We start from the raw sequence: 63492 nt of genomic DNA on the forward strand, positions 1-63492 counted from the left end.
TGACCTGATCTAGGTGAACCTGCTTCTACAAGGGGGTTAGACTAGATGATCTCTAAAGGTCCCTTCCAACCCCTACCCTTCTTAAAAAAATGAAGGTGTCTGGCGTAAAATCAGGCAAATGTTAAAGGAAAAAAAGTGTGATAGTCTGTAAAGGGATTGTATTTGTAATGTGTGTATGAGCAAGAGACTAAATTAAGGCAGTTTGGATGGCTTTTAGCCTGCATTTCAAGCATATGCCTTTTTAACATCAGGCTCCTACACAGAAAACTGTTGATGTTCCTGAAGGCACTTCGCCCACTCTTCTCTGCCAGGGGAAGCTAGGACTGTAGGTGGTTATTTTAAAGTGGGCCTAAGTATATTTTTGAAACACAATTAAATAAAAAACCCCAAACAACAGGAAAAGTATTTTCTATAGCACTATATGGTTAATACTAGTTTGGCCATCATGGATGCTTAAATGTGATACATGTCTTTGTCACTGTGATTGTATTAAGCACATAGATCAAGAACTCTATGAGTTTACCACAGTCGTTGCAATGCCAAGGATGCCATTTGAGGAATTTGTAAACTTCTGCCTAGTATCTGAAATAACTCAGATGCCATGTTGAAAAACTTGTACCTGCATCCTCATTTTCAGCAGGCAATGTGAGTAGTGTCTTGCCTGTAATTCTCATTTCTCTGGAAACAGTGGCCTGTTCCAACACATGGTATGTTTAATCACTGACCAGGCCTTCATGCAGGCAATATTTTTTTTGGTGATAGTTTACTCATCCAAAATACCATTTGTCACACGGAGAAATATGCTGACTTGAATTATGGCAGAAAGCATCACTTCCCAGCACACTGTGTTTAAACCTAATGTTCAGTTCAGCATAGCTGATTGCACTGATGAAAGACTACCTGGGGAAAAAAAATACACAGAGTAAGTTTACATGTTTATGGACTTAATTTTGTCTGAATGTACAGAATAGTTTATTATTTAAGTTACAATATAGCTGTCATTTACTGAAAACTTAAGAATTTGATTAAGTTTGTTTAGCAGTGTTAGGTTAATGGTTGGACTTGATGATCTTAAAGGACTTTTAATATTAAAACGATTCTGTGATTCTAAGCTGTGCAAGTGCTGAGCTTACCAAAATGTCACTTAGTGAAACCTCATGAATTCGTATAAATTGCAGAAATGTTGAGTTTGTCAAGATACAAGCAGATATCTATGTCTTTTTTTCGGGTACAGGGAGAAATCCTTTCCAAGCAGCTGGGTTAGATGTACTGTAGCTCATTTTCAGGTAGATCCACATTTTGACCAGTATCTGTGACAGCAGGGCAAGTTGACATATCTTCATTAGATATATTTTAGGTTGCTGTAGAGAGATTTGATAGTGAAATATTCTTCAGTATAGGCTAGAATGTCCCAATACCATATACAAACTGACCCCTCTTGACTCCTATGGCTACTTTTCTCTATAATCATGCCATTTCTCTGTTTTCATGCCACGGTCACACTTCTATGCCATTGCATAGGTGCAACAAGTGTGGTGTGGAGCGAGGAGTTCCTGGATCTGACAGGCTGCTACTTTACCTCTACTTTACATGATGCTTTCTGAAGATTGATGTTCTGACAGAAGGTACCATTTTTATACATAGGTGTACCCTGTGTCCGAAGTAAGCAATACGAAAATTCTGTACAAATTATCATTCATCCAGTTACAGGCACATGTATCAAGAGTCAGAGGTATATGTTAATGGCTAGTAATGAAACCTGTGACAGAAAGAATTGTAGATATGATCCTATAGGAAATAGAGGCTTCCTGGAAGCAAATGTAAAATTCCTCTGTTAATCCATTTTGGTTGTGAGTAGTTAAGTTTGAAGCTTTATGTCTTCTACTGTGTCTGCAAAGGTTAATCCACACAGTCTGCAATCCTCTTGAAAGTCAGTAAGGGCAGATGTCCACACGATGTAAATTCTGGTAATTGTATCATCACACAGATAGAAATACGGAGTTCATCTGAGGCCCACAACTCATTCTTTTCCTGTTAGAGCCAGGATTTTAGAGAATGCAAGAGTCTGGTGCCCAAAAAGAGGCAAAAATATACCTGCCAAATTTATGAGCTATATTTAAAGCCTGCAAATCGGGCAGGCAGATGGCACAGAACTAGCCTAGGTTTCTGAACTGGGGGATTGATTGGATCAGGCAGGCAGCTGATGGGGAATTTTTAATCTCTGAGGAGCTAGACTGGCAGACAGGAAGGAGAGTGCAGGATGAATGATGAAAAGCAAACCTGTACCTGCATTTCTGCTTTTGAAAGATGTAATCTCACAAATATGTGCCTTGCCTGAGGAATCAGCATCCTAGTAAGAGGCTGGGTCAACCCACTTGGGAAGCAGAGCAGCAATTACACCTCCCGCTGCCTGGAGCCTAAGGGCTGTTTTGCATATGCTGCAAAATTTCCTCCTAATTCTTGCAGACTAATATGCTGGTGAATACTAGCAGAGTTCCTGATGAAGAAGCATGTTCAAAATGATCATGCTATCTATCCCCTGTGAGACTGCACCAATGTAAGCCATTGGTTTCTCCTCTCTGTGAGATGAGGTTAGAGGATGAAAGATGAAGAAATCTGAAGGAAGTTTTAGATTCATAAAGCTCCCTAATCCCCATAGGAAGCTTACATTTATGTAAATTTCATATAATCTCCTTGTCCAGGATGCTATCTGCTATCCCAGTATTAGTCCTCAACAGATCAACGATGAGAATTGAAGGCATCTAAAGAGGAATGTAACTTTGGAGTTCCCCATGTACATTAAGATTGGGTATGGATAATGGTGTAGGCATTGTTAGGGAATGACCAAGTTCTTTTATTTTCCTAAAGGTACTTAGCCACAACCATTTAAGGTGAAATTGCAATATGATTTCTAACCATCCAAGCATTAAATTTGCCAGATGCTGTCCTGTTAGCTGTAGTGAGCAAGTTGCTGACATTAAATTACACAAATCTTTGAAGGTGCTCTGTGATTTAAGGCGTCTAACTCTACACAGCATGAGTGAAGGCCAGGTGAGAGTGGAACATGAAAACCTACAAGCTTCGTTATGCATTTACTTCAGCTTTACTTCTCATAGTTCTGGTTTCTGCTGCCAACCTCTATGTGCCACACTACACTGCCAAATTGTCAAGAGATTATAAACTCTTTCTGTTGATATTTGAAAAATTTGGGTTGCTAATGGGACAGACAGGGAAAGCCCTTCTGATGGGGCATAGGATGGTCTTTTATAGTCATTCAACTAGCAGAGCAGAGAGCCTGTACTTCTGCCTGGTTTGTATTTGTCTTTTATGTCGTGCTATTGCATGTCTACAACATATACCATAGCTGCTCCTGCTTCTCTGCAGACACTCACTATATAATGCACCCTCAGTTCTCATAGGGAAATTAGCATTTGTCTCTGATAGAATTTGTATTGTAGTGTTTCACTGTGCCACATGTTGAATACATGTAACACTGTCACTTTTTCTTAGAGCAGTAAAATTGCTATCTGGGAAGCCAGCTTTTAAAAAATAGTGCAGTAGTTGTGGGGAACTGCATGTAATAAATCTCTAACTCAGATACCTAGTCTGTACTACAAAATGCCTCTTGGTAACTTCAGAAATGCCAAGCCAATTTTCAAGCTCATCTGACTCTTCCTGCAACTTCTAGTCTCTACAGACATGCTGCTCTTACACAGAAACGCTGTTTCAGCCTTGCCTTGTCTCCAGGCAGATTTCTATTTGCTTACTGAATGTAAGTGAGTGCATTGACATACAGTTTACATGGATCATATCTCAATAGCTCTGGCAAAAAAAACAAAACAAACCAAAAACACCCTTCTGTCAATTAATTTTAAAGTGGAACTGAACTGCGAGTGGCCATTTCTTGCCATCCTAAGTTCAGACAGCCTGTGGTATTATCTCTTGTATCAATTTCTGTAGCTAATTTGTGTATGGATGTAGCTTTCATGTGACCTGAGTATGGATCTTGAGTAAAAATGTTTGCTTAACCTGACTTTCAAATTCTCCTTGAGTTCAAGTGCAAGGGAATTGCAAGGGACCAGGACCTTGCCTTTTAACTCCCCCTTTTCTATTATCTACTTGCTTTTCTCCATGATTGTGGGCCATGTGGCCTGGGCTAAAAAGCCAAACAGGGCATAAATATGTGAAATTGAACTAGGAAAAATCAGAGTGGAAAAAAAACCCAAAAAGGACATTCTAATTCAAAACCAACTCAATAGAGACTAGCTAATGTCTGAGCTGGCTTTCAATTTGATTTATTTTATGCAACATAGTAATACAGTTAACTATGTTAAAAAATCATCCTAAACTTCTTCTTGGTAACTTCTGCAGGTTTTCTTTGTAGATTTACTTTTTACAAGCTCACCAGAATCAGATTCATGCTGGTCATCAGGAGCACAAAAGAAAGGCTCAAACAAAGGAAAAGTGCCAAGAATAAAGAATGAGACAACACAAAATGGAAAAGAGTAAATTTAGAGAAAATAACATACTTTTAATCATAATGTAATCTTTGATCTAAGGATATCATGAAGACAAGCCAAATAAAATAGCAAGTAAAAAACTGATTGTCTCCAGAAAGAGTTAAATATTTGGTTTTGAAGAAGAAAAATAGACATAAAACCACGTAAAGGACGAAAGGGGAGTTTGAAATGTAGTTTCAACATCAGATGAGGCCAGTGAAAGAGCAGAGAAGAAAGATCCAAAGAGCTGAGGTTAGGGGTATGATATTTAGAAAAGGAAATGTAAAAGTGAACTGTGGCAAGTATGTTATACAGGCAGATAAGGGTGAGGGATGAAAGAAAAAAGAGAATGGTTTAGACAAAGATACTAAATGTCAAATTAAGAATCTCAAAAGTACAGCTCAGAAGGGACCACTGATGATAGGAAGAAATAGAGACAGCTGAAAGGAGAGAAAGATTATGTGTTGTATTATCAGTTCTCTCAAATGTTCTGGGCAACTGCTGTAAAAAGTACTGCTCATCCTCCTTCATAAAAAGAAATACAGACATACTACATGCTTTTAGCTAAATGAAGCAAGGATTTTGGAAGGTCACTAAATACAGCAATGGAGAAATTAGGGCCTGAGATCACGAGCTTATGTACCAAGAGGGTGATACTAGCTGATACATGAGATGATTCAAAAATATCACCTCCTAAAGATAATATTAGAAATAGGGAAAGTAAGGATAAAGGCAGATTGCCAGAAGGTTGTGCCAACAATCCTAACATTAACACTAGAATTAGCATGATATCAAGGAATATAAAATGATAGAAGGCAATGGGTGAAAAAGAGGTGGAAGAGGAAAGAAATAACATTTTGAATAGTGAAATACCAGATTGCATCATTTATACAGCTTGGAAGCGTGATGCACCAACACTGCAAGAAGAAAAGCAGGGATTCTAGTTGTCTTCTCATATACAGGATACAGTTGAAACCCCATAGCACGGCTCAAGAGAAGTGGATGACCCCAGATGAGAAATCCAGCAACTAGTTATCACATTTCAAAGTAATCCTTGAATAGTGAGTGTTTTGCAAGAACTTCTCCAGAGAGTAGAGCTCTTCAGCTTTGGTACTGAGTAGGGGCCAGGAGAGCTGAGACCTCTTACCACCCTGCTGGAATGTCTCTATCGGCAATCCTTGATCTTGCAGAGTTTTCTAGGAGCTGATCAATACATTATGAATGGTGTTTCATTTGACATTTGAGGTGAGGTTGCATCATCTCATTGGACCACAATTTTCTCACTATCCCGGTGATTATAACCAAGTGCTCACACAGACACACAAAGCAACACAAACACAGAAAGGGAGGATGCAAACCAGCTCTGGAGCTCCCCTCCCTGATGATATGGATGACTTGGGTGCAGGCTGATACTTCACATGGCTTGTAGCTACGGTGAGAGGATTGACCTGTTCCCCTTGATGATACACACGAGGCTGGAAAGCTGCAACAGACGTAGGGTGGCATGAAAGCTTTTGAAGAACCTGTCTTTTACGTGAAATGTTGTAAAACACAGTAAGGCATTTAAAAAAATGTTATAAATACAGTAACTGCTCACCCAGAGGATGTGGTAATTCAGCATGGCATTTGTTCACTTTACTGATCACAGTAATTTGTAGTTCACACATTCCACTCAAGGAGCAGAGGTGACAAAGCTATTAAAAAGCTAGCAAGACACTATTGGTTTTCCCACTCTGCCTTAACCCATGAGTTGTATGGTTTTAACTAGATCGATGCAGTTAAACAGCTACAGTTCTAACAGACAAAATACTTCTCAAGTGGAGTAGGCCAATATTCCCTCTATCATTTCAATGAACATAATTACCAAAAAAATGTAGAGTATTTCACTAATCTTATTGAATTAATGTTATACCTTAATTACATTCATGAAAACACTGCAGTTAAAATTTAAAATCACTGAAGATTGTGTGTGTTCGAGACTATCATTCTCAAGAATATAATAACAAGAAACAATGGATTTCTTTATTCCCCCAATTACTTAGCTATCAAGACATCAACAATCTTGGGTATATAAGCATGTATGGATCACTCTCCTATAAAGCCCTGGCTGCCTCCTCTTTTCTGTTTTTGTGTAAGGCTGCAAAAATTTGTTAATTTATTTTTACCATTAGAAGTGAGTAACCTTCCTTTGAATAACTGTTTTAAATAGACTTGAAAGGTATCTGAAACAACACACAACGGTAACAGACATGCAAAATCAGAAACAGTGTAATATTTATTAAAAAATTAGAATGCAGACGTACTTTGAAAAGCATACAAGATTTTACACATTACTTGTCTCAAGAATGACTCTGAAGACGCTTTTTATTATATCAAAGGTACTTTCCAAGTATTGTTTTATATTTTGGCCTTGTTTAGGAGTCTGTTATACTTTTAAAACTTTGCATTTTCACTTCACATTTCTGGAATTCACTCTGGGTTGCTGAAAGTGACTTCACTGACTTGAAGTAAAAAATATACAGGAAAAAGCACATTGTTGTCTTAAGTAATATCTGAAGTATTAAAGCAAATGAATGTCAGCCTTAGAAATCAAAAGGTTCTTCTTTTCAAACATGGTGTAGTCTAAAGCAACATTCTTCCTCTCCTTCCAAACGATACTATCACAGAGATCAAAAGCCAGTGTCAAAAAATCTCCAGCTCAAATTGTGTACACAGGCTAAGATGACTAACATTTACACAGTGTGCCACTTCCTTCTTCGCTGCCAGTATTTCAGATCTGAGGAATCTGCATTTCCCCAGGAACAAACACCTGGAAGACCAACAAGCTTCTGACTATAAATGTAACCAGAATCCAAGTGGAAAGAGATATTTGGGCTCCTAAATAATTTGGAAAGTTCTAGCATTGGAATATAAAGTGTCTGAGTTAGAAAAAACAGTTTAAGTGACGGCATTTTAGCTTGGTTTCCCAGAATGAATGAGTGAGCCAGCAAAAAGTCATATATTCTCTGAAGACAGGGGACTTTGATGGGTTCTATGTTTTTTTAAAGCAAGTTCCACAATTCACCTTCAAAATCCAGGCCAAATTAGTAAATCCTTCCTGTTGTTTTCATGAGGGAGTATGACAGCACTCAGCAATTTACTTTGTTACAAGCTAAGGATATTTCCTATCTCTTGATGCTCTAAACCTCACCTTGCAAAGATCACATTTCTTGTAGATAGAACGCTTGTTTAACCAAGATTTGTTGCTTACTTATGCAAGACTTTATCATCAGATCCAATACTTTCACACTCAAAATTCTCTTAGAGTGAAACAGAGTCTCCTTACCTGGATTCCTGACTGAGGTAAGGAGTCAAATGAAGTAAAATTGTACAAGTAAAAAAAAGTATACACATTTACTATATGGATATTAGATATTTTTTCCTTTCCTTTAGCAGAAGCAGTTGTTGCAAAGAAAATCATAGATTTTTCAATGAAAAGATTGCTATAGGCAAATTATCCATTGGGATCTGTGGGATTTATATGAACTTCCGATAAGTTTAGCCAAAGTAACAAGTACTTCTCATAAGCTTGTTCTAAAGCATTTAAGCAAGCAAAATGGGTTGATTTATTTGGCACAACTTCTGAATTTAAAAGACTTTGTGTCTGTTTTTTAAAATAATAAATAGTTCAAAGAGGGGTACCCCTTTCGTAGATTTGCTAAATCTCCGAGTGGGACCTTACTTATTGGAATTTTGACAGAAAATTCTTATTTACTCAGAATATCCTTTGGATGGAATTCACATAAGATACATCAACATAAGAAACCAGATGTTTGTGAAGGTTTTTTTGTAGGGATTCTAGTAAAACATTCATACAGTTTAGCCATGGGCATTCTCTCCACCTCCCTCCCCCCAAATATTTTCACTGTCTTACAATGTGATACATTTTCTGAAATGGTTTTCTAAATGGATAAACTATCCTTCACCAGAATGAATAGGAAACAAAGCTTTAGCCAAACTATTTATTGAAAACTGAAGATTCAAATAAGCAAGACATTGGTTTAAATACAGGCACCATGTAGATTCTTATTACACAAGTTTCCTAAGGAGCTTCTGTATTTTCCTCTTCCTCTAAATTAGAAAAAAATGTCTTTAACGTTTGAAAAAAGATAAAAATTCATATGGAAAATTATTAAAACAGGTTTGGGAGAAAGACACAAGCAGTATGCCTTGTAAAGTGAGGGTTTTGGCTATGGTATGATTACATTGCTTGAAACATACACTTGAGGATGCGTAAATGTACTGTGATTTACTCAACTTCACACTGCATTCACGCAAACAGCACCCTTGTTGATGGTAATAAACCAGATTGGTTCATGTAATCCTACAGCAAAGCTGATTTTTTTTCCTGTATTTACTGTAGAAATACATAGAGGTGCACAGAATGACTCACATCAAATCCAAATCCCAGGAAGGCTGAAAGGGAGAATGACCTTCCTTTGTGACCCCTTCAAACATCAAGTAAAGGTTTGTTTGTTTGAATCTCGGATAAATGATTATGCTGTTTGTGTGTACCCATACATGAAGAGCTCTAAGAAATCAAAATACATCCAAAGCTGTTAACTTAATCATTTGTTGTAAAAATAAAGTATGGCCAGAATTCTTGAATGAGGACAAAAACCATTTAAAAACTCTTTAGTTCTCAGAACTTAAGCATGTCTTTTCTGTGTTATTCAACTATTTATTTAATTATGAAAAGCACCAAGCTGATAAATATCTACTATTCCATTGTCAACTATACCAAAGATACCAGTGAAATTATGGATATGAACAAGTGCTAATCTCTTCCTGAAGAAGGAATTCCAAGGGAGCACCAGTTTCTCCTGAGTGCACTGAACAGCTTAAAGAACTGCTTTTGCCTGCCAGTACTTACTACAACTACCACTTTAAAGGTTTGTCCTATTCACTCCAAAGTTTGTGTTCTTTCCTGCTGATTTTGTGGAAGATTTCAGTTCACAGCCCTTTTTGATAATTTCCAATTTCTTTTATTATGTACTTCTATGCACTTGAGCAAGATACCCTAGAGAGTACTGCAGCAACACTTGTTATGAAACTGCTGATTTTTTTTTTTTACTTATAAAACTCCTTTTTTTTCAGATGCATGCTTTCATATTTAGGTAAAATATTTATTTACTTGCTATATGTTGAATAAAATTCTCCAGGTCAGCTAGGGAATCATGAAGAGAATCATCTGTGGCTTGACTTCTGAGAAACTTCCGAAGCGTATCTACAGCATTCAAAGCCTCATTTTTTGATGGTAAAGGCTGTTCAGCTCCCTGAAATCGACCACTTTTGTCTTCATCTTCATTGTCAACAGATGTCCCAGCTTTATCTGGTGTGCATTCTTTGGTACACATCCTTTCATTATTTACAGGCATTTCGTGAGTTACCAACCCATCATCTAGAGCTGCATATTCCTCCAAAGATAAACCTTCTGGAAACTCCACTCCAGCTGCCTCTGCATGTGCAATCAAATCAAAATCACATTCCACCTCTGGGTCGTTACTATTTTCATTGGTTTCCAATTTGAATCCTGCTTCATTACAACTTTTTACAATAGTCTCTGGTGTTACTTCCCTCCAACACAGATACAACATCTCAAGTGCATCAAGAAGAGACAATGTGAACTCTTTATTACCTTCTATGCAGTCAACAAATCTCTTGATAAGGCAGTGCCTGTATTTAACTTTCAGACTTCTGATAAGTCCTTGTTTCATGGCAATACATGAAGAATAGTCTGGAGGACAGAACACTAACTTGACAGACTTTAGGTTCTTTACTTCTGTGTGAGCTGGAAGAATGTCAACAATAATCAGCACTTGTCGCTGCTGTGCTTGAAATCTGTCATCTAGTTTGTGCATCCACTGTTCAAACACTTCTGAAGTCATCCACGCCATTTCAGTCGCCTCATAATCCACAGGCAGTGACTTCACATCTTTGAAAAAGTGGGGACTTTTGTTTTTTCCTATAACAAGCAAAGGAAGTTTCTCTGAGCCATCCATATTTGTACCCAGCACTATGGTTATTCTCTCTTTGCTTAGTTTACCTACAGAACAAGTTTCCCCTTTGAATGCAAACGTGTTGTGTGGTAACATCTGATACAACAATCCAGTCCCTTGTAAATAAAACACATTTTTTGGCTGATAATCATTGAAAAAATAATGAAGACCATTTTGGTACTGAAGAGTTGCAGCATCCACTGTAGAAGTGGCAGGTGCTTCTACAGGCTGAGCTCTGAAAACTAAACCGTACCTTGACTTGAAACGATCGAGCCAGCCATTACTGCATTTAAAATCACTATGTCCAAGCTTCTGGGCAAAATCATTAGCCTTGAGGCGCAACATAGGGCCGTTCACCGGCACATTCAAGCACTGCGCAATTCTGTACCACTTCATCAGTGCCTCCTCCAGGTCGGTATAAAAAGCAGTCCTTAGTCTTTTTCTTTTAGGATCAAACCGTAAAGATTCAAAGGCTTCCAAAACTTTTTCTTTATTCTTCATAATTGAAGACAAAGAGTTCTTCTTTATGCCATATTTAGCTGCAATATCTGCTTTCTTCTTGCCGCTCTCCACAGCACTTATGATATCAATTTTCTCTTCAATAGAAATGCTTTTTTTCTTCCTCACAACAGGTTCGGTCGGAGGACTCCCTGAAGCCTCTGCCATGATTTCGAGTGGAGTCTTCCGGGCGCTCACACCCACACTCGGGTCTGCCTCTTTCGGCTGTGAGCGCTTTCCAGAAGCCTGGTTTTCAAGACTGCACTCTGATCTCACGGGCACGGCACTTGGCAGAGGCAGCCGCAGCTGACACACGCACAGCAAAGCTGCATTCCGCGCACCCTTTGGCCGGCGCTGAGCAGAGGGGCTAGAAACGAACCTCAGGCCTGAGAGAACCCGCCCGCCTTCTAGGCTGAGGGCTAGAAACGGCCGCCACCGTAACAGCGACCAGTGTACGCCCCGCACCCGCGCCCCGCAGCCTGCCCTCACTGGAGCCGCCGCCTCATCCCGCACCGCCGGCGGAGGCAGCGAGAAGGGCCCCGGCGCCGCCCTCCCCGGCTCTCGGCATCCCCGTGGCCCGCCGAGACCCGCATCCAGCGGCCGCCGCCGAGCGGTATGAAAACACAAGCGCCGGCAGGAGACGCGCACAGGGCCGAGCCGAGCCGGGCAGGGCCGGGGGGGCGGCCGCGGCCCTGGTTGCTACGCCTACGCCCCGGCGGGCAGAGACCATAGAGATGCGCGCCGCAGCCTAGAGAGGCCCCTGCCCGTCGCGCCTTCCCGGCGAGGCCGCCGACGTCGCCTTTCCGGCCAGGCACTTCCGGCTCCTGCTGCTACCGGAGAGGAAGAAAATAAAGTCAGAGAGGGGGTGCACCCGTTTGTTTCGGCTGGTTCCTTTCCCCCCCTCCCCTCCCCGCCGCCTTCCCTTCTCAGCACGACGCCCCCCAAAGCCGCAGCAGCGCCGCCGGCAGGTGAGAGGCGGACCGGGGCCGAGGCAGGGGCAGGCCGTTGGGCCCGGGGTTCGAGTCGGGCAGCAGAGGGGTGGAGAAGGCCGCGCTTTACCTCACTTCGCCTCCCATTTCGTCCCATCCTACGTGTCACGCTACGGCAGCGGTCTCCGCTGTTTCCCCGGCAGCCCTGCGTGGCCTTGGCAGCGGCGTGGGGCGAGGCCGCAGTCCTTAGCGGGGCCCACCTCGGTGCTCCCCCTTCCAGCTCCATCCTGCCCGCCGCCCGAGGTGCCGTCAGGGGAGTGCGGTGCGGGTTGGGGCCTGCCTATTTCCTCGCCTCTGGGTTTACGGCGGGATTTCTGGTCCGGGTAGTGGTGTGCACCCAGAAAAAGCAGGCAGAGCCTGAGCTTGGTAGAGGTAGGTATCATGAGAGAGAAAGGAAACCTGTTGGCAGAGGAAGAAAACTCTAAAATTTCATGCCCCTGGGACTTATTCCCCGCCCTGACAATTACTGTTTTAAGTGTACCAATTTGTCTTTTGCAGTTGGATTACTGTTCTTATAAAATGAGAACACTGTGGTGGTGTGTGACTAGCAGGTGTTGCATCCGGTGTTATTTCCAAACTAGAAGCAATTAATCCAGTGTTGCTTATAGTACATGTCCAGTCTATCATTTAACAGAAACCCCCTCACGGCCTTTCCTCATGCATCCCCTGAACTGGATGTAGTTTCAGTGTCTAATGTGTGCTCTTTATGCTTGGTGGAACTGGTAACAAGGAGTCAGTACTTGGAGTCAGCAACGTTGTTACCAAGTGGTGATTTTCTAGAAAAGATAACAGAAGGGTTATTTTGTAGGGCTGGAGAAAGATGTCATTTGATTAGCACAATTCCAAAACTAATCAACTGCCTAAAGCATATGTATGCTATGTATTAATGTATATACATGTACAGTTAAACTGTAAGGCGTAAGTAATAGAGAGGAACACTAAACTGGAAGAACTAGAAGCTGAGGCAACATCTTGATCAGTCGCTTCCTTCTGTGTTAGTAGAAGTTGAAACTATAATGAGAGCCCATGCTTTAACTGTTCTGGGGATGAGCAAAGCATTGAAGGCATGTGGAGGTTAGCGGCAGCCCAGTTCTTCAGTCCTTACTTGCATCGTGCCTTGGAACTTTGAACTTACTTAGATTTTGCAAGTTGGGCAGCCAGGGAATTTTAAGAGCATAAAAATGAAACTATGGTGTGATTACAACAGAAAGTATTTATGATATAGTTCTTATTTTTAAAAAATAATCTTGACTATTGAACTGGAATTGGCCATAGTGTTCTTAGTTAAAAATAGAAATCAAGAAAATAAATGTTAAATGATTATTTTCCTCTGGCATTTTAATTTTTTATGGCATTGCAAAAACTTCTTGCTTCTTTCTTCAGTGAATTAATAAGATGGGGTTTACTACATGCTTTTGTTGTTATTTGGACAGAAAATATCTTGCTTTTACCCTATTGGTAATGCGTTTCAGTGAAGGAGCTGGTGCATTCTGCTTAGAAAAATAGCTGTAATGGTTGAGAATCCTATGGTTCTTGTTTCTGAGACCAGAAGTTATTTGCTCAAGGAGTCTAACTATATTAAGACTAAACCTCTTATTCAAAATTAATTTGTTGTTGATGATATTTAATTAATACTTCTTTGAATGAGCAAATATTAATTTGCCTTTTTTATGAAAAGTCCATAAGTGTGCTTTTATGATTACTCATTATAATTGGCTCAATGTTTCTGAAGTCCTCATCCTAAGAGGAAGCTTAATATTCTGTTTAAACATTTTTGCTTTGCTTTGCTTTTTACTTTGCCAGTTGAAAAAGTGATATGTATGTCCCCAGGGCTTAGAAACTGTACGTTTTAATTGATGGTGAGCAGAACTTCAAATGACTGGGGTTGTAATCTGATATGCGTTTAAGGTTGCTTTGCCATGGGGGGAGGATTCTGTTTTGTCTCTGTTCTACTCTAGTGCACTCCTTGTGTGGATTTGTAGAATTGGACTAGTGGGTAAAAAAGGAAATCCGGAGAGACAGGAGTGATGAGGGCAAGGTTTCAGGTTCAGATTCTTGTCAGAATATGCATCAAGTGTGTTTTTTCCAAGCAGAAAAACTCTGAGCTGTTGTAATTGCAGCTGATGGTAACAAATATCCTGGTACACTGAACCTGTCATGTTCTAAAGTTGTAGCTACTTCAGTGAAAAAACAATAAATAGTGCAGAATCCACAGCATTCTGAAGACTAGCAAATTCCTAGAAAGAAGGGCCCTTTTCTCAGACACCTGCAAGAAAAAATCAGGAGCTACTGAGACAGACAAGTCTATATGCAATCTTAAATAGAAGTAATATATCTATGTAGAAGCTATGTTTGCCATAATTTCACATGAATGTCTTAACTTCTGAATCTTTGTAAATATGTTGAAAATTTTTGTCCTTATATCTAGCATTTAATGTTTGCAATAGAAGCAGTCATCAGGAATCCTGTAGTTAAACTAGAATGTGCAGTTAAGCTTTTTACAAAAGCTACCTTTCAATCTACGATTTTCTCCTTACACTTTAAAGTGTGGTCCTCCAGAGCTATGATGATACTGCTTACAGGAAAGTAATACTATGCCAAAAAAATGGAGGGAAGGAAGTTGTAACACAATGGTGAATTAATTTTTATATTAAGTAATTAATTATGCGGTAAGTTTGCATGAGTTTGTGAGATGATTCTTGCCTCTAGAGTAGATTATTAAGAGTTCCTAAGGCTATCAATAAAATATTTTTGCTGCTTATAGCATTTGATAGTTTTAAACAGCATTACTATGGTTTGTAAGTTTGCGTGTGTGGTACAAACATTAATTCCAGGATCACTAATGTGATAAAACTGAGGTACAAATGGTCTAAACCAAGACTGCATTACAAGATGATAAATTTATCTTCTTGTTCAAGCAACAGAGCAAAGAAACCACTTATTCTTCTAGTTCATAATGGAAGCTTTTTATCTACTCAGAAACAAGTTGTTAAGCAGAGAGGTTGTTTTCAACAACAAGCAAAGTTTGGACAGGACTGTGGGACAACAGCACCTCTGCTCTCTGGACTTTCATATTCAAAAGAGTTACAGAAAATTAAGAAGGATATATAAAGAAGTTATACTTTTTTTCTTAATTACTTCAAAAAGATTCTTATGTTGGTTGGAGAAAAATATAGCTTCATTCAGTGGTGGCCCTGAATTAATTACTTTTCCGGAGAAAATATGTGATTGGTTTTCCAAAGTGAAGTAGTAGGTTATCAAATGTAATATGATGTAGATTGTTCTGTTTCTCAGGCCTTTGTGTCCTTATTTTAATTCCTTTGACATGCGAGCTGCTTATCTTATTAGGGTGGGTTTTTTTCTTTAATTGAAGTGTTTTATGGCTTAGGAAATATAAATATTTTATAAATCTAAATAGTGATCTCTCTATAGAATCATAGAATTGTTATGGTTGGAAGAGAGCTTTAACATTGAGTCCAGCCACTAACCTCATACAGCCAAGTGCATCACTAAACTAAATCCTGTTCCCTCAGCACCTCATCTACATGTCCTTTCAGTATCTCTAGGGATGGTGACTCCACCACCTCCCTGGGCAGCCCATTCCAATGCATAATAATCCTCTTAGTGAAAAAGTTCTTCCTAATGTCCAATCTAAACCTCCTCTGGTGGAACTTGAACCCATTTCCTTGGGTTCTTATTTTTCTTAATCTGATATGTGGCTGAACATGTGTAAGATGGTGCAAGACTTAATGAAGTTATGTGTGATTTTACTCACTATTGACATACTATTTGTTTGTTAATGACTGATTGTCCCATCCTCTCAAACGACTGACTGAGTTGCAGTGTCACTTGTAGTTGCCAACTGTTTAAAATCAAATTTAGACACTTTTAAAAGCTATATTTGGTATGTAATTCTATTTTTTTGTGCTTGCTGTAGTTGTTTATTTCTTGTATATGTGCTCAGTGTTATTGACTGGCTTTGGCTGTGTAAGTTATTTTTTTTTTTTCTTGAGAATGTAATTAAAGGGATTCTGTTTCTTGTTAGGTGTAACAGACTAAAGAGCTTACAGGTTCCAGTGGCTTAGCATCAATATAATCTTGCAATGTTTTGGATAACTGTCGTGTCTTAACAAAACTGTGGTCTTTGCAATGGTAGGATACAGTTAGTGTATTATTGCACGTGACTTTATCATCTGAAGAGCCTTGTTTGACCTCCTGGGTTTTATGTTGCAAGCTTACCTATCTGTACAGGGAACATTGCTTTAGCAATGGAAGTTTATTTTAGACCGTATTCCTAGTCTTGGTTAGATTTTTGATAGATTTTTGAGAGCTAAAGATATGGTCAGCCTCAAAAGAGGGATGTTTTTCTTCACTTTAGCAGAACTTGTGGAAGAAACATTTTCTGAAAGCTTACTTGGGTTGCTAAGGTGCAACATCCAGCTCCTTTCACGTTAATTAATGCATGCCAAACCTATTTTATTTTCAGATATGTCAGAACACAGCAGTGAATCCACAACACTTGATGAATCTCATCCAGCTGCAGAAGAAGTCCAGTCTGACTCTGAGGTGATTGGGTGGTAGTTATAATACTGTAAAATCAACCAATCCCAGCAACAGTTTCAGACTGCCAAAAATTTGCATATAAATAGCACATTGAACGTAGTATGGTGATAGGAGTTGATGCACATTATCTTGAATGTGTGGGATTGGTTTTTAGATGCTGCTTAGAATAATCCAATTAGTTCATAAGAAAGGATTACTTGAACCAGTAGTCTTTTGATGTGCTCCAGCAGGAGCCTGCAGTTGAAGTATTCTGAGATGCTGTGCTGCTGAAATAAGCTGATGCTGCAGCTGAGAGCAGTCTTTCTTTCTCAGTAGTTTCTTACTGCATTATTACTTTCTTTGTTTTGTAAGTGCCAGCATTGGAGCTGGGTGATAAACCATTTTTGAGCAATGTTTTGAGGGGGAAAATTGCCCATCTCCTTTTTGGGAATAGGTCACCTTCTTTTAACCTGCAGTGTTTCCGCAATCTTGTTTGCTGTGCAAATATATTGTTCTGGCCTAGGGAAGAGGTGGGGGAGTGAGGAAAACTGATGGGAGGAAGAGGTATGGATAAAGAGCAGAAAAAAAGGACAGAGATTTGTTCTTGCCAGCAGTGCTAGCTTAGACTGTTGACTAAAATAGAGGTGATGATTTCTCATGTCTGAGCCAAATTATTAGTTTATCCCACTTCCCTTTTTCAGCTGCTTATTTCATGTCTTTGGTGCTTGTCTGCCCTCATTGCAAACTGATTCAGCTCACCTAAACTGTGGAAAAGGTCTGTTGCCAGGCTAGTGAGTTTATTGTGCAGTCAGGTGAGTGTCTGGGAAATGGGGCACTATAGCTCATAGTAGAGACTGGGAAAGCAGAGTGGCCTCCCTTCAGCAATGGAAAAGAGTGTTTTACTTAAGATGTAGCATGAAACCAAAGTTAGTAAGTTAGTTTTTGCTTTCTCTGAACTTGATACATAGGCCTGAGTCAAGTTGGAATGCCTAAAAAATATGTGAATTGTTTCCAGGTTATCTTAGATGGCAAAAGTCCAGATAGGCTGATGAGGTTTTTTTGTTTTTCCATATGCATATTTACTAGAGACATGTGTGCATATGCATGAGCATGTACATCTCTGAACAAATGCATAAACATAAATCAATGCACAACATTAGCCAAATGTTTTGAGATTCATGATGAAAAGCACCCAAGCTAAGTATTTATTTTGCCTTTAACTAAATTTGTGTATGCTGATTTTTTTGCTATTCCTATCAAATGATGTGTATCCCCTGATGGTACAAAACTTCTTGACATTGTGTTTTCTCTTAATTTGCAAAAAGAAGAGCAAAAATAGCTATGTTAGCCTATGATTATATTTCAGAACTGTGCAGGTAGCTGTGACAGATCAAGCATTTGGAAAAATACTTCACTGTATCAACTATAAGTATAGTTCTTAGCAGTCTTGGGATTTAAACAGATGTGAGATTGAAGAAGCTTAAGCTCTTGGACAGATATAGTTGACTAATATGGCAGGTAACTAGAAAGTTTGATTTAATAATGTTGTATATATGTGAGAAGCGGGAAGTCAAACTCGATGATCCTTGAGTCTCCTCAAACTTGAGATCTTGTGTGTTCTATAAAATGAACCAAATTGCTACTTGTGGTGCTTTAGCCAAGTATCCACCAAGTCATAATATCACTCCCCCTCCTAAACTGGACAGGAGAGAGAGAACAAACAGCTTGTGAGTTGAGATAAGGACGGAGCGATCACTCAGCAATTAGCGTCACGGGCAAAACAGACTCAGGGAGAAAAAGGTTTGATTTATTAAAGGAACAATAAGAGCAGGGAGATGAGAAATAAAACAATCTTAAAAACACCTCCCCCCACCCCTCCCTCTTCCTGGGACCTTCCTTCCTTCCCCTACAGTGGCACAGGGTACGGGGAATGGAGGTTGTGGTCAGTTCATAACAGATGGACTTTGCTGCTGGTTCTGCTCAGGGGGAGGCCTCATCACACTTCCCACTGCTACACTGTGGGGTTTCTTCCATGGGAGACAGTCCTTCACGAACGTCTCCAGAGAGGGTCCTTCCTATGGGCTACGGTTCCTCAAGAAGTATGGGGCCTCCCACAGGGGCAGCTCCTCACATCCTGCCCCAACGTGGGTCACCCACTGGGAGAACAGTCCTTCAGGTACTGACTGCTCCAGCCTTTCATAGGATCACAAGTCCTGACAGCAAACCTGCACTGGCGTGGACTTCTCTCTCCCAATGGATTCCCAGGTTCTGCCAGGAACTTGCTCCAGGGTGAGCTTTCCATGGAGTCACAGCCTCCTTCAGGCATCCACCCACCAGCATGGGGTCCTCCACGGGCTGTAAGTGGATCTCTTCTCCCCAGTGGCCTCCATGGACTGCAGGGGGACAGCTGCCTCACCATGGTCCTCGCCATGTGTCACAGGGGAGTCTTTCTTTCAGGGCCTAAGCACCCTCCTCCCCCTCCTTCTCCACTGTCTTTGGTGTCTGCAGAGATGTTCTCACATTCTCACTTCCTGTTGCTGCTGCAGTTCAGCCACTGCTCAGCAACTCTTTCCCCTTCTAAAATCCGTTATTCACAGAGGTGTTACCTCCATCACTAATTGGCCAGGCCTGGGTTGGGTGTGGGGTCCAGCTTAGAATTTACTGGCCCCAACCCTGTCAGCTACAGGGAAAGCTTCTGGCAGATCTTTGTTTAAAGAAGCCATCCCTGTAGCCCCCCTGCTATCAAAAAACCTGGCCTAGGCAAAACTGCTCCAGGTATGTGAGCTATTCCTTCCCAGTGCTGAAAAACAGCACCTCATCAGTCCCTCTCATTTAGAATCTGTAAGTTGGTGTATGATAGAGTCTCTTTTTTTGAATTTACGTAATAGTAACTTTTTCTTAAATGATTTGAAATCTGTTCTCTGCATGTTGAAATTTTTTTAAAGCTGTGCCTAAATGACTAAGGGAAGTGTTTTATGAAGTACTGGTTTTGAAAGTATTTTTTTCCACATCTTTTAAAGTTAGTTGTAGAGAAGCTTTTGGCCCTCAAAAGGGTCAAATGTATCACCTCAGATGGTATTTTATAGGTATGCATTCATGGACTGTGGTTCACAAATATGGTTTTTCAGAGTGGATTGTCCTTGGCCTTTTTCTTCCTCTTGTCTCTATGGATAAAAGACAGCATTTACTCAGAACTCAATGGACTTGTACCAAATAAAATTAATGACATTTGATTCAAAAGACCAACAGAGGTGAAGTTGCAGCAATTTTCAGTTTTTGGAAGTAGTTGTGGTACTTGTCTTTGAAAGCAATCTGGAGGTTTTACCAGAGGGTCATGTTTATTGGAGCCCACAGACAGTGACTAGTTAGGAAAAAAGCTTGAGAGGTTTCAAAGCTTACTAAGGGGGAAATCTTAGCAATAGGGTATGACACAGAACCTATTCAGAATGATGCAGGTGATCCTGAGTAAGTACTAGTAAAGTATTTGTATTATATGGATAACCTGTAAAAGCTTCACATGTGGTTGGAGAACCTGCCCGTGCTTCAGCCTGATCTCGATTTGGGCATCATTCTGACCCTTTGACTGAAAAGAGCTAGTTCAGTTTTGTTTAGGAGCTTTAAGGGAAAGAAGCACTTTTTCTCAAGTACCCATTGATGATTTACCATGTCTTGCCAGCCTTGCAGAGGATCACAGGCTGGTTTGAAGACAATTTTTATGTAAGCAGTTAAACACTGCTTTGGTTGTGTTTTTCTGTTTTGTTTTTTCTTTTCTTACTGTTTACACTTTAGCTGACTAATGAAGCTGTCTTGCAGAGTTAGGAGTAGCTTTTTGAGAGGGTCCAAATTGTTAATTTCTCTTAGTTTTGGCGAGCATTAGGATGTCATTCCCTCTTCAGGTGCTTGCAAACCACATGCATTTCTTGTGGAAATGTCTCATCTAGATTTAACCTTAAGTTATTCTTGAAAGCAGTGGTTTCACAGCTGCTGCTACAGTTCATAACACAGATGTGTTTTGAAACCAACTTTGGTTCTTGAGTTGCATTTGTGCTTTTAAGTTGTTGTTTTTGCTTTTCACTTTAGATTTACTGCTGTTGACTGAAAGATGCATACCAGCACCTTAGTCAGAAGGTGGCACTATATTATGATAAAATAATAAGCAAGTTAAACTGCTTTAGTTTGGAATAATTACTTTTCTTTTTGTAACACAGGCTTAAAGTCATTACCCTTCTCAAATATTTCTTACTTATTATCTAAGTACATTTTTTTTTTCAGCCCAGCTCACCTGTTTTTAACAGTTTGAGATAATGTAAACTATACTAAGGATCAAGTGCACTCAGGAAATATTTGTCCCCACATGCTTTATTTGTGTTTGGTACCACCCTACTCTTCATATCAGTGGGTTAAATTTTAGTGTTTATTTTCTCTTAGATATTCAAGCTTTAAATTAGTCCTGTCTGAGCTGTGCTAGCAGATTAATATGATTTGAGTATGTGATTAAATGAATGTGTACAGACCTAGTTCATCAGAATATTTACCAATAGGAGCTGGAAATAAAATTAACTGTAATGAAACCTATTTATGCATTAAACATTTTAGTATAGTTCACTAATTGGAGATTTAAAACAAATGCTTACCTATTTCTTTGTGTATTATAGGAAGGTGCAATGGCTCAAGAGTCTCCCAAAAATTCAGCAGCAGAAATTCCTGTGACTAGCAATGGACAGCTGGAAGACTCTCAGGAGCACAGCTTTAACAGAGTAAGAATTTTCTTTGCTGTCTAAAAAGGTACCCTTGTCAGAAGTGCTAAAGTTACAATGTGCACAGCAGACTTCATTTGACATAGTTTTCTAGGGCTTTAATGGAAAACCTCCTTTGAAGCTCAAAGATTATTATTAAAGCTAATGTGATTGCAATAACCTTTTTTCTGTACAAAAGTCATGTTAGTAGTGACAAGCATATCATGAAATAGTGTAAAGGATTGGGTGCTCTTTAATGCATCATCCAAGTGTATGTGCTTCTACATTCTTGTCTCTGATCCTTGAGGATACTGATTTTTAAATCCAATAAATTTATTCATGAAGCAGGACAGCAAACATTTTTAAATCGTGAAACTCAATGCATCTTGTGAATTCAGGCTACCAAATACTAAATATTTTGTGAAGAAATAACATTGTTTGAGGCAAGCTAATTCTAAGGGATACGAAGTTGCGAGACAACATGCCTTTTTAGAAAGTCACTTTCTGATTTGAAATCGTAAACAGGAGAAATAACTTTTCTTATGTTGATGCTGTGAAAAAATCCTACTGTATTGCTGTGTGCTATATAAATGAGACGGAACAAATAAGATGGATTCTGATATATGTTGAAAAATGTTATGCTTCCATAATCATCTGGATGCAGTTTTGAGTTCTTTCCCTTAACCTCGAGGTATTTGACTATCAGTTCTTCTTGTGCCCAGGAGAGGGTGCTATAGTACAGTTTATGGAATTTGGGGTCCTTTTTCTTTCTGTTTTGCTTTTCAGTTGCAAATATGAAGACTAGTGAATTCTTTACATTTATTTGATATCTGTTGAGACTTGAATCTTAAGGAGATGTCTAAGTCTCATGTGACCTTGAGGTGCAGGAGTGTTTCTAAAACAACTACTGAGCAGAGCTTCAGCGTTGTATTCTGTCCTACTAAAATGCTGACTAGAAAAGGGAACCTTCATAGGTTTAAACCACATTACATATACGTCCTGAGTATTGGTAAAATAAGCATCTGCCTAATTTTATCTTCTGGTTTTAGTTTTAATGGAAAAACGCCTTTAAAGGTGATAAATTACTGTGAGCTTCAACTAAAAAAACCCAAAATAGATACTGCACATTGCAATAACGTTTTTTTATGAAAAATACATTAATAGTAGCAAATTTTTTCTGACTATTAAGTAGTGCATTGGGTGCATATAAAACATTAAATATATTAAATGAGCATTGGATGCTTTGTAATGCACAATTTAAGTGTATACACATCTAATTAAGGATTCTAAGCCTTAAGAATACTGATTTTTAATTTAGCAATTTTATTCCAAAACAAGTAAAACATGTAAATGTATGTATGAAAAGTATACTTTTAAATACAAATTTATTGTATTATTATAAATGTTGCTTAAAAATAAGAAAAAATCCTGAAAACAACATCAGAGACCATTTGGCTATGATTACAAGTTAGCTAGCTATGTAGTGAACATGACTGTAAAAAAAGTATAAAACTTTGTGAGATGGAATGTATCCTTCTTAAAGTTCTTATTAAAAAACACTGCACTTACTACTGGTGGGTTTTTTCCTACTTCTTAATGGGCTGTGGTGTTTTTATGAATAGCACTGCAATGAGAGAAGGGTTATGTTTCTTAAGATTTGTCATTCAGCTAAATATACTAATAATGTAATGTAAAAATTAGGATGATGTTTAGTGAAATAAATACTAAATTTATGTGAAGATGTTCAGGCGGTTGATGAAAATACATCTTGAAGTGGTAAGGAATTTCACCTGGAAGTAGAGAGACGGTTCTACTATTTTTTAAGCATGATGACCTTGATGCTGCTATGACTTGGCTGCTAAGTTATCTTTTCTTTGTGCAATTATTGCTCCTTCAGTGGAGTTCATGCAATACTTATTCCGGCAAATGGAACTTGCACTCTTAACTGGGTCAAAGCCCTTGTTCAGTCAAAATATTATCACCTTTTCCAATGGAAAGTGGAAATATTAAGGTAGTTTTTGTCTAGAAGCACATAGAAAAGTTGAAGCAATTTTTTTGCCAGCATGCAAATTATTTTGCTGGCTAGAAGTCAACTATATTTCACAAATTCCACAAAAATGGGTCAAATATTTGGTCAAGTTTAGAAAATTTATATTATGCAAGCATAGTTGAGTTTACTGCTCTAATTATTTTCACAATACTTATTCTGAGATCAATGAGGATGAAGTGCACTTCAGATATTTTTTTGAACTGTCTTGTACAAGTTAACACCTGCATGTGTGACCTAAACTCTGAATATGTGATAGTCAGGGCTTCTTATAAACAAAACAAAGAAAACAAACTTCTTGGAATTAACATGTAGGTCTGTTTACTAATCTGTTACTCTCAAATTCTAATATTTAACTTCTATTCATCTTGTTTTGTTTGTTATTTCTGTTTAATGCTACATTCTCTTTTTTTTCTTGCCAGGTTATTTTTTGTTTTAACCTAAAGCAGTATGCATAGTCCACAAAATTTCTGTGCCAAGTTTTCAGGGGTTGTTTTTTCTTATCAACTTATGGAAATGGCAAGCCAAGTACTGATTTTTTTTTTTTTGGTTTTGAGGACATCGCTTAAGAAAGAGAAAGAAACCATTACCACTTTTTAATCTGTGTTGATGCCACTGTACTCAGTAAGAATACGTGATGGCATTAGAATTTAGAGCAATGTTATTTTACTTTCTTGTTTTCTAACTGTTATTATGAAAGGAACTGTTCATTTAGATGTTGTACGATTCAGATGTAAAGAATAAAACATCATTTATCCTGTATTTTATATTTAGTCTTCTTCAGCTGTTTTGTGACAAATGCTTGAGCAGCTTTGATTGTACATTTTTTATAGACTTGAGTGAAGAGGTAGTTGTACAACATTTTCTTCAGGGTTCTTCAATTACAAAACTAAGTTTTCCTCTGAACTTGCATTCTATTTCATGCTCCTGACAGACCTCATCCATAAGCTGTTCAGGCATGAAAATGCACGTGTATTATTTGTATATATTCAAGCATGCAAAGTATTTAATTTTGCAAGGCACTGCAGCGCAAATGTATTTAACTGAAAATGAGAAGTAGAGTTGCTGCTTCTTTGAAGAATGTCGTTAGTTTTGCAGAATACCAGACAGCATAGATTGACATAATGTCATTTCAGGAGGAGATATATTGGTTCCAGCCTTGTTAGAGTGTGATACAGGACTACTTGATCTTCCTGGTTTGTTATGTTTAAGAAAAAGAATCAAAAGAATATTTATAAAGTAACTTAAATGTTTGCCAAACTGTAAAGTCTCCTTCAGAAATACGCTGCTACATTCTAATTCTATCTTGTTTGTAATAATAAGAGATGCCTGTGGAATTCTGACAAGTTTTGTCCTGCCTGTATGATGGATGGAAGCTTTTTTTTAAACTAAGAAAGACTGTAGCTTCAGTCATCATTGGATGAAATATCTCACGTCCTTTCATTACAAAAAAACTTGATCCAGTGTTTTTCAACTCTCCAAGCTCTGGAACTCCCTTAATCTTTAAAAGTTCTGTGCATAGAATCATTTGCCAATGTTGGATGTTTGTTGATCTGTCTAAAGAGAGGATGTCAGTATTTCCTAATCAAACATGTTGTTCTTGCCACTTTATACAAGGAAACTCAATGTACAAAAATGTCTTGCTGGTTTATAGTATAAGATAATTTATTTCACTTATCTTTGACTTTCAGAACTGTTTTCCTCCCATGCTATTTTAATTATGTGATTTGAATAGTGGTGTTTTAATGTCACTGAGGAGATCGGGAGCTGAGGACAATGGGAAGGATCAAGGAAGTATATTATTCGTAATCTAATAACACACCATATAGTGTGAAAGTTGCATAGGAATAAATGAATCAATAAAGTAGTCTGCCGGTAAAAGATATTCAGGCAGCTGTAAGCTATATTTAACTGTTGTCCAAAATCTTGGTTAAGTTCATATCAGTCTGAGTCTGAAATTTTTGTTCCAATTGTTTCCTTTTGTTTTCAGTATACATTCTTTTCTCTTGGATCTTTTTATACTCTTACAGGCGAAAAATTGCTATTAAACATGTATATTTTATCAGTAATAATCTTGAGGATGCAAGAGAGAAATTAACTTTGTTATGAGTCTTCAATTTGTCATATTAGAATTATGAAACAAACTCTGATATCTGTTGAGTCTAAGTGCATGCATTCCGTATCTTCTGTAATTTCATTGCCAGACTGCACCGATTGTCTTTTGACCTTTTGGGCAAAATTGCCATCCTTGTTATTCACATGCTACCTGAAATATCTGAGTTTCTCTTAGAATTTCCTATACTGACTGGCATAAATATGTTTTACTTTGGGCGACTTTGTTTTAGTTAATGTAGACTGATATAAAATACGTGTCAATTCTAGAAAACTGTTTTTGGGAGATGAAACATAAAAGACCAGTCATCTTTTTGTTGCTGAGTGGTTTGCTTCGTACAGTCTTGAAAACACAAAATATGAACGTTAATGATGAGAGTAGAAGGGAAACTAATTTAAATCTGTGTTGTAGTATGCTGTTAAGTCAGAGGGATGTAGTAGAAGACAGGGTTATCTGAGTGATGAGCAATGTGTTGGAGAAGAGATGTATCAGTCCATTTTGTTTGCCCCTTCAGCACAGATTAAAGCTTTTGGCTCTCCTCCCATTTACTTCTATGATTGAATTTTTATTCGTGTGAGGATCTAGTGGCTTAACTTACAGAAGGTGAGAGCTGAGTGATACTACAGGGCAAAGAGAAGATGCAATGGCTGAAATATGTACAAGCAGCTCCACTTGCGTACAAGTTAGGGTAAGAAGTTAAAGGTCAGAGACAGTTCATGTTATATCTATCTCTGTAACCTTTTCTTTTGTGGGACATGTAATATTTAAACTCAACTTTACAGTAAGATGTGTTGCAATTTTTTCCTAAAGGTAACTCAACTAGTGTTGTTTAAAATGTCATCCATGGTTAAAAAATAAAAAAGCGTATGATTGTTCCTGGTTCCGTTGCTCAGCTTGAAATGGACTGCTTGAACTAACTTTATTCAAGGTAGTAAAAGGAGGTAAAACCACATGTGTAAAACTTCCAGTTGGTAGTACATGAAAGATGTTTAATCATGCATAAGTAACGGATTGACATAACTAAGAAATAAATACAATGAATGAAACAGTGCATTTTGACTAAGTGTTGGCTGGGTATGTTTCTAAGTTTTGCCTAGGTTGGTTTCATCTCTTGGAGAAAAAATACAGTTCTGGTATCTTTCTTCTCTTCATTTTAGATAATTATGGATAGTGTGGATGTGAAGTATCTTTTTGAAAATAGTCTTGTAATTCAGCCAACATTCCTTCATGAACATGTATTCTGAGTGACTTCTTTCCTGTGTCTACTGTCTCAACAGGCTTGATATGTCAAAAATTTGTACTAGATCATGTAGATGATCTCTGTAATAAACGGATGGTTCCCTGTTAGAGTTGCATAGATAAGATGAACCTTGCTAAAAGGTTTAGTTTAATATGGTGATTTGAACTAATTAAAATAGTATTTTAACAAAGGTTTAAAATTATTTAAATTCTGTGTACAATATAGATTTGCACTGTCTTGATTAGACCTAATTAGGCTTACGCAGCTGTGTTATGTATCTATATTTCATGCTTTTGCTGCTTTGAGTCTTCAGCATGCTAAATGGCTGAGAATGGGATAGATTGTCCAACCCTTTGACTTCTTGAGAATCTCCTGGGTTGTAGGGCCTTCTTGCCATTCTAAAGTTGCCTAAGTTGCTGTCATACATTCTATTAAATGTGAAGTTTTGTGCTCGTCTTTTCTTACTCTAAGGCTGTTGCTAAATTACCCTACTTTTTAAATTATTGAAGGGATAAATTGGTTTGTCGGAATGATCACAGATTTTTATGTACTTTTTATCAATGTTTTAGTTAAAAAAAAAAAAAAGACAAGCACAATCAGTTGCAAGAATGACATGTTAAAACCTCAACTTTACATGCAGAAGTGTGAATCTCTGCTGAACAGAAACTTACCTGTTTCTAACAATAAAAAGGTAGTAGTCTGATGATCACTGATTTTGTTTTTATTTTTTAATTGAAAATAACAATTCTGGTCATATATAAATCAACAAATGGTATATTTTTCTTTGAAGTTCATATGGAAAGATATATTTTTTTCAACAGTATATTTCAACTAGTTAATACAGGTGTTTAAAACCAGATTTGAGTGCAGTTCTTTACACTAAACTTTGCCATTTTACTAATGAAAACAGTTTAGCTATTTTTGAACAAATATATGTTTGTGTATGTATACATATGTGTATATTTATGTAAAAAAACCTGATATGTATATATACACAATTGTAGATTTTGGTAATCTTCATGTTACAAATGCCAGGTTTTTATTTAAGAAAAGGATGATTACTTCTGATTTGTTTAACTCTGTAGTTTGTTCAGCCTGTGTTTAGCACCAAATTATAATTAAGTTGGATGTACAGAAATACTGTAATCACTTAAATTTAGATACAAACTTCTGTCTTTACAAAACAGATGTTCTGCATTTTAGCCTTAAATATAGATGAGTGCTTAGTTTCCTATTGCAAATGTGCTTAAGCAGGTTGGCTGTCTACATTTGTTTGGCTATAGATTCAGATATTTCTGAATGTTCCAAGATGCCTTCAGGAAAAAAATTGATGTCATGTCTTTTTTGTTAAATCAGTGCATCTTCTCTGCAATCTGATTATCCTTTTTGAAGTCTATCTGCTCTTTTCAGCACCTAGGGACTTGCTGTCTTTTGAGTCACATGGAATCTGTTACATGAACTAAGTTGAAGCAAAGATTTTCCAGCATACCACCAGTTGTGGGTGCTTAAAAGGAAACACCACTGTTGTGAAGACTGAAAACAGTATTTATCCAACGTTGTGATATGCTCAGTTTGTGAGAGCAGGTTCTGCACATGACTAGTATTTGTTGTTCATGCTCTTTATTCTTCCTTTCTTTTGCATAAACACACAAATACACAAATGTAGTATAATCTGTTACTAAGGAGACAGTTAATGCGAGTGAAATTATGGCTACAGTAATTGATTATTCTGATTGCGGTAACATCTTGGGTTTTGATGTCAATGAGAATTCTGTTCTGCTGGTATTCATACGTTTGTGGCTCTTCCTATTTTCCTCCTTTCAGGAGTGACACTTACCCACTAACTTGCTTCTGGTTTATTGATCGAGTGACTACAGTAGTATGTCTGCAGGGACTGGATTTTAAAGGTCGTGTTTTCTTTGTAATTGGAAGCATTGCATAAATCATAGTTACTACACATGTCCAGACACTGACATCTTAAAGCTACGTATAGTTTTTTCTCTTCAAATTTCACTATTGCTACTCAATACTTCTTAATCTCTTTTGCCTCTGTATGGAAGCAGAAGGGATGCAAGACAGTATCAGACTCCAGAAACTGACTGTTTTCTAATTTTTTGATGCTTAGGTTTTTGTAAGTGTATTTTACCTTTTTTTCTACTTCCAGAGTAGCTTTTCACTCACTTTTTACTTTTATGAATTAGTAGTTTTAAATTGCATTGAATACCTGAACATTTTTTAAAACACTAAATATATTCTAAAACACTAGAGGCTTAAACTTCAATCAGAGGGCTGAAAATGTAGTCCAGGAAAACTTTGGGAGCAATTTGTAGAGGTGGGTAAGATAGCAAAAATGAGCATTAGAATAGTATATGAATTAGAGTGTATGAATTCATTCTTCTGTAATAGACTTGCATTGAGAATTTGAGAATGCTTCAGTTGCCTGAAAGTTAACTGTAGTAGACAGTCTAGCTCTCAAAGATCAAACAAGGTGATCTCCAGCAATTTTAAATGAATACGTTTCAAAAACAAATGTAAGTAAATGGTAACTTTGTGCTGTGAGCACTTGCGGTGAAGAGTAGGTGCTCAGAAGGAAGATGTTTAAGTGGTGCCTTTCTGGATGTTTCTCCTGTGTCAAATAGTAAAGAGATGTCATGTGTGATTTGTAGAAATTTAGGTTGCTGTGAATTTTAAAGCTATTTCTTCCTTAGAATGAAATATATTTGCTTATCTTTAACATGAAAGTTGCTTCTCCATTGGCCTGTAAAATGTTGTCAGCTTTTTCTCTTAGATGGCTCTGTACTCCAATGGAGTGTTTTTACTGGAAACATTATTAAATTGATGTTGTTGTTTGAATTAACTTCACATAACAGGATATTGCAGGCCACATTTTTGGTAACTGGTACTCAAAGAGATAACATTCCAGTTGTTCATCAATATAAAAAAACTATTCTAGAATAAATAAGCAGGCTGTGTTTACAGTGTTTCTGATTCATTTATGTTTTATTTGTGCATTGTAGTAGAATGCTGTGACACCAGTGAAGGCGATCCAGGCTAAAGGCAGAATTATCTGCCTGAGAGCTGCTGAAATTGCGTTATGATACTTTTGAGTCACTTTTTTTTTTAACGTTAACTTTCTGGTTTTATTCAATTTTTTTCCAAGGACTTGAAACGTTCCTTACCAGTTGGACTTGGACTTTCTGAAACCAAAATAACATCTCATGGCTTTGACAGCACCAAAGAGGGAGTCATTGAGGCAGGACCATTTCCTGGTAAAGACAACTGCTTTTTTTGTCCTCATTTTTCTATTTAAAATCTTTAGGCATATTTTTGTATGGTCAAGCATACAAAGTTCTGTAGCTACTTTTAACATTTTAGTGTTAATGTACACACTGAGATGTGCATTAGTGGCAACTTGTTCATTTTCTCTGATCATTGAATCACAGTGTGGTAGGCTTGGAAGGGGCCTCTAGAGATCATCCAGTCCAACCCTCTGCTAAAGCACGTCCACCTTGATCAGGTCACACAGGAATGAGTCCAGGCAGGTTTTGAAAATCTCCAGAGGAGACTCCACAACCTTCCTGGGCAGCCTGTGCCAGGGCTCCCTCACAGCAAAGAAGTTTCTCTTCATGTTCAAGTGGAGCTCCCTGCGTTCCAGCTTGTGCCCGTTACCCTTTGTCCTGTCACTAGACAGTGCAGAAAAAAGATTCACCCCATTGTCTTAACACTCACCCTTTAGGTATTTATAAGTGTGAAGATCCCCCTATCATGGTTTAGGCCTTTCTAGGAACAAAGGACCATAATCAGCCGTAAGTACCAAGGGCCTTTGGAACTCTCTCAGAACAGGGAGGGCTCAATTACCACTTATGGTCCCAGGCAAGACAGACAGATCTATTCAACTTGGGGAAGAAAACATGAATTAATTTAATCCACCAACAACCAGAAAGTATAAAAACCAAAACTATAACAAACAAAAAAACAGCAGTGGTATAATGATGTGGAACACAACTAGCCCTTTTAAGATCATCTTCTCCGCACCCCTCTCCTCTTCCTGGGCTCAGAGCCCTGATCCTGGTGTCTTTATCTCCGCCTCCTGCCTATGCCTGAGCGGTATGGGGGGCAGGGAATGGGGGTTGCAGTCAATCTATTCCTGATGGCTCCTGCTGCTTGCCTTAACTCAGGGCAGGCAGACTCCTTGGCAGTCCTCCCTGCTCCACTGCTGGATCCCTCACATGCCAGTTGACATGAGTTCATCCTCAGGGCTGCAGCTCTTCTCTACCTCCTGTGTGGGTCCGCTCTGCGGCCCGCAGGCTCTCCAGCATGACTTGCGCCATGGCCACCTCCTCATACAGTCTCTTGCCTATCCAGGCGCACTCACCTGGAGCTGCTGGTGGCTCTCGGTCCTGTCATTGCCTTGCATGGGTTGCAGGGGTACAGCCTGTGTTCTCACTACAGGTTGCAGAGGGGTCTCTGGTCTGATGCTCCTCCTTCCTTCCTCTTTCTCTGACTCTGGGGTCCGTGTGGTTGCCTTCATCTTCCTCCACCTCCTCTGCTGCTGCAAATTTCGTTTCTTAAATAATGATGGCAGAGGCACCTGATTGGCCTGGCCAGGATGGAGGTGAATCCACCTCAAAGCTGAAGGAAGTTTCAAGAACTGTTTACAGGGACAGCACTGCAGCTCCTTCTTCCTGTTACCAAGCAAAAAGTGACTCCACACAAACCTGTGACATCTTTCCCTCTCAGCTTTCTCTTCTCAAGGCTAAACAGCCCCAGGTGGTCTCGCAGCCTTTCCTCACAGGAGAGATGTTCCAGTCCCCTGATCATCTTGGTAGCCCTCCACTGGAGTTTGTCCAGAAGATATGCTACTCTTGGACTGGATGCAGGACTCCAGATGAGGCCTCACCAGGGCAGAGTAGAGGGGGAGCAGTACCTCCCTTGACCTGCTGGCCACACTCTTCTTGATGCATCCCAGGATGCCATTGGCCTTCTGGCCACGAGGGCACATTGCTGGCTCATGGTTAGTTTAGTGTCAACCAGAACTCCCAGGTCTCTCTCTGCAGAGCTGCTCTCCAGCAGGTAAGCCCCCAGCGTGTACTGGTGCCTGGAGTTGTTCCTCCCCAGGTGCGGACTCTGCACTTGCCCTTGTTGAACCTCATGAAGTTCTTTTCTGCCCAACTCTCAATCTGGTTAATATCTTGCTAAATGGCAAGCCCAGTTGTCTTGGGATTCGGCCACTCTTCCCAGTTTTCTGTCATCAGATGAGGGTGTACTCTGTCCCTACATCTAGGTAGATTCATCCTTATAGCTAGGTTGTTAAAATGGAGAATATATGCTACTCTCCTTTTTTTTGTTTTTTTTGTTTTTGTTGTAATGCATATATTACTTTCTATTTAATTGTTAGGAATGATAATGCATTGAATCTCTTTTTCCAGGTATTACTCAATGAAAAAGTGTCTGTTCTCATATGTTGTCAGCACAGAGTTGAAGTTGTTTGTAGCAGAAGGATTTTAATTAATTTTTAATTCACTACGCAAGTATTAATATTTTTTAGAGAATCAAAGCTGCTATTAAACAATGAGAAATATAAAGTGATAAGTAAATAATGTCAGTGTTTCACATCTATCTAAAAACAGTAGAGTATCATGATGTAGTATATGATATTTTAATGAATATTGTAGCTTTGACAGTTTCTGAGTTTGAAATGGTTTGAAACAGACTCAAATGAGCAGCTGTGAAAATAAGTCTCTTTGTAGACATAGGTTTAATTTGCATTTTGCTTCATTTCCTGTTTAGTAAAATTCTGTACTAATGGAAACAGTGATTTACATGCTGTACTCTACATATATTACAAAGTGAATGCTGTGGTTTCTTTCAGTCTTTGAAATTAGAAAAATATCTATCTAAAAACAGACAGATGTTCTACTGCTCAACTTTCTTGCCTTTTTGTATTCTATTATCAGGGTAACTGTTACAACTGGTAAGCTGTAAGGGGAAAAAGTGTCTTAAGATGTGTTTAAAGCTACACTAATACGTTTAAAATACATAACCTTCTAGAGAGTATTTGTACACAAATGATGAGCTTTGGACATATAATTTTTACCACTTTAGATATCAGAGTTTTCCTCAAAGGATATTTTCTTCAGATTTTTCCTAATACTCTGAACAAATCCGAGAGGTGAGAGAACCTAAGTTGTCTTATGAATCTATGCACAAAAGTAGAATGATTGTCCTATTTCTAAAAATTCTTTTTCTCCTGACCAAGTATCCTTATTAGGGCTTCATTTTTGAATGAAGACAATAGTGGAGGGAGAAAGGGATTTTAGTGTTTGGGGGGTGTTGTATGATGAAGTGTGCATAAGGCTGCATTAATACTCTGTCAAATGATAAGGATTTCTTTTAACTACTTGTCTTGGCTAGCTTGCTGACGTGATTCAGTCTTTAGGCCTTTACTAGGATCTTGCAGTCAAACTTTTATGCCTGGATGAATGCAGTCACAGCTCTTACGCAATGTGTCGCTACAGAAGGACACAAGAAGTGAGCTTTCTGTCTTATTTTCTATACGCAATTGGATCCAAATCGTTGGATTCACATATCTCATGTTAGTAGTGCTCTGTAGTATGTTTAAAGGGCAAAAGTGGATTGCTGAGTGTTATTTTTAGTGTTACTGATATATTTTGTTGAAGTTGCTAAAATTTAGATTTGATTTACTCTCCCCTAGCATCTTGTTGTCCCTGAAGTAACTGTGCAACAAAAGTAATAAAAGCTTCCCTCCATTATGATGGTTAGTTAGGACTACCAAGAAAAAGCTCATTTGTTGACTTTTTAAATCCTGAAAATTGCTAAGTACTGTCACTTCACTTTTATGTGTTATAAAAGAGTGACAAAGCTCCCAAAAGCATAATCCTGAAACAGAACACACATGGTGCAGCTCATTTAAAGTTGGGCTTTTTTTTTTTTTTTTGATACAGAGAACAAGCAAGTGCTGTAGAATCTTTCTTTTGGGAAGGAGATTACACACCTTAACAGCTAATGGCTTGTGTGATCTTCAGGATAGCTTATTGCTCTGTGTTCACAGAGACTTAGGAGCAGATGTTAATCAAGCATATCTGAAATTGGCAGAGATTTCAGAGCTTACTTCACCCCTTAGTGCTGTGAGTACCATTCAGTAGCAGTGCAGAGTGAAATCTACCTAGACCTGAAAGGTTTCAGCTGTATAAGCTGTATATAACAATCTTTTGTGCTGTTTTCTGTTGCTAGTATATACTTCACTGATGAAGCTGTCAATTGTTTTGATTACTCTTCCAAAAAAAAAAAAGCTTGGCATCACAAGAAAATGATTAAATCATGAAAACTTGGAGTACTTCACAGGAACAGCTGCACTTCTTAAAGTATTTCCATTAGAAATTCCAGCAACTTTTCTGTGAGTGCTTCTACTTTGTGTTGCTGAAGCAAATGTTTCTTTATTTTGGAGAAAACCAAACCCCTAACTGTGTAGAAGTGTACATTGCCTTCTAAGATAAGATGATTTATTTTCATGATTAAATTTCACCTTTTCAGGTTCCTCAGCATCACCCAAATCATCTGTTATAACTCCTAGCAGTGCAGCAGCTAGCAGACTGGCTGGACAAGGTTGTGATTTAATTATTCCCACAGGTATCATAGCACTGAACGGATAACGCCCTTGTCTCTGCCGACACTGTACTAACTCCTCCATGTCTCTAGTAACTTTATTTACAATTAGTTCAAAGTATAAATTAACATGGGTGTTTGGTGGCTCTCATATCTGGCTTGTAACAGTTCACTAAGTAATCTCTGCCTCCTCTTCTTTATGCTTTTTGCTCTATAGAATTTTAAATATAATCACCAAATATTAATAATAACAAAGAGTAGCTAAACTGAGTAACCAAAATCTTGTACTTAGGTTAAAGCTGAAACTTGCGGTGGGTTTTTTTTGCCAAAATGATCACATTCCAGTAGAATAGAGTATGAGGTGGCCATTAGGAATTCACAACACCCAAACTAGGCTTTGCCACTTGACTCATTTTGTGCCTGTGGGCAAATTACTTAATATCTTTGTCTGTTTCCTCCTATATAAAAGGAGAAAACCTATTCGGTTACCTCATAAGGGTGTTGAGAGGATTAATTGCTTAATGTTTGCACAGCATTTTGGAGACGTAAAGAACATAGTAGAGCGTGATGCTAAAGGAGTATCTTGAGGCATCTGTATAGACTCTTTTTCCAAACCCTTATTTACATAAATAACCTGGCAAGGCTAAGGTGACTCTAAGTAGCAGTAGGGATTAGAGACAGGAGTAGTCAAAACTATACATGAATAAATTAAATATTGCTTGGTGGTAGTGCTTCACAGTTCTTACTGTTTAGCATATTAGGAAATATTTTTTTTAAATTAAAACTTTAGAATCCACATGATCTCAGAATTACACAATCTAAAGGGTTAGAAGGGACCTCTCTGTACAAGCTTGAAAATGCTAAGTGTTGTCAATTAGTGTGTAGTGATTAGCTCCCTGTATTTTAGTTTGTTGCTTCAAATCTTTAATTTGTTGCTGTTTTTATACTGATGTTTTGTAGAATTAGTTATTCCTAATACAATGAGCTAATAAAGATGAAATAAATAATTTAGATACTGACCGAACACATCTTCAGGAAAGGATGATGTTCATTGGAAAAGATGAAAAAGCCTGTTTCAAAATTCATTAGTTACACTCTATGGCAACATTTTTTATATGCTGGTAATTTTCATTTAATGGTCTTCCGGGTTGTTTACAGACTTTTAGATAAATCCAAGACGATGTTCAACAGTTGGAATTTTAAAATGTAGATTAAGTGATAAACATGTCTGAAAAGCTGTTTTAAGGTTACTTAGTGAAAGTGTGCATTCAGGTGAGCTCTCTTCAGTTGATTACTACATTAAATACTGAGATATATACACTCTTGACATCAATTTTAAAATAACACTCTCATTCTGGAATTGATGTTGAAAATCTGCGTATTTGTCTAAAGTTCTTACTGCTACCTTGCTCTGCTTTTGCATGTGCAGTTGCTCAAATCTTCCATACTTCCTATTAATCCCTTAAAAGAGAAAAAGCTAAGGCCTTGAAGATTTCCTTTGTGTCTGACATAGGGGGCAGAGCTCAGCAGAAGAGTGGACCTGTTGTGTTGGCAGATGAAGTAAAGAATCCAGCAATGGAGAAGTTGGAATTGGTGAGAAAGTGGAGCCTGAACACTTACAAGGTATGCAAGCATATATCTCTGTGTGTATGTATTCTAGAAATGCATTTACTACTCAATTGGTCTAAAGCTTTCCAAGTATTGTCTTATTATGCGAAAGTAACTTCTTGTTGCAGTGAGCATAAGCAAGACTGTGTAGGGAAGGCTTAGTTTTCTTCCAAATATAGGTTGTTTGTGAGCCTCTTTAAATCCCTGCATTTACATAGGTATTATTGATTTAACAAGGTAAAGGATGTCCCATTTCTAATATCCCACTCAACAAACAGAATGTAGAGATTTCAGCACTAATGCTTGTAATCAAATCTTTTTGCTATCTGAGTTGATCACTGGTAGAATAAAATTTTAGCTGATGGGGAAAAATTCAGGCCCATCTGCAAGTTCCATACTTGTTCATTACTATTCTAATGGTTTTGATCTGCCTTGGCTGGTTGCTTTTTCTTAGCGTAGGAATTGTTGCTTCAATTTGTGTGTATTTTACTCTATGGTGCTTCTTTGTGATCAATTGGAATTTGATGAAATGAAAAGAATAACAAAAGAATAAAGAAAAGCTGCTTAAAGCACACTAGTTTGCCAGAAGTGACTCTTCTTAAAAAAGACATAAGATAACAGTTATCAGGGAATATATTACTGGCAGGACTTTTAGACAAAGAGCAGGTTTGAAAAATAGCTTTTTCAAACGTGCCTGCAGCTTAAATGACAGAGGAGGGTTGTGCATCAGTGAGATCTACATCAAACTGCGAAGAAATCAAGAATCTTTGGAAAAATTCCCTTTCAGTGTTCTGAAGTCTGATGAAGACTTTCCTCCACAGTGAGGATGGGAAGCAGGGATGGAGATATTCTACCTCCTAGTAAATGCTTATGCTGTTCTTTGTGTTAGAATCGGTTGTTTGCATATTTTTAATGTGTAATTAATGGACTTCTAGAATTTAGACTTTTCTTGCAATCCAAATTTTGTAGCAACTACAGAAGTCTGTCAGCTGCTCCTGGAGTAGTGGTCCAACCAAAAGACATGCTATTCGACTGAAGATGTTATTTTAAATTCTCTAAGAAACATTGTTCAGATGGAACCTGCTGCATCACAGCTTAATAGAAGAGGACTTGACCTTATTCTCTTTTTGGTGCCTTGATTTAGAAAACAAAGCCAAAAAAATCCCCTTGTCTAAGTTGCAGAAATATTGCAAACCCACTAGCAACAGCCAGGGGACTAGTGAAAGATAATAAGAGAAGTGACCTTATATCCTTGTTTAGAGTGTTATTTCATTGGCAGTGATCTTTGCAAAGTCTGGATTTCTAGATTTGTTTCTTGGCTTAAACCTTCCATTCTCTGAAATCTAGAATCCCACTAGTTATGGCACAGTAAACAAAGGCTAGCACTTTCAAAAAACTAAATAAATCTCTTTTCTGGAAATGTATAATCTTGAAGTTGTTTCCCAAATACACTTAGGGAGATAGATCAGTTATGATCTTTCTAGAGTCCCATACTTAGGTCACGTATGACCTCTGTTTTGGAGGAATGGGATTGTTCAGAGAGTTTATGAATTCTTTCTGAGTTGAAGGAGCATTATGCAAATGTCCCTGGAGATGCCATACTTTTGAAAACACCTTAGATGTAGACTACGTACAAAAAGTGTATTTAATTAGATTAAGGAAAATATTTCCACTTTTGGATATACTGGCTTGCTTTGGTTTAGGAAGGTCATGAGAAGTCGCTTCTTGTAGTAGCTAATTGATCATAGAAGATACAGAAGTAAAGAACTGGAGTGAATGGTTAAGGGGAAGGTCAGCAGTTGAACCTCGCAGAGCTGATATCCCTGCTTTTCACTGTACCAGACATTAACCTGCGAGTGGAGTTGGTGGTAAAATTTGCTGTTAGGAAGTTCATTTGGAATCTGACATAAGTAGTTGCTTTGTCATGGCGTCTGTATTGGAGGCTGTGAAATCTAAATTATCGGATACATTATCTGAGAGTAAATGATTAAGTATACCTTCATATATTTGGAGTACCTTGCTGCTTATCCCTTACGCATTTCTGTGAATGACAGACAGTTGCTTTTGTTATCTCCCATTTTTATTTCTGTTTTAAGGAACTGTTTCCAAATCAAAATCACGGGAGGTTAAAGCTTCATCTTCCTTAGGAGGAAAGGCTGCGGAAACTGGGACTAGTCTAGAGAAGAGGAGACTGAGGGAGCATCTCATTCATATTTACATATGCCTAAGTAGTGGATGTCAGGAGGTTGGGGCATCCGTTTTTTCAATGGTATCTAGCAACAGGACAAGGGGTAATGGGATGAAACTGGAATACAAAAAGTTCCATTTAAACATAAGAAGAAACTATTTTACTCTGAGGGTGACGGAGCAGTGGCACAGGCTTCCCAGGGATGTTGTGGAGTCTCCTTTCTTGGAGATCTTCAAGACCCTCCTGGACATGTTCCTATGCAACCTGATCTAGGTGAACCTGCTTCTGCAGAGGGTTTGGACTAGATGATCTCTAAAGGTCCCTTCCAACCCCTACCATTCTATGATTTTATAAAAACTGGTTATGTATCTTGCTTAACAATAAGTTTTCATAGACTATATGTAGCTTTTTCCCATAATTTATGAATTTATAAGACTATCCTGTTGCCTTTCATCTAGAGTCCCTCTCAGTTTTCTCCAGTCTTATATTCCCTCATAATCATGAGTTTGCATCAAAAGAAATTGCTGTTCTTTCTACCATCTAGTGGCAAGAGATTTTCCTATTCTTTCCCCCTCCCCTGCTTCCTCCCTTTACATAAAAGGGGTCTAGCAAAAAAGACATAGACACAAGAAAGTTGTGACTCTTCTTGGCTTTCAGCAGTTCTAATAAAAAGCTTATCTTATATTTTTCAAAATATTGAGGGAGAAAAGAACCTTTTGTACCTGTTTTACAAGCCTCTCTTCAATGCCATTCTTCTAGTGGAACTTTCATTTGAGACATGTCCAGTAATGCCTCCATTCATCTTTTAACACAGTCAATTTAAAATCAGTTTCTCTTAAATGTTTTACTCGGTTATTTCTTTGAAGGAGACCTTTTTCTAAGCTTTCCCTTGTGTAACTTTTTTTTATTGTGGATGTGGTCATATTCAGGACAGCATTCTTTAATAGATACTCTTTTAGAACAAAAAAGGAATTAATATGTGAAATTTCCTTATTTCCTTGTGACAATATACAGCAATTTGTGTATCTGTACTAGTCCACTTAGAACATGAGTAAATAAAAATAAATGGGTGCATTTTCTTTCTCAGTTATTCTTGTTCAATTTTACAAAGTATACAGTGTAATTCTTTCCAATTACTAGTTTTTCCTCACTTGTCACTACTGTGGTTTTTCAGGTATTTTGCCATAAGTTCTGAAGCAAATATTCCTTGGTGAAAATAATTCCTGCCTTTGTAATTTATTCCTGCTTCCAAAAATTTTACCATCCACAATTTTGTCTTCAAGATTTTTCTTCTGCATTTACATAGGAGGATGTGTGTGTCAGCTATTTTGGAAAGCAGACAAATTTCGTCCATCAGTTCCGTAGATCCTAGTGAAGTGCTTCTTTATACTCTGCCTATGCTCATTGCTAAGCTGTAGTTTGCAATTTCTATACTACCAAAGTTGTATTCTGTGTTGATGTGACTTGTTATGTTCTCCTAAATTTCTGATTTGTCAGACAAATGTCTCCTAAGTTAACTGTGCTCTTCCTTGGTCTTTGATTGAATCTAATGAAGTCGTGCAAATTTTCTGTACCTTCTAGTGTAAAGCTTACGATCAACTTGTTCTATTTAATCATTCCTGAGTATTTCCTGTGCTTCTGTCTTAAATTTAGGAAAGGCATAAAAGTTCTAGCAGGCTAAAATCTTTTGGATGTAAATAAAGCCTGGATTAAACTAAAGACGTGGGAAATCCAGTGCTGTGATGTATCTGGGGAATATGATTTAAAATAGGTTTGGGCATTATTTCACCTAACAAAATTGCAGTGTTGCACTTAGGTTAACTACCCTAAGAGTAATTGCAGACTTTACTAGCTTCATTTCCCTGTAATTCTTCTGCTTCTAGCAGTAATTCTTCATATATGTAACTTGGTTATCTCCTCACCTCTTGGGACTACAGATTAACTTCAAGTACCTTAGTATAACAGTAAATAATTCCTGCCTTCAGTAGAGATACCGTATAGCTTTGCTACACATCTGCTTTGCAAATGGCTTCTCCTTTGTTTCAGTCAAGGGAAACCCTAATGTGCATCTTGGGAGGCTCACTTCCAAGCTGGGCTCAAATCTCTGGCAGAGAAGGGGTCACAGATAAGCAGAATGTGGTAGCAGCCCGAGCTGTCACAGCCATTGATGGGTGAAAGTGTCTACAGCCTTGTAAACGCACTGCTCACTGTTAATGAACTGTGAATCCGAATTTGTGACAGAAAAAGTAAGTCTTTCTGAGACAATCAGCTCCTTTTTATAGATGTGTAAATAATAAGAAATGCATTTTAATAATCTTATGCATTTCTCAGTAGGAGATCCTGGTTACAAAAATGTACTGAAAACCACCCTTGCCACCCAGCTCCCCACCTGCCAGCACCTCCCCCCACCAAAAAAATGGCAACAACCAAATGCCGTTTTTTGAGAACATAACATGGATGATCTGGAATTGGATGGTTGGTAGACAAAGCGCAAAACATCACTAACTAGATATTTTTATGCAGAACTATAATACTCCCATTAACTGACTTCAATGCGGTAGGATAAATTGCTTCTTCTAACTTAATGAGATTCACCAAACCTAAAAAGAGATAAGTGTTCTTTTACTTGAGAAACAATTAGTTATGCTCTTGATTTGGTAACTTGAATATTCATCTTAGTAGGAGTTGAGACTTGTCCAGCTGTTCTTGCTGAGTCCTGATAAACTTCTAAAGAGTGTGTTGTTTTTTTCAATTTGTTGTGCAAACTAATATTGGGAGGGGTGATTGTGAAAGAATTGTCCCTTGAAGCTGAAAATGGGTGTATGCTGTATTGTCTTGAATATATTTGATTCTTTATAATTTCTCCCTTTTTCTTCCCCAGTGTACACGTCAGATCATCTCTGAAAAATTAGGTCGTGGCTCAAGAACAGTAGACCTGGAACTAGAAGCTCAAATAGATATATTGAGAGATAACAAAAAAAAATATGAAAATATCTTGAGACTAGCACAGATGCTGTCCACACAACTCTTCCAGATGGTACATACCCAAAGGCAACTTGGAGATGCATTTGCTGACCTGAGTTTGAAATCATTGGAACTTCATGTAAGACTTTTATAGTGTTAAATAAAATGACAGAGCTGAAGATAAGCCAATTGACTCATGCAGGATGTACAGTAGTTAGCAACTACTTTCAAAAGCATTGTAGTTAACAGTATATTACACACTCTTTGTGATAAAAGCTTCTGTAATTCACTTAAAACTATAGGAAATTAATGAAATTACTGTAGTTCTTTGTTTCTTAAATGTTTGCCTTTGGTTGGTGGTTGGACTCAAGAGCTGACAACTTCTCTTTGTTTAGAAAATGCATTTTACTATTGGTTTTGCTTCTAATGAAATGTTATCCAACTGTTCTACAGTGTTACGTTATTTCAGTTACAGGATGTCTTTGGGGAATATGCCTGGGAGTAAGTAGGACAGGACACATGACTTTACTTGTGCACAGTGAATATGAGTAAATTATTTTTCTGTAGCGTATTTGATCATTGAGATTTCATCTCCAACTCCTTATTTAATCAGAATTCTGTTTCTCATAGGACTAATCTGTATTCTTACCATATTGGGAGTTTCTGAGCGGGAGTGACAGCTGCATTTGGGTTCTTGAGAGTCCTTGGTTTATATGTTTGTGTAAGACTGGCACTTGTTGCTGGTAATAAAACTGTCTGCTGCACAGAGAGAATGTAGACATTGCATAGAAAACAATAGTTGATTTGCTTCTGTGTTGATTATTCTGTACTTCCTAAGTTAAAGCGATTTGATATTGCTACTGGTCTTTTGGAAAACCTGTATTAATAGGTTTAATTCCCTAAGACCGTGGCTGATGAAACAGCTCAAATTACCTTTGTGATTATTAAATTTAAAACCTGTCTCTTTTTTTTTTCCATTTCATGATTGTCTATTCCCACTGAGTTCTAAGGGAGGAGGTGGAGTTCATGCTAGCCCAGAGGAACCTTAACTGATAGCTAGCTGAAAAAAAAGGCTCCTGCACTGGATTAAAGGAATTTTTAATATTACAATCTGACAGATGAAGATCTGTGAAAGTAGAGCGCTTTGAGCAGTTAAGAAATGAAGTAATCTGCTAAAAGTTTTTAATAATGTTTATTCCTGACAAAAATATCGACATGTGGTTTGTGGCCAAGCTTAGCAACTGTTACAAAGTCTGTGCTGAAGCTGGATGTTTCTTCTGAAACTTGGATTAAATCTGGCATTTTGCTCATTTAATGAATGCTTTGGGATTTTTTCCATGAATAGCTTGTAACTTCTAATGGGATACTGATCTTCCAGGTTCTTCTTTCAGCATCTTGTACTGGTCTTGGAATTTGTTTCAGTTATTCATCTCCTGTGTAGACTATTGAATGGGGCTGTTGAAAATCAAATAAAGGTTTCTGCTGCTGTAATAAAAGTTATCTAACCTTTGCCTCTTGGAGACTTGCCTGACGTTTGTCTCTTTCCTCTTTGTGTTTTCCCTTTGTTTAACCTGTAGTGTATTATCATCTATAGTCTGGCCTGATCATCTTGGATGATTGTTTAGCATTGTTGCCTCTAAAACTTATGCCAGACTAAAAGTAACATTTCTTAATAGTTAGTCTTTAATGTGTAATGTGCTAACAGTATATAATTTTTTTTAATTATCCAGCCTACCAAAACCCACACCACTTCATAGAGTAATATTTCTTATTTTATACATAACAAAATAAGATCTCGAAGAGGTGTCTGCAGAAGTATTGCTTAATGTGAGTGTTTTGCTGCTTCTCTTTTGGATAGGAAGATAATTCCTGATTCTGGGCTCATGTGCCTCTGATTATATAGACAGATGAATTCCAGTTTTAATTAACTTGTGCGTAGAGTATGAACTGAGTGTAAACGCTGGATACAGAAAGGATTTCCTGTCTGATTCATAAGACATATTTGCAGAGTTCATGGACAAAACTTTTTTTTTTTTTTTAATATATATGAAGCTGTATAAACCAGTAGAAGTATAGTTTTGGTGGCAAGCATGTTTTAGTATTGCAGGCCACTGCAGTCTCGTTGCTCTTACCTCTCTCCTTTGAATTGGTAGTGTTGCTCATTTGGCTCTGTGATGATCTGCATCAGAGGACCACCTGGAAAACTAACTGCAGTCTTGCCTGCAGGAAGGAAAAGAAGTGGGACTTAATGGGGGCATTCCTATTGCTATCATGTCTGCCTGTATTGCTCTTATTTCATCCTTGTGCTAGCACTCATAGCACTGTGTTGCTGGCGACATTAGAGCAAAACCAGATGAAAAAGACTAATTTTTTTTTTTAAATTTCAGCAAGATCTGTAATGATTTGTGGTGACTGCTTTTGCTACCCAAGCAAAGCAAAGGTGACCGATCTTTAGTGGTGGTTACAGGGCTTAGCTCATTAAAACTTGCCTAAAGTTCTCTTCCTTTTTTTCTTCTTCAGTTTACTCACTTCCACTGCACTTCCTTTTGTAGAGGATTCTTCCCTTACCATTGTCCGTTACCCTTACCCACATGAAATCGTTAATGTTAACATGAAATATCATTTGGCTTTGGTGTCCATGTTCTACACAGATGAAAAGGAACTGTGAGAATTCAGCACTTCTGAGTCAGTTGTTGGCAGTGTGCAAACCTAAAAAGACCAAATTCCAAATATGAACCTACTGTGTTTTACAGCCATTACAACCAGAGATTGTATTCTTTTCAGTAAGAACTCCCATCTGCAGAATATGAAGATGCCATATGGATGACATAAATATAATATTTGAACTTGTTTGGCATCCATGCAGTAGGAAAGTCTTTGCAGCCTTGGTCAGGGCTTACACTGCTGTTGAAGACATGAACAAACATGTATCCAAATGTGACTGAAATAACTTGGAAATAATTTTGCCCTTGTCCCTTTAAAATTTATGACTGACCTACATTGTAAGTTTTATTTCCTATTCATTATGATACTCTGCTCTTCAATTATTTACAGCCTATTAAGCTGTGATAGATGTTGGGGACTTTTGCAGTGCTCTTTCAGAATGAAAGAATAAAACTTGGTAGCTAATTAATGCTGTAGGCCCTTGTGATTTTAGTTATATTACTGTATTTAATGTACTCATGTCGCCGTTTGTATTAAAGTATTACCTAGACAACCACATGAGAGATGCTGGATTAAAACCCTGTTGAATGACAAAGATTACATTAGTACTTGTTTTTTAAGTAATAAGAAATCACATAATGAAGTATTTTAAAATATCATATGTGGTAATGAAATTGTATACTGTGGTTTACTGATGTTAGAGATTTCAAAAACTGGGATCTGAATATTGTATTGAAATCACAGCTGTTTAATCATAACTATACACAGACAGAAGCAGAACAGCCAAATCTGTGCGTTTTTGTGTTTTTATATAGTTGCTGTTGAATGTTATGGTTTTAAATTATCTACAGTTTTGTTTTCTCTGCTCTTTGTTTATAGGAGGAGTTTGGCTACAATGCAGATACACAGAAACTTCTAGCTAAAAATGGAGAAACTCTTCTCGGGGCTATTAACTTTTTTATTGCCAGTGTGAATACACTGGTGAATAAAACAATTGAAGACACATTATTGACTGTGAAACAGTATGAAAGTGCCAGGTAGCTATTCTGTGTCTAGCTGTTTTCATTACTAACTAATCTTGAGGAAACAGATTTATCAGCTTAGTCCTTTTGTGAGTGACTAACCTGTCAGATAAAAAGCTTATTATGTAGTTCTCATATAACTAGGATTTAGAGATAACTACCTCATTGCACGTATCTTCAAATGTTTTGTAAATGGTCTTTTGTAGGCTTAATTTTAATTGTTAGCTCTAAGAGTAATTGCAGCTATTTTTTCCTGCGTGTTATATTAAGGTGGCTTTCTAAGCTGTGTGACAGTGTAAGGTTAATCCTTTTATCCAGCTAAGGTATAATAGTTAAAATAATATCTTTGACAGAAAAACATTTAGTCTTGTGCTTCTGTTGCTGCACTATACGTGCAAATCGTGGTTAAATTTCTATGCAGAAGTTCCAAGCTTGGTCAGCAAAGGTGGAAAAAAAAACCCAAAACCTTTTAGAGAGTAACATCTGGCAGTAGATTATGGATTTGCTGCCCCACAGCAGGTTACTTTCAGATGTGACATAGTACTCTAAAGCCAGGTTCCCTTTTCCTGTCAGGGTCTGGACTAAGGGCCCATTCTTATCCTTGGTTCCATTACGACTTTCTTTCAATTAAATAGGATAAAGTGTGTTACCTGAATTCTTAATGGATGTAGTTGATGCTTTAAGTCTTTGAGATGATACTTTCTTAGGTCAAGAATTGCAAACCACTTCAGTTTTAAAGTTCTCTCCCCCTTTTTTTAAATTGTTCTGTTCCAGTGCTTATTTATAAGCAAAATAGTAACTTACTGTTTTGATCAGCTTTCAAAAGGCATGAAAGACAGCGTTAATATATACAATATATGTTGTTTTATTTTTTACTAAATTATTTTAAGCAGCCATAACAATAATTTTGCATATTTTCAAGGTATGTCCCTTGAAAATTTATAGAAAATATGTGTATTCTGATTGTTCTTGCTAGTCATTTTGACTATATGGTTCTTCTCTTTTTTATACCTTTGTGACTTTCTGTTCATTAAAGAAATCAATTATTTTGCCATTTCAATGAGGCAGATAAATTACAAAAGTTCTTTGCTTAAATAGCCAGTCTGTCATTTTGTAATATGAAAATAGGTCACATTTCTTTTAGTGCCTCTTCTTCCATGTCCTCATTTATACTTCAGCATTCATCTCTTCCCCTTTTCCATCAACTCTCTATTGGTTTGTTTCATTTCTGGAAAGAAATCCTTTAAATAAAGCCTGAGTCATAGCATCAATGAGAATCACGGGGATGCCTGTGAACATTACTTCTTTTACCTCTGAAAATGTTGTATTTTATTTTTGGAGCAGTTACACCAAGTGCAAAGCTGTCTCTTTTTTTTTTTTTCTTTTTTTTTCTTATAACGTTTTTAATCCAGATTTCTTTCCAGTTCTAGAAATATCTGTAAGAAAGCATATTTGAAAAGACAGAAATCGATCGATTTGTTACATTAAAATTATCTATCACATGCTGATAATGCCAAGTTCCATTATTTGAAAGCTACAAAGAAGTATACAAGGAAGAGGGAGGCTTTGGGCAGGTCTATCCATGACCTTGGAGTGATTTCTGACTTATCTATAGCTTTACCTGGTCAAGAACTAGATGGCTGGGTACAAACAACACATTACATATAAGGAGGAAGAAGAAAGTTAAGAGACTATCACAACATTTGTCCACTTGCAATAATATTCTATAATATAAAATTTATATATCTGGCAAGGATCCAACATGCAGTAGACTTGTATGTAACACTGGAAAGCACAAGATTAATGTAGTGATACAATCTTTAAACTACCAGCATTCCATAGGTGCTTTTCCCACAAATATATATGCTATATATTGATATACAGAAAGCTTAACTGTCTTGGGTGGGGAGGGGGGAGAACTCACAAAGTTTATTAAGACAAAGCTGATGGTTCAAACTTACTTCTGTATTGAAAAATACTTCTAAGACATTCTGATTTTTTTTTTCCTGTTAGAAGGTATGACTGGTTCATCTCATGTAATAAAATGGTGCAGTCCAATATGGAAGGATATTGAGGACGTTTAGGACTTTTAAAAAATAGATGATGCTACATGAATACTTAGCTGGTTCAATTAAAATATTGTCAAGTGTCTGCAGGCAAGAGCCTATACCATAATAACATGAATCTGGTTTTGCGAGCAATATCCAGGATAGATAATATGGAGAGAACAAGAGTAAATTAGAAAATACTTTTCATCTCCTATCTGGAAGTGGGATGTGTACCTGTAGTGCAGAGTTCGCTTAAATACTAACTTGTCTGTTAGTCTTAACATCCTGTTTTTCTCTTCCCTTATCTCCTTCGGTAGTGGTATTGATCCAGAGTCTGATTTGCCTAGGAAAATAAGATAGGTCCTCAGGAGAGTATAAATAATGCATCATCTTTTTGCAGCCTGTTTATCCATAGGGCAGACAAGTTCTTGCAAAACTGTTTGTGGAAGAACTATAAAACTGTTCCAATGAGTTCATGCTGAGAAGCCTAGAGCATGCTGAAAAAGCCCTGGTACAGAGTTTAGTAGAAGTGAGCTGTTGCTCAAACGTCTCCTTAAAGGGGATGTCCTGCTATTGGTGCTTCTCAATACAAACTCTTCACTGAACTGATTCAACAGCAGAAGAAAAACCTGTAAAAAAAATTCACTAGCTTTATCTAGGTTAGCAAGTGGAGATGTCCTAGGAAAGTCTGACTGTTAAAGCCAACAGAGAGTTGTGAGCATGTGGCAGAGATGGAAACGAAAAAGGGAGGCTATTTGTTGAGGGTAATGTTACTTAAGGGTGATGTTGCTTGATGAATAGGAGGAGGGGGAGAAAAGTCTTTCCCAGGTGTTTCCTTTTTTTTTTTTTTTTCCCCTTCTTAACTATTTTGTTAATTTCATACTGTACTTGTCTCTGTCTGTGAGGTCTGTTTTGAGACACATTTAGGTTTTTTTCTTTTTTCCAGGATTGAGTATGATGCATATAGAACAGACCTAGAAGAGCTGAATCTTGGCCCTCGTGATGCAAATACTCTGCCAAAGATTGAGCAATCACAACAACTGTTTCAAGTGCACAAAGAGAAATATGACAAAATGCGTAATGATGTGTCTATCAAATTGAAATTTTTGGAAGAAAATAAGGTAAGCTGCAGCTTCTGAGATTATGTTTAGTACTTTTGTCCTTTTAAGTTTCTGTTTTCTTAGCAATACTGTAGTTAGATCTTTTGCTAGATCTTAAAATGTATCCGAATTCAAAAGTAGAGCAAGCAAAGAAAATAAGCTGAATTTTCTGAATTCTTGCTGTATCACTGGAGGACACGCTTTTAGAGGATGCAACCTTAAAACTCCTCTAACTATAAATGGGGAAACATTATGGCAGTAAGTTTCTTGTTGATACGGACAGTTTGAAGTTTGGAAAAGCATTACCTTTCCAGTTTATTGCGTTCTTATTTAAGGTTCAAAGACATACTGAAGTTTGACAGTATTGTCATGGAGGATATGCGCAAAGAAAGAGAATTGAAAAGAGACTTCTTCAAAATTAAGCTTTCTTAAAAAACTTGAACTGAGAAATATAACTTTCTATAATTAATGCCTTTATTGTCTCTTAATTCTAAACACGGCTTTTGAACTGCTGGTTTGAAAGGTTTGTTTTCCCCATGTGTGATTTTCAACCATACCATTTTGTCTCTACCCTCTTAACGATGGGATTCTTACCCCTCTTATTGTCTACCAGGCAAAAATATAATTGCCTTACAGAACACACTTTTAAATTGTGCTTTCTTTTGATAAATGAGACCTTGTAAGTTGTTTCTAATAAGATATCGAAATTATGGTCTTTTAAGATCTGATTTTTGTTCATATTCATAGTAAATTAAGTATTTATAAACATCTGAAGACTATATTTCCTGTGTTTTTCAGAGGGAGGAAAATATGATCAAAATTTAGTTAAATGTAGTAGTTTATCAGTTTTCCCATATCTAGCAGTGGACTAACATTTTCAGGATGGCTTAATTTATGTATTTCAAAGATTTGAATGTAGGTAACAAGGGCCTGTCAGAATATTGAAGTGATGTCAAATGACAACAGTATCAAACAATGCTCCTTGCATGGAAGGAGGAAACTTTGTTCAGAATTCTTGAATTTATTGTCACATACACAGTTGCATCAACTACTTAGAATATAGATGGAGGACAGGGAAGAAATACAAACCATCAACAGATGAGAAGAAGGAAAAAAAGGGAGAAAAATCAACAAAGCTTTGGTTTACAAAACAATACGTGCTTAAAGTGTAGCTCCTGAGCTCTGTTGCTTTCCATAGGCATTTGCATTAGGACTAGGGATATGGAATCACATAGTCATTAATGGTTGATCAACCAGATAATCAGATGATTGAAATCTGGTATGGCCAAGACTCATTTTTTGTGTTTTCTGAACTTGTAGCCCATTAACTTTAAAATTGCAGTATGGATTTTATTGAATAAATTTTCTTGAGTAAGCTGAAGTTTAATCTAAATGCTGGTACGTAACACTTATGAGCATTTTTTACTTTAAGAACTGTGTTTTAAAAAGATGCTAGATTGAAAGCAAGTATGTTGAAGGTGTCTTCCCCCTTACATTTTCATTTTCTATTAAGTTGTTTGCTACTAATATGATTGAAATTATTTAAATCTTTCAGCTCATATATGCACAGGAATTCTGATGCTTAAGTTCAAATTGGTTTAAAATAGCACTGTGCTTCCTCTTGGTTTGCATTAACTATATAGCAGACTGAGCAATTTATCTTGTATACAAATAGGAAAGCTTCAGAGTGAAAGCATTTTGTTTCTGTCTTGTACAAAGAAGTTTCCTTTTTAAAAAAAAAAGAAACACGAATGTGCATTAGGTAGTTCAGGGAACATGAATGAAATTGTCTTCCTAGTGACAGTCTTGACTTAGATTAAGCATCCTGTTAGCAGCCACAGCTTGCACATTTTGTTTCTGAAAAAGATTGTTTTTTCCTTCCTGCCTTTTTCTTTAGATTAATACAGAGGGGACTTACATGCTTAAGGCTTTTTGTCACTGGCCTACGTTTCTCAGTTTTGACACTAGAGATGTCAAAATATTTACTAAAGGACATAAGGACTTTTGTTCCCAAATAAGCCATAGAAAGGGCTTCCTTTACAGTAAAATATTGGCTTAAATATAATTATCAACTGAAAACTTTACTCTGGTAAGCTTTAACTTGGTGGGGTTTATTTACTGTATAGGATTCCCCATAGTAAACAACATGTAATCTTAACTTTAATCCTAAATTTTCATTTCAGGAACACTTGTGTTTTGGTTTTTTTTTTTCCATTTGCATTTCTCTCTGGTAGTTTTTGTTGTTCTGTTGCCCAGAATGTTTCCTGGGGTGTAGTGGGAGATAGTACTTGTCTGAGAGATGATGTTACTACCAAGTTGACATCTTCATTCCTTTTTCTAGTGCAACCATTTTTTTGAAAACTAATGTCAATGGAGAGGAATTCCTATTAGGCCTCATACTTACCCTGAAGGTAGTATTAAGAAATTGGAATGTACAATTGATCTGCCAGACAACTATGCAACTGTTATAAATATTACTTTTAATTTTTAGCTGCATACAGAGTGTATGTGGCTGCGCTCAAGTCAATTACTTTTCATATGCTAAAGGGTTATTAATTCAATAAGTATAGGGTCAGTAACTGTAGGAAGTAGATTTAATAATCTCAGATCTTGTACTTTTTTCAAATGTACATAATAAAATTACTAAATCATCATAATTTAAACATCTATAGATACAGCATGAGCCTAACATAAAGGAGGAGAAAGAAAGGAAGGGGAGCACAATGGGTACAGCTGTATGAGTGTACAATGCAGCTACTTTAGCTGTGGGAGTAACGCACTGTTTAGGATATGGCTTGAACCGAAGACCATATATGATGCTGAACTTCCAGGTGGAAGGATAGTTTTGATACCATTAAGCTGTCATGGTAGTCTCAGGAAGGGAATTATATACTGATACTATATTCTTAGTAACAGAAAGTTGCCATTTTGTGTGTCTGTCCTCATGTCGGTGGCTATTTAACAGAATGAGAGGTCAGAATAAAAGAAAATAAGATGGGCAAAATACCTGATTTTAGCCTATTTTAGAAACCTGCTGTTATTGCAGGCTTATTGCATTCAAGGCAAGTGATGGCCTTGCCAGACTCACTCTACAATATACTAGAACATGAAAATCTCTAATGTTCAACATATTTACATGTCTTGTCGTGGTGCAGAATCCAGATTTGAATGAATATTTGTTTTGAGTCTAATTAGAGAAGCCTTTTTATCTAAGAAAATGATGCAGTAGCAGTGTAATCTTTCTATTATAGATTGTAAACCTTTGGGCTTCAAATCTTGTACATATTGATCCAGGATGTAGTACAGTGTAGTCTCAAGCTTAGTTACCACTTCTGTGTTGAAAACAGAATTGTGTAATGAAACTTTACCATAGCAAAGTAATTAAGCAATTTAGAGTTTAATTTTAGATGAGATAAATCAGTTCATGATTATCTCACAATGAATGTTTTTACAGTCTGACCAATATTAAAGATTTTTAAAATAATGTATTTTTTACCAGACAAATTTGTGTCAAAACAGAATCTTAGATGTTGTTTTGTCAATGTACCTCCGCGAGGTGCCCTCAGTCATGTTTCCATTCAAAAGTTTTGTCACATTTGGTTAAGCATGACATATCAGGAGAGGGAAGACAGGGACGTGATTCAGACTGTCACTGCAAATGAACTATAAAGCCAGTTTAACTGGCGGGTGGGCTCCAGTTTGTTTGTGTTGCTGCAGATGTCACCAAACAGCAATACTCTAGATGACCTTACATTTATGGAGAAAAAGAGTCATCATGTGGTTGCAGTCTTTGTGCCTCTTATCCTGGGTTTATTTGTTAATATTTAAATTAAAAGCCTCTACAGGTTCAGAGAACAGTAAATCTGGGATTGAAAATTTCTGTCTGTAAAACACAATACACAAGATTTCTATTAATGCTTGTTTTAGAAGTGATTTTAAGAACAGCTGCAATCAAAATCTGTGTCTAACAATTTTTTATTTGTTTTTTTATAAGGATGATGATCTGTTCTTGCCTTAGAGCTTTCTATCACAGAAAAACTTTTGAAAAGTCATTCTCTTTCTGAGAAAAGAGAAACTGTTATTCATGTATGAGCTTGAGAAATGGCAAATACCATTCTGTGTAGAGAAAGAAATTGAATGCACTTCTGTGAGTTGTACTTCAGGAGTTTGGTGTTTAAATGCTAGCTTCTACAAATGAAAGCACTATGCAGTCTAATGGAAATGCAGATGACACAACCATGAAGACCACATAATTTCAAATAAAGATAGCTAGGAGAAACAATTATGATAGTTATGAGGAGGTACAAACTCACAGAAAGATTGGAAAGAGAGTAGTCTTTTTGGTCATTGATGTGGCTGAAAAGTCTGAATGAAGAAATCGTGCTTATTATGCCATGGCAAATAGGGTTTTCAGAGGGGGGTGGGGGAATGAGGACAGTATTTTAAAAGAAATAAAATGTTAAGAGTATCCAGAAACAATGTGAAAACTCAAATCCAAACTATAGTATCTTCTGCATATGAAACTTAGTTCCTCTGTTTAAGGTATACCCTTTTTATCCACTAAGTTCAGTTTTGTTTTGAGACTTAAGTTTGCCAAGTTTATTATGGAGCACTTACTCTGCTCAAAATTATGAACAAATAAGTGTATGCAGCTAATTAACAAGGAACAACGATTTTAAAGGAAGTTCAACTGTCAAGTGTGATGGCTTTTTGACAGGTATGCTCCTTGTACATTGGAACCTTGTATTTTAGCAATATACCATTAACATTCTCTGATTGAAAGGCAAATCTTTGAGTACTCCTTTACTGTCATAGGTGCTACAGCTTAGTGCTCAAGAGTCAGCCTGTAGCACTCTTGACTGACAATCACTACAAGGTTTTTTACTGGAGGAAAAAAAAAAAGGTGATCCCTTCATGCTGTATCCCCTTCCCCCCACACTGCCTTCTTTTGTGTTTACATAAGTGCTTTTGCAACTGCACAGAGAATCAGGTTGGGGAAGAGATCCAGCTTAAAGCAAATATGTTGTTGTCTGGTTAGTTTTAATCTAGATCTGTTCCATGATCCAACTGACTACGTAACTACGTGAATGTTTTGCCAACAGAGAGTTGAGGTGAAACATAATGTGTAAGCAGGGAATCAGTAGCTGGATACAGGAGTGGGTAAGACTGAGATTCTTTCCTGGGAAAGCTGTTGAGGTTTGAACATGGTTTTCAGTGAATACTTGTAATTCAGTTCTTAGCTGTGATTGCAGACGTTTTTGCTGTGAACACTGGGTGATCTGAGATGTTACAGCCTTTTTCTCTCTTTCATTTCCTAGTACAGCTCATAGTAGAGCGTCTTTGTACAGTGTCATACAGAATAAGTGGTCTTTTTCTAGAGATTTAATCTGAAAATTACCTGGACAGAGCTGTGGATAAGGAAAATTCCACCATCACTTTTGGAATTCATTTAGCAACCAGCTTCTGAAGGAGGAGAGCAGAAGTTTTAACATCTTGAACCTCTGCAACTAGTTTGATAATATCACAAAATGTATACCACAATGATCTGGCCTAGGGACAGATCCTCATGCCATGAGGTAACTCTGGTAGTTCAAAAAACACCCCACCAAAATAAAAAATGCATTTTTTCTTTCCGACTCATCTGCCACTACACTATCTGTGTAGAGGCATGTGTGCCTCTGTGCGTGTCTGCATGTATGCTTGAGCCTAGGCCTGATTGCATTTACAGACTTCAGGGCAGTTCACAGGAGCTTTGTGCTACAAGCTACCCTAACGAAGTACCAAATTTGGTCTTAAATTGATGAACTTGGGCTGGGAAGGTGGGTTAATTATCCTGCTTTTATTTGAGTTCCTATAAACAGTGTGAATAAAACTCTTGTAATATTTTAATAATATGCTAGAAGGATGAGTGTACTTCTGTGTAGAATTCCCAGCTTCAGTTGTGTCAAGTCTTGCATGTCAGTGATGAAAGAATCTGTTCAAGAAAAACTCAGAAGAAAAACTCAAGAAAAACTGCTAATTTTTTTTTGCTTTCTAAGCTTTTGAGTGGAATAATCTATCAAGCCTTTTGATGGAATAACCTATCATTTTACACAGTTAATGAAACAAAAAACTTTTTCTTTTACATATATTTAGTTAAATTAGCCTGAAGTGTTAGTGGGAATAACATAGGGATACCAGCTTTCAAATTGTCAGCACAACTTAAACCAAAATTTAGGTCACCAAAGAGAGATTCTCGCTTAAGTAGGATACTGAGGTCTGTACAGTTGTCAGTTTATGTGCAGAACTTAATACTTGATTACTTTTTTTTTTTTTTACTGAATGGTCCAATATGTTGTATACTCAAAAGAAATTTCTGCTTTTAATGCTGAAACTAACATTCAGAACGCACATTCAGAACTTTTTTCTCAAAATACTTTAAAAATAAAGTATATTGTTACATTTGTGTGATAGTGTAAATGTTAAAATCCTCCATTGTAATAGCTTGTATAGTATATGTTGTGGGGTTTTTTATATTTGAGATCTTTTCTTAAACAAAGGCAATAAAGTACTTCTGGTTTGAGTTGTGTACGTTTCAGAAAAGCATGTTACCCTGTTAAAACAGTCCTGGCCAACTGATAGGGATAGGCCAAACCTGGCCCAAGGACAGTTTTGCTTCCCAGCATGACAAGAGTAGGCAGTGGATTGTGCTGACGTGAGACAGTGATCCAAAATTTGAGGGAGCCTAATCTTCTACCTACCACATCCTTCTTTTGGGTGCAGTCAGCACTCTGTCATTTTGTTCTCTTCCATGTTGGCTATATACTATTGTGTTCAAGGTCTTGTAGGCTGAAAACAGGCACAGGGCCAACAGTGTAGGGATGTGCACTCTGACAGTAAGGTTGTGTGGGGCTGAGAATACACTCAGGGACCAAAAGGACAGGTTTTGGCTTTAGGAGAAACTGGACAGGTGCCTCTTCAGCATACAACTTCAGGTTTACTGGTGTGCTAGCACCAGTAGCATTTGTTTAACTTTCACTTCATCAGTGCTATACAGCTTGTCATTGTAGACTAGACTGGAAGAGAAAAACAGCAATGCCTTTCAGTTACTCTTGTGCTCTTCTGAAGTTTTGATTACTGCTATGACCTGAATGTTTAATAACTACTTTCTACAACTGTTATGGTCAAGATATTGACCAAGTGCTGTAAATAATCCTGTATTACAGGAGATGGCAAGAACTATAGCAGGGAAAAGATCTGTTTCTTTTGACTAAGGTTAAGTGAGCTGGCAAGCAACTCTCTGCAAGGGGAACAAATAAATGAACTGCATACTTTAGATAGTGCATTTGTTCTACTCTTTCAGGGAAGACCATTTGGCCTGAAGGTAGGTATCTTAAACAGAGGTTTGGCGTGTAACTTCAAGGAATAAAGTACTTGTCATCAAGTATTTGATATTTGATAACATCATGCCGTTTAGTTGTATGTAAGGACCAAAAGCAATTCTACATTAGTGTTGGCTCTTAAATATACTTTATGAAAACTGAGTCACTTTAATGTTTAAGAACTTTGTATTTGCATTTTGTATTTTTAATCATTTATTAAATAAACATGTTTGAAGTCTGAGCTTCTCAAATACACCTATATTTCTATAACTGACCTGTGATGTTAGTAATGTCTGCATTCTCCTCCTAACCTATCTCTGTCCTTGCCTGTAGGTTAAGGTATTGCACAATCAGCTTGTTCTGTTCCACAATGCCATTGCGGCGTACTTTGCTGGCAATCAAAAGCAGCTTGAACAGACACTTAAACAGTTCCACATCAAATTGAAAACTCCCGGAGCAGATGCCCCATCCTGGCTTGAAGAACAGTAATCAGATCACCGAAGAGGACCCATGTTAACCCGAAATCTTTAAATCTGATGATAATTAAGGGTTGGGGTTGAAGGACTGTTGTAGTGATTCTTGCACAGACAGCTTTAATTTTTTTCCCCTTTTATAATACTGTAAAACTGAATTTGGTGGGAAAGTGTAGGTGACTTGAAGACAACCAAACATAATTTCTGTAATTTCAAATATAGAGCACTCTTTTTCTTTTTTTTTTTTCCATGTAAAGGTTGGTGGTTATTTCTGTAACCGGGATGGAGGGGTGGGGGGAGGGAGGGAAAACGAAACTATTATAGATTTGCACTGACAGATTATATTTGTGATTTCTGGTCACTTCAGTGGCCAGTCAAAATATTTCCAAATGGAGGTTTACATGATTTGTACCAACATCTGGTATTTTATAGATGAGTATAGAAAACATCTTTAGTAATTTTCATATGACTTTTAAAAAGGAGAGAGTTAAAAGAGTATTTTGCAGATAAATAATATAAGGCCTATATGCGATATCTGCATATAAGACAACAGTAACAAATGGCTCATTGGCTAGTGGAAATGCAGCAAATGCCTTTTTAAAAGATGTACCTTTCCATCATAGGTTTAAAAAAAGAAAAAAAAAAAGAAAAACACTAAAGCAAGAATCACTGTCAGTCTGAGGCTTCTAAGCACACCTTTTTGCTTTTCACCAAGTGGTTCGCTGAGTGAGGCCAGCCATGCAATGTACTAATTTCATTTAAAATTTTACTTTCTCTATGAAGCAAATACCGTACTAGCCTTAAATCACGGGTATGTGCCTTTTTATAAGATAATGTTTTCCACCAGTGTATGTAATCCACATAATGGTTTGTCAATCCCCAGCAAGGGGAAGGAGACTGTGTGAATGCCATTTCATTGTACACTTAGAGCAAGTTAAAGCTTTAGTTAACCTTCATGGACAGGTATGATTTTGAGAGAGGAAGTCAGGCCAGTATGGTTTTTGTATTTAATTGAAAAGGGTGCTTTGGTAACGGAAGTAACGTGGAGGATACTTTTTTAATTTCTTCAGCAATCATCTAGTCCTTAAATGTAAAATTCTGTGTCAATTTTGTCATAGATGTTTTAAATTCAGTATATTGGAGTCCTCATTTGCACATGTTATGTTGCTTTGTGTTCTATTAAGTAAAATGAAATACTTCAAATATTATTTACAACGGTGTGGATTGTATGATTTATGTACTGTATGTTCAAATGCCTTTCAGCTGACATTCTTAAAGTTTTCAGTGCTTAACACAACTGTAATGTAACTGTAAATCAAACTTTTTAATCATTCCTCATTAAATTCTTGGCCTGACAGAGCCTTCTTTGTTTTTGTTCTGTCAGAATCTCTTGTAATAGTTCATTTATGTTCCCCAGAATGTATATCCTATGTGAATTTTGTATTCATATTAAAGGTATTTGCAGTCAAATTTCCTTGACTTGTGATGGTTGAGAGTAGAACTCAAGCTTCTGTGGTGAAAGCTTAGTCCTGTTTTTCAGAATTGCCATCTCCTCCCAAGAATTTCTAGTAAAGAAGTACTACATGGTAACACTGATGCTGTTTTGTTTCAGGATGGTTTAATCATGTGCAAGTTCAAGGTGAATGTAACTCACAGTGAAACAAATCTTTCAGTACATGTAATTCATGACTTAAACTTTTAAAGGACATTTCATTACAACTCTTATGAAGCCTTTGACTTCCACCTCCTCTGAACCATTACATGCGTATGGTATGATGGTGCAAGAATCTGTATAACTGTACAGTTGAGCTAGGAAATCAGAGAGCAGCATTATATCGAGGATGAGGATTGCAGACCTGCTAACTAATGGCAGCTTTCAGAACACTATAGGAAAAGGATTCAATGGAACACATGCTGTTGGTTTCTGTCTCAGATTCACACATCTGCTGCTGAGAATAGTCCCTGCTCAGAATGAACTGATCCATCAGAAATGGTAAGAGTGAACGTGAATCTGAAGTTGCCTTTATGTGTGAGACACCCATGTGGTGTTGTGTAACCCTCAAACTTTTGCAATGGCTTCAGACTGCTAGAGTCTCTCCACCTGGAAGAAAAGTTTGGACAAAAGACATTACTCACTAAAATCTGTCTGTGTATGTTTGTTTAATATCAAGTGAAGGAAGAATGACTTCCATTTTGCTCACTGAAGCAAATGTTCTAATAGATAGCCTCAGCGAGGAGGGGTTTGTTGTGTTCAGATGATCAGATATTTAACCAGTTGCCTTTTGTAGTACTTGAACTTAATTTCTTTGCCCCCATTCAAAGATATATGCTTATGAAATAACCCAGGCTCATCTGGTATTCAAAATTAGCTCTTTAGATCTAACCAGATCTATAAACTTTTGCTTTTGGATATCATATGAGGAAGAGACTTCTGAAGTTTCTAATGGAAGTAATTATGGTTGTCAGGCTTTCTGATACTAACTAAAAAGCTATACGAATATATTAAGATTGTAAAGCTGTCCTTTATCTAGGTAGACAGTTGTCAGGATGGATTTGGTTTTGTTTGTTTGAAGAGAGGGCCATACCCACCTAGTTAGTCTTGCCTGTGAAAGATTTAATCTCTGTTGCAAGTTGTCACGTTAGTGCTTTTAGTGTTATGTGAGATTTATCAGGAAGAAGAATTTAAAGCAGTTAATAGTGTTTCAGATGTGCTGTTGTAGCTGCTGTACCAAACAGAGACCTGAGGAGCTGTTTTGTTTCTCAGTGACCATACTGTAAGTTATCTGCATGCCTGGCTGGTTTGAAACTTGTAGCTCCTGATATTTTGTTTTTATGAATTCTACAAACAGCTTTTCTACTCTAAAAGAAATTATTTTTTGCATAGTTCATGCTTTGTCAAACCCTTACATAGAACACTTTTTGTTGTAAAATGTATCTGTAGTTATATTTTGTGAGGTCCATACAAGTAGAGTACAGTAACACCCCACTATCATTAAAATAATAGCTTGATTTCAGTCTTCTGTCAACTGGTTTTCCCAGCAATCTTATCTCTGTTCTGTCTCTGAAAAAATGATCAAAGTAATATAAAAGGAAAGCTAAATGTTCTCCTCAACTCCATCTTGAACTGAACAGGGGGCATGTTCAGTTTGTATTCTTTGCTTATCTACTCTTGTTCCTTGTTGTGGTGTTACAAGAATAATAAGGTATTATAATTATTTAGCATTCCTTATGTGCAATTATCTTTAGGGTGTTTTTTTTAGTCTAGTTATCTTTTCTATGCTGCATGCCTGGTGTGTGGGTTGTCCTAGTCACAGATTTTTTTTTTTCTAATTGGTCATTAATCTTTTCATATTTTGTGATTATCCCCACTCCAACCTTATCCAAATACTGGCAGCTAAGTTGTGTCAAACTGCAAGTTCATTTATGTGACGAGATGACCAGCAGAGGAGTTGACTGTTACTTGGCTTACGTTTTCCTCTGTTCTTGTTACTTGGCCTTGTTAGTAGCTCTTTGGCATCTTTATGGTTTTTTGGATTGTTTTGGTTTTACTGACACATAGAAAGCACAGCCCTGTGACAACAGTCTTATTCACCTCACTGCACCTGTTTTCACTAAGGACCTTTCTCTTAGTTTCTGTGTCTGTCAGTGTGAAAACCAAGTGGCCAGGTAGATGAGGTGTGTTTACACATCTTTGTCATCATGGCAGTAGCTTCAAGTGAGTGAAGGAAATACCTTACTCCATAGCATAAGAGTAGTAAGTAGGTTGTCTTGTGCCTGCCTTGGAGAAGAGCAGAAATTCATGAGAAGTGGTAGAAAGTCTTGCTGTTTCATCAGCATCCCTGTACTGAAATGCAGAGAAGCAATGCACCAACGTGCAGAGCAAATGGCCTTGGACATAGAAGCTCAATTTATGCTTTGCAAATTTTTTGTTACCTACAGCTGAGAGTTGTGGCACAACAGTGTTACTTTTTACACTTCACCTGCCTTTGTGGGGAGAAAAAAGGGAAGAAAAGGAAAAAAAATGGGGGGAGAGGGCAGGAACAGTAAAAATTCTGTGCTGTCCACTGTTGGTAGTGTATTTCTGTTGAGTATTTAGGCTCAGCTGAATGTATGTTCAGCTTCTTTCCACCTACAGTAATTACAGAAGCTTTTTTTTCAGAGCAAATACACTGTCTCATATCTTTGAAAACCCTTTTAAAAGATAATAGCAATTGGAAGAATGGAAATATTTGATATTCCAGGGGGCGGAAAAGAGATCAGAAGCTTCTTTCCAGAGTCCCCTTATGTCATCAGTTAGTAGAACTTGGATGAGTACCAGTGTGGCTGTAGAAAAATATTTATTAATCAAATGGAGAGATCAGTTATAGGACAGAGTTAACCTGAAACAATTTTTTAGTTTGAGTTTTCCCTGTTATTACTCTCTATGCCACCGTAAATCCATTGGTTCAGTCAGGAACAGTTAAGGTATCAGCAGTGTGTTCCTAGTAAATGGTACTTTACAAATGGTATGTCCTATATTGCTAATTAAAAAAAGAAAAAATATATACACCTTGCTGCCTTGTAAAGAATATTGAAGGATATAAATTCAAGCACATAAGAGTTAATTGCTTAAAAACTATTGTTGCCTGTTCATTCTTGATTTGCCTTTCTTACATATGTGTATGCATCATGCTAGTTTTATGTGATCGTGGTAATTAATTACTAATTAACTACCACCATGCTCAGTTTTGAAACCAAACAGAACTTGGTTCTGTGACACTCCTGTCACTTTAACTTTCTCTAACACTGCAGAAATGAGGGCTTATAATGAAGATGACACCACCTTTTTTTTAGGTGCTATAAATTGGGGTTTTTTTCCCCCCATCAGATCTGTTTGGTCATGAAATTACTGTTCAGCCTAAAGCTTCTAATGAGAAGCTCTTTATGCTCTAAAGAAAACGAGAGTTTACAGAAGACTTTTCTTTCTTCAGAGGAAAAAAAAGTGATGCGTTAAAAGAAGTAGTTGCCTTGAAAACTATTTTCAGCATTTCATGAACTAGAAATCTTAAAATATTAACAACAGGATTTGTTTTCATAGCATACCAACCCATCTAAATCCTGTCTGTTCTAGGGAGGTACGTTTGTTGCTTATTATAGGTGGGGCTGCTTGATCTACCTATTATTAAAGTTGCTTAATACTTCCTACAGTAAAGACCTGGTTTCAGTTGTTTGTAACCGATTAATTTTAGCCATGTGGGCAAAATCTTTGCCTGCTGAGTGTTCACATTTTTAGGGGGGGAAAAAAATCTGCTAAAAATGTAATTTGTTAACATTGTGCTTTGGAAAAGTTCTAGGGGAAAACAAAACAAAGAAAAACACAACAGAGGGTAAGGAAGAGTTAAGAGTTTAACTTCACATCCGGACTGGCTCCCAGGTCCCCTCCTGCCCTGTTAGTTTGGGTTTGGGTGATGGGTTTTTTAATACAATGCCATTATGCAAGTCTCCTGTTTGGCTTGTTCTTTCCGTCTTTTGGAATGAACGTTTGTGCTTATGACTGGCAGCAATGAAAACAAGCCTCTTTGGTTCCAACACAAGCAGTTACAGTCCAAGCGGCAATGCATTTCCTCGCTGACAACCTCGGGGGTGACCTGACACTGTCGAGGAATGTCCATGCTGGCTCCAAGCTGAGTGTGTCCTTCTCAGCTGCTGCCAGCCCTGCCAAGCAGAGCTGTGTGATGTGATGTGAAATGCCGTTTACTGCAGCTGAACTGTTTTCACCGAGTGAATTTTGAGCTTAAATGACCAGGTTCTGACATCACATTCTTTAAATTTTCCGTTTGTTTCAATACTACTTTTTAAAAATGGAGTGACTCAAACAGGCTGTCTGGCCAAACCAGTAGGTCAGATCGCTGGCTGCAGCAGTGCAGGCTGGAATGATATAACCTCAGTGAGCATGGGTCTGGGCTCTGGGTCTGGGGCCAGAGGAGGTCACCTGTTCTCCTGCTCTTCTCCCGGTTCCTGCCTCTCAACCCCACAGGCAACAGTGTAGGTTGAGCACTCTACACCGCGATGGGGGACACTTTTCTTTCCTCATGCTGCTGCCTTCTAGCCTTCTTGCAGCTGCCTGGCTATTGTGCAAGGCTGGAGGTGAGATGTTTTCTTTCTCTTTCCCTCCTTTCTCTGAGGAGACACGGTGTTTCGACATACTGTTTTAAAAAAAAAAAGAAGAGAAACGTTGGGATGTATGAGCTGTGCTTCTTCCTAACAGCTGTGACTTCATTTCAGTGAAGCTCCTCACCTTTACTCTTTTTGGGAAACGGGTTTTATTTTCTAAATGAAATTCAGTCTCTTGGTATCTTAGAACAATGTATTTGTTTGCAGTCACAGGAGCTGCTTCATCCAACATAACCCGTAACTTGAAGTTCTCTTACACCATCCACGGTGGAGATTGACATCCAGCCTGCTCCTGCTACGAGGGCTTCTGCCGGCATGCTTCACCTGCCTACCTTCTCCCACCGGGCTTGCTCGGGTGAGCCGGCTGGGGGTGAGGAGTGGGGCGGGGCGGGGCGGCAAGAAGTGGATGAAGAAGAGAGTGCGGGGCTGCGGCAAGGGTGAAAGGCTTCAGCCAAGGCATAGAGACAGCTCTTCCTCGGGACTGTGGTCGGTAGCAGTGCGATCCTGTTTCTCTACCAATAGCTGCTGTGATGTTGGGGATAGCACGTGGTAAATGATAGATCTCTATCTATGTATGTTTTATATGCCCTTCAGCCAGCTTCGATGGCCCCCGCGGTGGGCAGCGGATCCTCCTTGTCTGGCCGCACGGCGTAGGGCAGGCGGGAGGCACTGTCCGGGGCGCGGGCGGGAGCTGCCGGGGGCGCCGCCGCTGTCACCTGCCGCGGCCCCGCCCGCGCGGCGCCTGCGCGCTGCCCCGCCCCCGCCCGCTCCGGCGGCGCGGCCGCGGCGCGATGGGAGGAGGCGACGGCGGCACCGGGCCCTGCTGCGCACGGCGCTGCGTGCTCCCGCGGGCACGGAGGTGAGCAGCGGCGGCGGGAGGGGTGCGAGGCGAGGCATGGGGGGGGGGGGGATCCGCACGAGTCTCCCACGTAGCCGAGGAGCGCGGAGGGGGTCGTCGCCGCGTGCGCGGGTCCCTCTCCGCCTTCCCCCGGCAGCGGAGGGGAGAGCGCTCTGGGGGGGAAACGGGCTCCCGATCCCGCGGTCCAGCGCTTGGCAGTGCTTCCTTCACCTCTTTGGTCCCCCCTTGTGCAACGAGCGGGAGCCGACGCCGCTCCTCTCGCACGGCATTGAAGCGGAGGCTGGCGCGGGGAGCCCGGCTCTCTCGGCCGGGGCCGCTGTGGTTGTGGGAAGCGTGTCCGGCACCGCCTCCCCCGCCCGCTTCTTGCGAGGGAGCGGGGGTCGTGCAGCTCCCGCCCGGCAGCGGCGGGCGAGAGGGCGCCCCCTGCGGGGGGGGGCGGGGCCAGCCTCTGGGGCAGTGCGCGCGGGGCGCCCCGGCGCGCCCGGGATCCGACGGCCGGCGTGAGCCCGAGCGGAGAGAGAGCGTGGCGGGAGCCGCCCGCGTCCGGCCGGGCTGCCACGGCGGCATCACCCCTGCGCACCTTCTGCTCCAAGAGCGCTCGGCGCTGTAAGGCTCCTTTACAAAGTGAGGTTCCGTCTCCGGGCCCCTCGGGTGACCTCGGTGGCCGGGCCCCCGCAGCGGGTGTATAAGTAGTGTGCCCGCCTTTCCCGTGCATCCCAGCCTC

General features: G+C 38.2%; 2 protein-coding genes across 7 annotated transcripts; one reads left to right on the forward strand and one right to left on the reverse strand.

Annotated features, from left to right (window-relative positions):
- Positions 1 to 8638: 8638 nt before the first annotated feature.
- TIGD4 (tigger transposable element derived 4) lies at positions 8639 to 12201 on the reverse strand. Its single transcript, XM_061993302.1, has 2 exons — positions 12095 to 12201; positions 8639 to 11865 (listed from the first exon to the last, which is right to left on the reverse strand). The coding sequence occupies exon 2, from the start codon at positions 11201 to 11203 to the stop codon at positions 9665 to 9667; it is 1539 nt and encodes a 512-aa protein (XP_061849286.1). The 5' UTR covers positions 11204 to 11865; positions 12095 to 12201; the 3' UTR covers positions 8639 to 9664.
- Positions 11320 to 56042, forward strand: ARFIP1 (ADP ribosylation factor interacting protein 1). 6 transcript variants are annotated; one of them, XM_061993305.1, is made up of 10 exons: positions 11320 to 12003; positions 16511 to 16590; positions 21222 to 21323; positions 29863 to 29971; positions 34257 to 34352; positions 35842 to 35951; positions 41006 to 41227; positions 44632 to 44789; positions 47769 to 47943; positions 55617 to 56042. In XM_061993305.1, exons 2-10 carry the CDS (start codon positions 16513 to 16515, stop codon positions 55770 to 55772), a joined length of 1206 nt encoding a protein of 401 aa, XP_061849289.1. In that variant the 5' UTR covers positions 11320 to 12003; positions 16511 to 16512; the 3' UTR covers positions 55773 to 56042. The 6 variants fall into 6 exon arrangements, with proteins under 6 accessions (XP_061849289.1, XP_061849292.1, XP_061849290.1 ...); XM_061993306.1 differs by lacking the exon at positions 11320 to 12003 and adding an exon at positions 12378 to 12396; XM_061993308.1 differs by lacking the exon at positions 16511 to 16590 and having other exon boundaries at positions 11321 to 12003.
- The last annotated feature ends 7450 nt before the right edge of the window (positions 56043 to 63492 follow it).

The sequence above is a fragment of the Colius striatus genome, chromosome 3 (genome assembly GCF_028858725.1).
Source record: "Colius striatus isolate bColStr4 chromosome 3, bColStr4.1.hap1, whole genome shotgun sequence".
Lineage (NCBI taxonomy): Eukaryota > Metazoa > Chordata > Aves > Coliiformes > Coliidae > Colius > Colius striatus.

Excerpts from the sequence above, each read along its gene's own strand:
- TIGD4 (XM_061993302.1), bottom strand. The coding sequence starts at position 11,203 with ATGGCAGAGGCTTCAGGGAGTCCTCCGACCGAACCTGTTGTGAGGAAG.
- ARFIP1 (XM_061993303.1), top strand. The coding sequence starts at position 16,483 with ATGCATGCCAAACCTATTTTATTTTCAGATATGTCAGAACACAGCAGT. Across the intron at positions 16,591-21,221 it reads AAGTCCAGTCTGACTCTGAG|GAAGGTGCAATGGCTCAAGA; the intron begins GTGATTGGGTGG and ends TGTGTATTATAG. Across the intron at positions 41,228-44,631 it reads TGAAATCATTGGAACTTCAT|GAGGAGTTTGGCTACAATGC; the intron begins GTAAGACTTTTA and ends CTTTGTTTATAG.